The 72089-nt window shown below is 43.9% G+C and overlaps 1 protein-coding gene across 2 annotated transcripts; it reads right to left on the bottom strand.

Annotated features, from left to right (window-relative positions):
- Positions 1 to 24373: 24373 nt before the first annotated feature.
- LOC147431005 (sm-like protein LSM3A) lies at positions 24374 to 65152 on the bottom strand. Of its 2 annotated transcripts, none has more exons than XM_086493512.1 (3): positions 64912 to 65152; positions 64683 to 64778; positions 24374 to 24626 (listed from the first exon to the last, which is right to left on the bottom strand). In XM_086493512.1, exons 1-3 carry the CDS (start codon positions 65032 to 65034, stop codon positions 24465 to 24467), a joined length of 381 nt encoding a protein of 126 aa, XP_086349638.1. In that variant the 5' UTR covers positions 65035 to 65152; the 3' UTR covers positions 24374 to 24464. The 2 variants fall into 2 exon arrangements, with proteins under 2 accessions (XP_086349638.1, XP_086349639.1); XM_086493513.1 differs by lacking the exon at positions 24374 to 24626 and adding an exon at positions 25530 to 25860 and having other exon boundaries at positions 64912 to 65141.
- Between the last annotated feature and the right edge of the window lie 6937 nt (positions 65153 to 72089).

Raw genomic sequence — 72089 nt, 5'->3', positions numbered from 1 at the left:
TTTTTTAGGGAAAGAAGACGCCCGATGCCCGTGCAGATGCTGCCATCAACAGAGGAACGATAAAGACGGCGGCTACCTACCAAAGAATGTCATTTTGGCTTTTTGTTGGCGCAAAAAAGTATCACATAAAATGCACAATTCAACATTTTCATTTTCTCTCTCTAAGCCGACGTGGAACTTCTTACAGGGCCCAAAAGTGAGTCCAACTTTCTCCTAATGACAAATGCTTTGTATTTGGAGGAACTAATATTTTTTTAGAAGGGTATGCTGATGCAGATATGGCAGGTGACAAAGATACTCGAAGTAGCACTACTGGCTATGTCTTCACGACTGGAGGCACAGCAGTAAGCTGGGCTTCAAAGTTGCAGAAAGTGGTCTCACTTTCTACCACGGAAGCAGAGTATGTAGTAATGACGGAGGCAAGCAAAGAAATTCTATGGCTTCACAGATTCTTAGGAGAGCTTGGATTCAAACAAGACAATTGTGTCTTGTAGAGTGATAGCCAAAACACTATCCATGTTGCAAACAACTCAATCTTTCATTCAAGGAAAAAGCACATTGAGGTGAGATATCACTTCATACGTACTCTATTGGAAGAGGGACAGCTAAAGCTATGAAAGGTGCATACAAGTGAAAATCCTGCATACATGTTTACAAAGGTGGTCAACAAGGAGAAGTTAAGCTTTTTCTCATCTTCAATCGGCATTCAAGGATAAGAAGCCAGGATAAACAGCAGTCACAGTTTTGGTTTGGAGATCAGTCTCCAAGTGGGAGATTGTTAAGTATGGAGCCTGATTTACCCCTTGTAATTTTTTGTGTTAAAAACGTACATTTGTAAGGCCCCTATTATGAGGAGAAACCATCGTGCTTGAAGAAAAATAACTTGTCGAAAAATAAAATCACTCGCCAGAAATCAAAATTTCCACGGTCGGTCTCAAGCCTGAAAGTGGTCGAAAAACGACTGGTCGGTTGGCCGGTTGGCCGATGGTCGAAAGTCAATGGCCGGTGGTGGCTGGTGGCCGAATTCAAAAGCGGACTTGTCTTCTCAAGGGCGGCCACACATGGGCGGATTGGAGGGTCCGCTTTAGATTTATTTACACAAGGGCGGCTACACATGGCTGCCTCTCATGAGAGAGGCCAACCCTTTTGGCCAATAAAAGGAGGCCATTTCTACACACATTTCATAGTGTGAAGTTGATGCAACAAGGTGGGTGTGAGGTGGTGAGAGTGAAGCAAGGTGGGAGCTCCAAAAGGGTATAATCCCTTTGTAATCTACTTCTTGCTTTGAAGTACCAAAGTCATTGAGTGGCTGCTTTTCCGTGGACATAGCTCACATTAAGTGAACCACGTATATTGTGTGCTCTCTCTCTCTCTCTCTCTCTCTCTCTCTCTCTCTCTCTCTCTCTCTCTCTCTACTCTCTCTACTCTATAATCTCTTGTGTGGGAAAATTATCTCTCTCCATTAAGTAATCTACTCAATTATCTACTTAGCTACGTCATATTTCCTAACACTCATTTCAGCCTCCATTTCCATTACATGTACAGTACTGCGTAGGCTATTTTGTCATTTTGTGCAAAAAATTTTGTCAGTGCCATTTTTTGTATAACAAGTCCTTTATAGTCTTCTATGGTTTGTTCTATATTGCACGTGTTGTTCCTGCTTTGTTTCTCCTCTTTTCGAATAGTTTTCACATTAGGTGTAGGCATTCGCCATGGCTGACAACAATACATATGTGTTCAAGATGTTTCCTGTTGAGGACAAATTGGATGGGGACAATTACCCTATGTGGGCTTATATGATGCAATATTTCCTTGTGTCAAAGTATACGTATTGGTTCTGAGGATGTAGGCGATGTTGAGAATGTTGCAGGTTTTGGTGGCAGGACTGCCACTACCAAAGCTGTTTTGCCTACAGCTGAGAAAGCTCGTTGGGATGTAAAAGATGTGCAAGCTCGTGCATTGATTGCATTGTCTGTGAAGCGCACTATCACTCCTCACATTCGTTCTCCGCAAAATATGTGAAACAGGCTTGGGATATTCTGGCTGGTCTTTATGCAAGTTGGAATGAGGCTAAAATTGCATTGTTGCGTAAAGAGCTAGAGTCAAACATTATGCATGAGGAAGATGATATGGACACTTTCCTTGCTGGTATCAAGGATATCAATGAGCAACTTATTTCTGCAAGGGAAGTCATTTTTGACGGTTTCCTTGTGCAAACTGTTCTTGATGCTTTGCCAGATTCTTACCAGACTTTTGCTAGTACTTGATGACCCAGGAAATCTAGAAGTTGTCAAGTTTGATGCATTATGCACATTGCTGTTGCAAGAGTCTCTTTCTAGAGAAAACAGAACTAGACAGTGTGTAATTGAACATGCCTTTATTGTTGCTTAAAGAAAAGGTGGTAACAGCAATGTAGCCACTTCTCATGGTTCTTCTACGAGTGGTAAACTTACCTATTCCTAATGCTTCTGCTGGCAGCAATATGTAAGGGCATTTTGGTGAAAAGGGAAAAAAGAAGGTGCATTGCCACTACTGTAAAGCTACTGATCACTTGACAATCTACAACAAAATGAGGAGTGCTTATTTTTTGCAAGCTTCTAATTTAGAGCTTTTAAAGAGAATTTTAGAGCTTTTTTTTGCCATGATGATAGTTTTCCATTGTAGCATCCATGTATATAAAAGTGGCTACATTTAAAAGGGATGCTATTCACAATAGAAAATCATCTAATGAAGATATCCTTGTGATAACTAAAAGAGCATTGCACTCGATGGAGTGTTAATCGTGATACACTGATATACTTGGATTCAAGACAACAACCCTAAACTACTCTCTATTATTATTCCCATAGCAAACCATTTTAAACTCTGATACAAACAAAGAATTGGCACGTACTAGCGAGTAATTGAGACGAGGGAGCTAGTGTTGTTAATTGCAAGAGAGAATGCATATGGAATTTTGCATTGTTTTCATCTTTATCTCTATCTACACTCTTTATTACTCTTGTCTCCTCTATAGCAAGATGCACAAATGTGAGTTCTCACACCTTTGAACAACTAGAAAATGGGATCCCTTTATTGTTTACTACATTTATTTTGTACCCATTATCTAATCTTACATATGAGCATTCCTTTCAACAAAGAGATTAGGCACATCTGATACCATTATCCTAGGGAGGTACCACATTAATAGCAATCCATTGAGTATTTTTTAGGACCTACAAAAAGACTCTACCATTCTAATACGATCATTACCATTCAAAAACATATATGGATCCAAAAAGAGTGCATATGAATGTGGTTTGGAAAGTAGAATATCATTAGAAATAATTTTATTGCAATTATTTTTCAATAGTGTCCTAGCATTCACATAGTCTATCAATGCTTCTTCCATGTGATATGCACATTTGACACCATTATCCTAGGGAGGTACCACATTAATAGCAATCCATTGAGTATTTTTTAGGACCTACAAAAAGACTCTGCCATATGATCATTACCATTCAAAGACATATATGGATCCAAAAAGAGTGCATATGAATGTGGTTTAAAGAGTAAAATATCATTAGAAATGATTTCATTGCAACAAGAGGGGGATGGTGTAACAGCGTGTCCATACACACACACACACACACACACACACACACACACACACACACACACACACACACACAGAGAGAACACTTTAGAGCGCAGTATTGTAGACCTATCAGGAGGGAGCCACCTCACTATTAAGCAGAAGACAACATCATTTACAGAGCCGGGTAATCCGCGCATAACCCATTTAGTATCTAAGGGTTAGGTACCATTAAGGTACTACCTTACAAAAATTATGTAGTTAATTTAAGCAAGTTATTCACTAAGGCACCCCAGGCCAACAGTCCCAGCAAAAATATACTAGGAAAATAGCAACACACTATAAACAGCCATGTGTGTGTGTGTGTGCACACGTGTGTGTGTGTGTGTGTGTGTGTGTGTGTGTGTGTGTGTGTGTGTGTGTGTGTGTGTGTGTGTGCACTATAAACAGCCATGTGTGTGTGCACACGTGCGCATGTACCGATACCAGTACCAATAAGTACCAATATATACAGTATTAGTACAACTCCAGTATCACCAATACTAGTATAGCATTATAGTAGTATCAATACAATTAGTGTATAGATTCAGTATCAGTACCAGTATAGTCTAGTAGTACCCGTAAGTACAAGTACCAATATATATAGTACCAGTACAACATGAGTACTACCAATCTAGTATAGTAGTATAGCAATATCAGTACCAGTAATAGTAGTACCAGTACCAGTATCAGTACCAGTACCAGTACCATGTGTTTGTGTGTGTGTGTGTGTGTGTGTGTGTGTGTGTGTGTGTGTGTGTGTGTGTGTGTGTGTGTGTGTGTGTGTGTGTGTGTGTGTGTGTGTGTGTGTCAGTATACCAGTATCAGTACCAGTATCAATCTCAGTATAGTCAAGTAGTACCACTACTCATACCAGTATATACAATACGAGTACAACTCCATTACTATCACTCTAATATAGCAGTATCAGTACCAGTAGTAGTAGTACCAGTACCAGTACTACAAGTACCATTACCAGTACTCTGTGTGTGTATGTGCATGTGCGTGTGGAAAGGCTCACAGAAAAACACCCCACAGGCTCAGGCGTGTCCGTCTATATATTTAGTTATGGGCCCATCGGGCTTTCATATTTTCTTGACAAGCTCGACAGGCTTTTTATGCGTTACCGGGTCATACTAAACCACCTTGTTTGTGATATATGTTGATATGTTAATAACTCCTTGTGATCACACAAAATTTTACGTAATTACGTAAATATCAAATCCTTGTCTTTTGGCATTACGAACCACTAAAGCATTTGGCCACTGACGTTGCTTTGGCCGCATGCAAGGTCAGACAAGTGAAGCTACATGTTGTCTTATATACACACACACACACACACACACACACACACACACACACACACACACACACACACACACACACACACACACACACACACACACACACACACATATAGGAAAGAGACTTCCGACAGTGGTGCCACCTACGGTGGAAAAAAGCGGAGAGAGAGAGAGAGAGAGAGAGAGAGAGAGAGAGAGAGAGAGAGAGAGAGAGAGAGAGAGAGCTAAATTTGGCTCCAAGCTGAAGACTCTCTCTCTCTCTCTCTCTCTCTCTCTCTCTCTCTCTCTCTCTCTCTCTCTCTCTCTCTCTCTCTCTCTTGCCAATCCCACATGCAATCGATTGAGAGAGAGAGAGAGAGAGAGAGAGAGAGAGAGAGAGAGAGGAGAAGAAGAATAAGGTGGACAGTGTTGTAATTATGGTTGCAAGAAAACACACACAACTTGGAGAAGACGAAGGAAGCTCAAGACACACAATAGAGAGTGTTTTACTTAGTGTGCAATGGAAAGATAAGTTAGCCCTAGAGTGATGGGTGTATATACAATGCATAGGGGAAAGAACCTCCTAGTGAGGGAAAAAATGCCCCGACAGTCCTAAGTGTGTTCACACACATCACTACCACATGTATATGGTAACAAATCCCCCCTGAGAGTGATGCGGTGAACGAGAGCTGGCACATAGAGTAAAGGGAAGTGCCATGCCCTGAGGACATGATCAGTACACAAAGGGGAGTAAGCCCAAAGATTTGCGGAAAAATTCAAATTTCTCATGAGACAATGCCTTTGTGAAAGATATACAAGGTTGTCCTGTGTTGGCACATAAGCCAAGTTGATCTCTCTTGCTGAGTGCCTCTCCCTGACATAGTGGTAATGCACCTCAATGTGCTTTGTGCGAGCATGAAAAATTGGGTTCCTCGCAACTACCAATGTGCTCAGAATGTCAGTGTAGATAGTGTTGGCAGTATCCTATCCAACACCCAAATCACTCATAAGGGGTATGAGCCATACACACTCAATCGTAGTTTTGAAGACTCACAGCTAGAAGTGGCCTGTAGGATCACTAGCATCATGAAGACTCAATTTCAAACTTGTTTCCATGGGAGTGGCAATAGGTTTTTCAATCCTCAAGTCCAAACTTGCATAGCAATGTCTCTATGTAATTTTTTGACACAAGGCAATACACCGTCATACTGCTTAAACTGTATACCCAAGTAATGATGCAACAGTCCCAAATCTTTCATATGTAAAGTAGCATTCAAATCATCCTTAAATTCAGCAATATGTCTCTCATTTGCTCCAATGATCAGAAATCATCCACGTAGAGAACCACAATGAGAAGTACATTGCCCTCACGCTTTACATACAATGTTCTTTTTGTTGGATTGTTACAAAAGCCTCATTTGACCAAATGAGTGTCAACCTTCTCAAACCAAGCACGAGAAGATTGCTTCAACCCATACAAAGCTTTGTTACATTTGTAGACCTTATCCTTTGGTCCTTTCTTGACAAAACCGTGAGGTTGTGTTACATAAACCATTCAAGAAAGCAGTAACATGTCTAATTGATGTACATCCCAACCAAAATGAGTTGTCAATGCACATAGAAAATGCACAGTAGTCATATTACAAGTGGGAGCAAAAGTCTCTTCATAATCTATGCCTTTTTGTTGTGCATAACCCTTTGAACCAAGTCGAGCCTTCTAGCGATCAATCTCACCATCCAACTTGCGTTTCAACTTGTAAACCCACTTCATACAAATGGCCTTTTTGCCAGGAGGAAAATCACATAAAGTCCATGTGTCCTTTTCTATAAGTGCATCATATTCTGATTGCATTGGAGTCATCCAATTTTTTGAATACAATGCTTCATCAAAAGACAGAGGTTCCTCAACATCATGTAAGCTAGACACAACCAAAGAATAACAATTTGATGCATAAGATGCATGGCAAGAGCTTGAACAAGTGCGACTAGACAAAGGTGCATCCAATTTACTATCATGCAATGCATGCACCAACCATTTTGGCATACCTCTAGTCTGCTCATTTTCAGCCCTTTACTCATCAAGTACATCATGTACAATTGCATTAGTAATAGGTTGATCTATAGCATTTTCAGAAACCCCCATAGGCTCAGGGGGTTCACCATTCAGTACCCCCGTATATAACGTGAGTTTGTGGGGTATTTAAAAAACATCCCTCATTTAACATGTCTAAATGAATAAAATGACCCCTTATTTTAGGAAGTTTTTCCAAAATTGAATGTAAAAACCCCTTATTTTAATGTATCTCTATTAAATTGCCTAAACTTTTGGCATTTTAAAACCCTTCTTTTGAACTCACGTTGTACATTAACATGATTACATAGTGCACCCCGCAAGCCCATAGGCCATACATTTGCCGCATTGTAATTTACATTCGAACTTCCACCACTCAAAAGAGGCAACAACGTGTCATAAATGTCATGTGAGCTTACATTACTATCTCTAATACATGAAAACAAGGGCTAATCAGAATCTTCCACAAACACAGCATCCCATGAAACCACAGTACGCTTTGTTTGTGGATGATACAAGCTGTAACCTTTGCTTTCAGTACTATAACCAACAAAAATACATTTGACAACCATATGATCCCAGTTTTTTGCGCTATGTTTGTGGCACCAAAGCATATGCCAAACATCCAAAAACATGCATGTGCTCAATAGAAGGCTTCCTATCATGCCATGCTTCAAATGGAGTACTGCAAATCTTTCGTACGACACTTGTTAAGTACATAAATGTCACATATGATGGCCTCAAGCCAAAACGAATGCGGCAAAGCTTGACTTTTGACCATACATCATGCCATTCCATAAGTAACCTATTTTTTCTCTCAGTAACACCATTTTGATGAGGCGTATAAGGCACTATACATTGGTGTTTTATCCCATGACTAGTCAGAAATGCATTAAATTCATGATACATATACTCCTCCCCTCGATCGGAATAGAGGGTACCCATAGTACATTTCGAGACATTTTCAGCCATAACCAAAAACAATTTGAAGCACATAAACATTTCGGACATTGCCTTAAGCAGATACACCCATGCGTGCCTAGAGTAATCATCAATAAAAGTCGCAAAGTAAAGGTAATTGCCCAAGGATGGAGTTTGCATGGGTCCACAAACATCACTGTGCACAAGCTGCAACCTGCATGTGGCCCTAATTGAACTATCCTTTGGAAACTTAGAACGCTTCATCTTACCCAAAATACAGCCTCACAAACATATTTGGCGGGTGCTTCAAGAGGCGGCAAAGAAGCAACCATATCATATTTTTGCAAACGCAGCAAACTGGAGAAGTTCAAATGTCCAAAACGTGCATGCCAAAGTTTTGCATCTGAAATAGCCTTTGAATCCACAACTGCATTTGCAAAATTTTGCCCCACACTTGTCATACAAAGTGAGCTTATACAGCCCATGGCATAAAATGCCAAATGAAACAATTTCATCACCAAAACTGAGATCATATTATGTACATTTATCATCCACAAATTTGACTACAAGACCAATTCTAGCAAGTGTAGATATAGACAAAAGATTCTTCTTGATCAAGGTACATAAAGTGCACCAATAAGTGTGAAAGAACTGCCATTTGCAGCAGTAACCACAATCTGTCCAACTCCCTGAACCAAATAAGAGGCATTGTTGGCATAATTGAATACCCATGAGGGACATGCTCAAGAGAGGTGAACAAATCACGATGTGAGGTAATGTTCTTTGTAGCACCATTGTCAAAATACCGCACATGTGAATCTGTAGCAACTTACATGCATGCATCCTCGACAGCAAGATTATAAGTGCACTCTGCACTAAAAGCCCATTCTACATCCACAGTAGCATCACAGAAGACTCAACAATAGTTTTATTTGTAGTGGAGCTAGCATTAGTAGTGGAACTAGCCTCTTTTTTCTTAGCCTCTTTGGCCTTCAACTTAGGACACTGCTTGATCAAGTGATCATTAGCTTTACAGTAATGGTAATGCATCTCTTTTTTGTCCTTATCACCAGAATTTCCAGACCAATTGCTGCCAGTAAAAGCATTAGAAATAGATGATTTTCCACTCGTAGAAGAACCATGAGAAGTGGGTGCATTACTGTTACCACCTTTTCTTTGAGCAGCAATAAAGGCATGTTCAACTACACGATGTCTAGTCCTTTTTTTTTTGGAAAGAGACTTTGCAACAACAATGTGCATAATGCATCAAACTTGACAACTTTAGGATTTCCTTGGGTCATAAGTCTCCAAGTACTAGCAAAAGTCTGGTAAGAATGTGGCAAGGCATCAAGAATAATCTGCATAAGGGAACTGTCTGAAATGACTTCACCTGCAGAAAGAAGTTGCTCATTGATATCCTTGACACCAGCAAGGAAAGTGTCCATATCATCTTCCTCATGCATAATCTTTGACTCCAACTCTTTACGTAGCAATGCAATTTTTGCCTCATTGCGACTTGCATAAAGACCAGCCAGAATATCATACCCTGTTTTGCAGATTTTGTTGAATGAATGTAAGGAATAATAGTGGGCTTCACAAAAAATGCAATCAATGCATGAGGCTGCCCATCTTTTACATCCCAACGAGCTTGGTCTGTCGTAGGCAAAACAACTCTAACAGTAGCAATCCTTGCAGCAACATCCTCAACATTGCCTACATCCTCATAAGCAGGACGTACATCAATGCACAATATTTTAGACACCCTTTGACACAAGAACATGTTGCATCATGTAAGCCCACATAGGGTAATTGTCCCTATCCAATATGTCCTTGGCAGCAAACATCTTGAACACATCTGTGTTGTTGTCGGCCATGGCGAATGCCTGCACCTGATGTGAAAACTTCCCGAAAAGAGGAGAAACAAAGAGGGAACAACACGTGCTATATAGCACAAAGCGTAGAAGACTGCAAGGGACCTGTTATGCAAAAAATGGCATTGACAAAATTTTGCACAAAATGACAAAATAGCCTGTGGAGTATTGTCTATAGTGGAAACGGAGGCCGAAATGAGCCCGAATCATAAATCCAAAATGAGCCCGAATCAGAATATTTGTCAACCTGCGAACTCCACCAAAGCTCACTAAAATCAGAGAAAGTGAGCAGGCATGTGTTGGAGCTGTTGTGACTAAGCCTGAGAGGATTCAACTTGCTCTGATACCAATTGTTGGAATTAGGGTTGCAAGAAAACACACACAACTTGGAGAAGATAAAGGAAGCTCAAGACACACAATAGAGAGTGTTTTATTTAGTATGCAATGGAAAGATAAGTTAGCCTTAGAGTGATGGGCGTATATACAATGCACGGAGGAAAAAACCTCCTAGTGAGGGAAAAATGTCTTGGTGGTCCTAAGTGTGTTCACACACATCACTACTACATGTATATGGTAACAGACATTCGATAGAGAGAGAGAGAGAGAGAGAGAGAAAGGGGGGGGGGGGGGGGGGGGGGGGCACGTCTCACCAGTTTACCACGCTGATTTTGCTGGTTGGAATGTTAAGTATGGAGCCTGATTTACCCTTGTAATTTTCTGTGGTAAAAGCGCACATTTGTAAGGCCCCCATTATGAGGAGAAGCCATCGTGCGTGAAGGAAAATCACTCACCGGAAACCAAAATTTTCACGGACAAGAATCAGGGGCAACTTTAAAGGCCTCGGGGGCGGAGGCCCCCGAGACTTTTTTTTTCCGCCGGAATATTATGGCCGGACGGCGGTCGGAAAACAACCGGTCGGTTGGCCGGTGGCCGGTAGTCAATGGCCAATGGCCGGTGGTCGGAAGTCAATGGCCGGTGGCCGAATTCAAAAGCGGACTTGTCTTCTCAAGGGCGGCCACACATGGGCGGATTGGAGGGTCCGATTTGGACTTATTCGCACAAGGGCGGCTACACATGGCTGTCTCTCATAAGAGAGGGCAGCCCTTTTGGCCTATAAAAGGAGGCCATTTCTACACACATTTCATAGTGTGAAGTTGATGCAACAAGGTGAGTGTGAGGTGGTGAGAGTGAAGCAAGGCGGGAGCTCCATTAAGGGTATAATCCCTTTGTAAACTACTTCTTGTTTTGAAGTACCAAAGCCATTGAGTGGCTGCTTTCCCGTGGACGTAGCCCACATTGGGTGAACCACGTATATCGTGTGTACTCTCTCTCTCTCTCTCTCTCTACACTATAATCTCGTGTATATAAATTTGTCTCTCTCCATTAAGTAATCTACTCAATTATCTATTTAGCTACGTCTTATTTCCTAACAACTGGTATCAGAGCAAGGTTTGCTCGTAGCTAAATTATCTCAAGGAAAGGATTCCTTGAATTGAGTGGGAGTTATGGCGGAGGAGGGGAAGCTCAAGATTGAGAAGTTCAACGGCAAAAACTACCAACATTGGAAGATGCAGATTGAAGACTATCTCTACCAGAAGGACCTCTATTTGCCATTAGGCGGTCTTGCGAAGAAGCCCGCAACAATGGCAGATGAAGCATGGATTGTCCTTGATCGAAAGGCACTAGGAACAATCCGGTTAAGCTTGGCGTCAACGGTGGCCTTCAATGTTTCGGAGATGAAGACCACGGAGGACTTGATGAAGTCACTTGACGACTTCTACGAGAAACCATCGGCATCCAATAAGGTATATCTTATGAAGCGCTTGTTCAATCTAAAGATGGCAGAGAATGGTTCAGTTGCAGAACACCTAAATGACTTTAACACAAACATAAGTCAACTTCGATCAGTGAAAATCAATTTCGATGACGAAGTGCGAGCTCTCCTTATACTATCATCTCTACCGGATAGTTGGGACAGCCTTGTGATGGCTGTAAGTAATTCTATCTCTGGCACAAATACTCTTAAGTTTGATGATGTTGTGGGTGTTCTTCTAAGCGAGGAAATGCGAAGGAGAAGCAGAGGAGAATCATCAAGTGCTGCACTATCAGTGGAAACAAGAGGAAGGCCTAAGGAGAGGTTCAAAAACCAAAAGGGTCGTGATCGCTCAAGACGGAGCAAATCACGAACAAAGTCAGTTCTTGAATGTTGGAACTGCGGCAAGAAGGGCCACGTCAAGAAGGATTGCTGGTCCAAGAAGAAGAAGGAGACAGAGTCTCAAGACAACAAGCCAACATCGGAGGCCAATGTGGCAGGTAAAGTAGAGCAAGATGCTCTAATTCTCTCATTAGACAATGTGTCTAATTCCTGGATAGTAGATTCCGGGGCTTCATTCCATGCGACACCACACAAGCAACATTTCCAAGACTACACCAAAGGTAATTTTGGGTATGTATACTTGGGAGATGATGAAGCTTGTGAGATTGTCGGCAAAGGTACAGTTTCTATCAAAACTGCTAACGGAAATGAATGGAAGCTGAAAGATGTTAGGCATGTTCCTTCTCTTTGCAAAAATTTGATCTCTACAGGACAATTGGACGATGAAGGTCACAATATTACATTCGGAAACAAACAGTGGAAGATCTCAAAGGGATCTTTGGTGGTTGCCAAGGGTGAAAAAGTCAGTACACTTTACTTGTGTGATGTTAGCACGCAACCTTCAGCTTGTGCAGCAACTATAGAAGTTGACAGTGCGGTGTGGCACTACCGACTTGGGCATATGAGTGCCAAAGGAATGCAAATCCTTCAAATAAAGAAGCTTCTACCAGGTTTGAAAGAAGTGGACTTAGAGTTCTGTGAAGATTGTATTTATGGTAAACAAAAGAGGGTAAAATTTCAAAAATCAGGAAATGAAAGAAAAAATAAAAAACTTGAGTTGGTTCATTCTGATGTTTGGGGTCCTGCAAGTACACCATCACTTGGTGGCTCATTGTACTATGTAACATTCATAGACGATGCGACTAGAAAAACATGGGTTTATGTCATGAAGAATAAATCCGATGTATTTTCCATATTTCAAAGGTGGAAAGCCTTTGTGGAGAATGAAACAGGTACCAAGGTTAAATGCCTCAGATCCGACAATGGAGGTGAATATTGCAGCCAAGCTTTTGAAAGCTTTTGTGCTAGCAATGGAATTCGGAGGCAAAGGACAACCCCAAGGACACCTCAACAAAATGGGATTTCGGAAAGGATGAACAGGACAATTATGGAACGAGCACGAAGCATGCGGCTACATGCAGGCCTACCGCTTGAACTTTGGGCGGAAGCTGTAAGTACGTCTGTGTACTTAATCAATCGGTCACCCTCAACGGCATTGGATGGGGGAGTTCCAGAAGAGGCATGGACAGGTAAACCGGTGAATTATGCATTTCTCAAAGTGTTTGGGTGTGAGGCTTTCATGCACATAGATAGAAGCCTAAGATCAAAGTTAGATGCAAAGTCCAAAAAGTGTTTCTTCATTGGCTATGGAGAAGGAGACTTTGGGTATCGCCTATGGAATCCTGAAGATGGTAAAATCTTAAGGAGTAGGGATGTAATTTTTAATGAACAAAATATGTACAAAGATTACTTGGAAAGAAAACAAACAAAAGAAACAGGTGATGAGTACATGGAGCTTGAGGACGGTGAAGACTCAAGGACTGCAAACGGTGACAATGTGCAACAACATCAACCAAATGAGGAGCCTCAACCTATTCCCCGAAGATCTACAAGAGCAAGTAGACCTCCAGAAAGGTTTGTTCCTTCCTTCAACCATCTCTTGATCTCAGATTCTGGAGAGCCGGAATCATATGAAGAAGCTATGCAACATGAATCCAAAGGAGAATGGACGAAGAGCATGCAAGTGGAGATGGACTCACTACATCAGAACCAAACATGGGAGTTGGTTGAGTTGCCTAAAGGTAAGCGGGCACTTCAAAACAAATGGGTGTACAAGATAAAGGAAGAAGAAGGTGGGAAGAAAAGGTACAAATCTAGGCTTGTGGTAAAAGGTTTTTCTCAAAAGAAAGGTATTGACTTCAATGAAATATTTTCTCCTGTTGTAAAAATGAACTCAATTAGGCTTGTCTTAAGCCTTGTGGCTGCTCATGATCTAAATCTCGAGCAAATGGATGTAAATACGGCATTCCCTCACGGTGACTTAGAGGAGGAAATCTACATGCTTCAACCAAAGGGGTATGAAGTAAAAGGTAAGGAGAAAATGGTTTGCAGATTAAAGAAGAGCTTGTATGGTTTAAAGCAAGCATCAAGACAATGGTACTTGAAGTTTGATCGATGGATATTGGATCATGGATTCACAAGATGCAACTCGGATCACTGCGTCTACACGAAGAATTTGGGAGATGGGAAATTCATCATCCTAATGTTGTATGTTGATGACATGTTGATTGCAAGTGCTAACATGCAGGACATCAAAGACCTAAAAGAGGAGCTGTCCAAATCTTTTTCAATGAAAGATTTAGGTGCTGCAAAGAGGATACTTGGTATGAAAATATCAAGGGACAGGACGAAGAAGACAATAAAGCTATCTCAAGAAGATTACATCAAGAAGGTACTAGAAAGGTTTGCAATGCAAAATGCAAAACCAGTTTCTACACCTTTGGCTGGTCATTTTAAACTAACGAAGGATATGTGTCCAAAGACACAAGAGGAGATAGCCTATATGTCTAAAGTTCCATATGCTGCAGCGGTAGGTTCTCTAATGTATGCTATGGTCTGGACAAGGCCAGACATTGCACATGCAGTGGGAGTTGTGAGTAGGTTCATGGACAACCCAGGTAAAGAGCATTGGCAAGCTGTGAACTCGATACTTAGGTATCTAAAAGGGACAACAACAAATGCTTTGTATTTTGGAGGAACTGATATTTTTCTAGAAGGGTATGCTGATGCAGATATGGCAGGTGACAAAGATACTCGAAGGAGCACTACTGGCTATGTGTTCACGGTTGGAGGCACAGCAGTAAGCTGGGCTTCAAAGCTGCAGAAAGTGGTTTCACTTTCTACCACGGAAGCAGAGTATGTAGCAATGACGGAGGCAAGCAAAGAAATTCTGTGGCTTCACAGATTCTTAGAAGAGCTTGGATTCAAACAAGACAATTGTGTCTTGTACAGTGATAGCCAAAGCGCTATCCATCTTGCGAAGAACTCAGCCTTTCATTCAAGGACAAAGCACATTGAAGTGAGATATCACTTCATACGCACTCTTTTGGAAGAGGGACAACTAAAGCTAGGAAAGGTGCATACAAGTGAAAATCCTGCAGACATGTTTACAAAGGTGGTCAACAAGGAGAAGTTGAGCTTTTGCTCATCTTCAATCGGCATTCAAGGATAAAAAAAGCCAGAATGGAAAGCAGTCACAGGTTTGGTTTGGAGATCAGTCTCCAAGTGGGAGATTGTTAAGTATGGAGCCTGATTTACCCTTGTAATTTTCTGTGGTAAAAGCGCACATTTGTAAGGCCCCCATTATGAGGAGAAGCCATCGTGCGTGAAGGAAAATCACTCACCGGAAACCAAAATTTTCACGGACAAGAATCAGGGGCAACTTTAAAGGCCTCGGGGGCGGAGGCCCCCGAGACTTTTTTTTTTTCGCCGGAATATTATGGCCGGACGGCGGTCGGAAAACAACCAGTCGGTTGGCCGGTGGCCGGTAGTCAATGGCCAATGGCCGGTGGTCGGAAGTCAATGGCCGGTGGCCGGTGGTCGGAAGTCAATGGCCGGTGGCCGAATTCAAAAGGGGACTTGTCTTCTCAAGGACGGCCACACATGGGCGGATTGGAGGGTCCGATTTGGACTTATTCGCACAAGGGCGGCTACACATGGCTGTCTCTCATAAGAGAGGGCAGCCCTTTTGGCCTATAAAAGGAGGCCATTTCTACACACATTTCATAGTGTGAAGTTGATGCAACAAGGTGAGTGTGAGGTGGTGAGAGTGAAGCAAGGCGGGAGCTCCATTAAGGGTATAATCCCTTTGTAAACTACTTCTTGTTTTGAAGTACCAAAGCCATTGAGTGGCTGCTTTCCCGTGGACGTAGCCCACATTGGGTGAACCACGTATATCGTGTGTACTCTCTCTCTCTCTCTCTCTCTACACTATAATCTCGTGTATATAAATTTGTCTCTCTCCATTAAGTAATCTACTCAATTATCTATTTAGCTACGTCTTATTTCCTAACATGGAAGGAGCAAACGTTGAGGTACCACCGAATGATGGCTCAAAAGAGAGAAATATGTTGTCTAGTAGGGGTCTTCATAGGGATGAATGGGAAGAGGTGGCTCCTCCTCTCGGCTCTCGATTTGCAGGAAGCTCAGCTCGAGTTGCGGGCATGCAGGAGACCATTAAGCAGTCTTCGCACTTATTATGCATTCATGTTTTCTTTCTGACAATAACCATTAAGTAAAGATCCAACCAATGCCTTGAAGGGTTAAATGGGTAAATATTTTGTGGATCTAAGCAAAAAGGATGTTGACATGGGTAAGCACTTTATGATTGATTCTTCCTAATAGATTGTAGTTAATACTACCTTGTGTCAAGTAAAGAACGTTTTTTAAATACTTTTTCTTATTAGTACATTCTCGCATTTCCTTCATATTGCATTGAGTGGATGTGCCTCTGTTCAAGTGTTTTATTGTTTAGAATCTTTGAAACATTTTTTCTTACCTTATTGATAGGGTTCAAGGTCTTATCCTTTTCATATTCAGATTGTGCTAAAGATGAGGGTTGGGAGCATTTGGAGTAGTTTCAACTTTAGTCGTCCTTTGAGTGGATGAAAAAGAAAACTAGATAAAAGGATTTCAAGTGTCAAAGTTTCTAAAATGTGGACTTCATAGTTCAACATGTGACTCATTTTTTAGAAGCATAGTTGGTCTACAATCATGAAGTATTTGAAGATAGCATTTGAAGAGTAGATTCTAAATATTCAACTTTCGACATATTTGGATCTGATTTGAAAAAAAACAGTCTGTATTTGATTTGTCAAATAGGTGAATCTTTGCAAGAAGAGGTGTTGAATCTTTCAATATTTGTAGTTCTTCTTCGTTATCAGTGTTGGGTTCCTCTAAAAGAGGTCAGCCTTCCAGCATAGGTCCTTGCTATACGCTGGCTGGCTCTAGCTCTTCCTTGGTTGGCACTGGCTCTTCCTTGGCTATCTCTGGCTCTACCTTAGTTGGCGCAGGCTCCTCCTTGGCTGGCTCGGGCTTCAGAATTCCCTCGGGTTTAAGAATTTTCTACCCATCCGTCTGAGCTGAGGAGTGATTGTGCCTCCTGATCCGTGATTGGATGTCCCTGTTGTGAGCAACCTATGAAGTCTTTGTCTCTCACGCACAAGGATGGAGAGGGAGAATGGTAAGAATATTTACGGTTCGACGATCCCCGATAGGCCTTGGCTAAAGCAGCCCATCGTAGCAGAATCATAGCCTCTGAAGGGTATCAAAAGCATGAGGCATAATTGTAACGCGATGGGCATGGACAGCTACGATATAGCCATTGTTGAATAATTCAATGAGGTAGTCTTTTGCAATATCCTACATTAAGAGAAGAGCAGTATTGGCCCATCGCATGCCCACTCTCCAATGCTCGCATATCTCCCTCACTACTTGTTGAAATGGAAGCTTCGTGATGGCCGGCTACATGTGTCGTTCGATCCTTCACAGCTCCTATAGGACGAATCTATGTCCCTTGTATTGGCGCCTTCTTGCTTCAGCATGCGAGAACTCACTTGTCACTCTTCTAGGCCTTACATTTTCACAAGCCATCTCTACAAATAGCATAAAAATGACACCACAGTCTATGAGTGAATGTCTCTATCACAAAAGGGGGCTCCAAGTGACAAACACGACAACTGCAAGTACCATGGTCAATACCAAGCGAAGAAGAGATCCAAACAAAGTTCTCTCACCCTTTTGCGCTTGGTACTAACCTCACAAATCAGCACCGCACAAAAGTATAAAAGCACATCTTTGCACTATGTGTAGTTCTTCGTCGACGAAGCGAGGCAGAAGAGGACGCAGAAAGAGGGATGGGAGCACTAGAGAGGCAAAAGAGGACACGAAAAGAGGGTTGGGAGCACAAGCGTTGCAGGCAAGGGTAGTTGCATTCAAAGGCTCAAGGCATAAAAGAAACTAAACTTTGGAGCAAGCGCCCCTTAATGAGCCACATTTCTAATTTGAAGTGGTTGATCAGCCGTACTGCATGAGAATGTGAACCCGTTTATTGTGTTTTACATTGGTTGTCCTTGTGAATACAATCCAATTGTCTTTTTAGAATTGAAAGAGAATGATTGGGTGCTCTTACGTTTTGAGAAGGCACGCCTGAGAAAGAAAAAGGGAAAGGAGAGGCTTTTTCCAAAGCTGCAATACTACGGACCTTTCCATCTCCAAATAGCAAAAACTGGTCACCCTTGCCTTCGCCTTTTCACGATCTTGCTCTTAGCGACCTCTCACAACCTTTCTCTCAGCGACCTCCAAATCTTTGAGTCTGTTACCTTCCGCGACACCATCCACCTTGATACACCATTGGAAATTGCCTCCGCAGTCTCTCTCTCTCTCTCTCTCTCTCTCTCTCTCTCTCTCTCTCTCTCTCTCTCTCTCTCTTTTGCATGTGTGTTTCACCTCTGTGCGCACCAAAACCTTTGTGCCATGGGGTTAGGGCACAAGGAAAGAAACAGTTCGAGGGAAAGTAGTTGTTAGGGTTAGAAGGCTCGGGGTTTGAGAAGGGTAATCTTGTGGTCACGCGACGCATAGTAATCAGTAAGAAGTTACTGATGCTACTATGCCAAATCTTCATAGTTACAAATGTCTTTGCATGGTTGCATTTAAGACAAATAGGGAGATTCTCCACGTATAGTTGTGAGGTTCAAGGCATAGTTGGGAAGTTCAATGAATAACTCCTCCTTGCGTGATCGTGCAAGGGTATGGGTATTCATTTAATGCTAGGTTTGGGCATAGTAGGGTTAGTTATCTATTATTGATAACTATGCCTCACATGACCATAGCTTAAGTAAAGGCAAACTTGTAACAAATTTTTAGTGGCCATGGGTCACAACAAGGCCAATAGGGACCTTGGGGGATTCTACATGCTCCATATTCGCTTGATTCTGACCCTCTGTGCTGCAAAGACATGGGTACATCGTGACTTGTAATGACATCAACACATGGATCAGAACCAATTGAATGCGGGCTTTGGGTGATTCTCCAGGCTCCCTATTTTCTTGGTTCTAACCCCCATCGCATGACTTGTAATGACCTCAACACACAGGTCAGAATCACGCGAATATGGACCTTGGGGGATGCCCCATTCTCCTTATTCTCTTTGTTATGACACCCATTACTGTTCAATATATAAGAGCAGTTTGGCTTGTTGTTTCTTTCATACATGAAGATCATTGTCCTGGAGTCGTAGTTTGGCTTGTTGCGGTCACGCAAGCATAGTAATTAGTAAGATGTTTATTGATGCTACTATGCCAAAATCGGTATAGATACAAATGGCCTTGCATGGTTGCATATAAGACAAATAGGGAGATTCTCCAGGCATAGTTGTGAAGTTCAAGGCATAGTTGGGAAGTTCAATGAATAACTCCTTCTTGTGCGATCGTGCAAGGGTATGGTTATTCATTTAATGCTCTGTTTGGGCATAGTGGCCTTAGTCATCTATTACTGAGATAACTAAGCCTCCCATGACCACAACCTAAGTAAAGGAAAACTTGCAAAAGATTTTTAGTGGCTATGGGTCACAACAAGGCAAATAGGGACCTTGAGGAATTCTTGAGGCTCCCTATTTTCTTGGTTTTGAACCTCTGTGCTGCAGAGACATGGGTACAATGTGACTTGTAATGACATTAACACATGGGTTAGAACCAAGCGAACAGGGCCTTGGGGAATTCTCCAGGCCCCCTATTTGCCTACTTCTCACCCCCATCGATTGACCTGTAATGATCTCAACACACGGGTCAGACTCAAGAAAATATGGAGCTTGGGGGATGCTCCATGCTCCCTATTTGCTTGGTTTTGACACCCAGTATCGTTCAATATATAAGAGTAGTTTGGTTGTTTCTTTCATACATGAAGAACATAGTCCTGGAGTCAAATGATGAAGGAGAGGAAGCATGTGAAGAAAAACTAGACATATTCTAAAAGAGCGTTCGCGCTCATCATCGTACATCGGAGCTATTAGGAATATTTAATGCAAAATTTTATATCCAACGGATCATTGCTTGCTCAATTGAGTACCTACAAATGAATTTTCAACAGTATGAAGCAATCATTTGCCACAACTCCTTAACAATTGAAGGCATGTGATATGTGCACCCAACCGATCTTTCCCTTGAGAAGCGGTGACAAGGAGACTGAATCACTGTCTAGAAAGGTGTATCTCTAATGCACTGCTTGTCCAAGATAGATGCCCAAGATACTCTAAAAAGTATTGCTTAGTGGAATTCAAACCATCGGCTTGTCTATTACATGCACTTGTTGACGGATGGTGAGTCAGAGGCTTCCCAGTCATCAAATTTTGGAAGTTGCCCTTTGGCACCAAAGAAAGAGGTAGAGGATGTGGAGGTACAATTTGACCAAGAAGAAGAGCTGGTAGAGGTATTGAAAGAAACATTTGATGCAAGCTTAACCTCTTGCTTCTCTTGCAAATGCAGCATTAGGAAGCAAGTATGATAGATCGAATGAGGAAGGATCTTTGCCTATGACTTGTGTTCCAAGCTTTTCTATGGCGGGCAACATTCACTACATTCTGCTCATGGATATTATGCATGAGCTGAAACTATCCACAACACATAGTTCACTTCAGGGGTACAACTGCTCAAAGATCAACGAAGCAAAGTCCGGGGAAGCCGAATTGCCAACAAAGGAGCAGTTTCAATCGACCACAAGACAACTTGGCTTGGAAAACATGGACGTCCATGTGGCACCTATAGCCCAGATAGCGAATAGTTCTTTTATTCACTTGTGGGGAAGGTCCATGCTGAAAATGGATGAGAATCAGATGATAATTATTTTTTTAGGCATTCCGATGTTTTTGGAGATGGTAATGATGCAATATTGAGATCAATATGCTTGTTGACAAGTGCTTGTGTATGAGGATAATTTTCTTAGAAGAGCAGGATAGTTTCACTACATCGGACGTTTCAACCACAAAAAGATTTGTAGAAACAGTTCAAGGACTAAACTCTATTCTACGCACCTCACTAATGACCCATGAATGTTTCAATATTGTTTTGCAGATCATAATTTACCACAAGGAATACTCTAAAGAATAATGCAAAGTTTCCACTATTTGCAACGAAAACCATTACAAGATTGTATGGTGGAAATCCCTTGTCACTGAACGCAGAAAAGCTAATTCTGATAGAGAAACAGTTTGCACTACACGTCTTTGGCATCGGGTAAGGGTGCCAAGCACTCAAAGCTCTCTACTTTCTACCCTACACGGCTCAAGCTTTGGCGGCACGAGTTGAAGACCCGGAGAGCTTAGATCCATACAACAAAAGGTTATGTTTTAGGGAAAGAAGACGCTTGATGCCTGCAAGAATGTTGCCATCAACAAAGGAAAGAGTTCGTCTAAGGGTTGGCACTTTGAAGAGGTACACAGTAAGGAAGAAGGACGTGCAACAAAGAGAATAAAAGCAGCAGGCTCATGCCTATCTTCTTGCGCGCCGAACTTGCCACCTCGCATGGCGCTCCTCCGCATTTGAGTTTTCCCAAGCCCTTTGCTTTTTTTCTTTGTAGATGTGTTGTGAAGAACGTGTTTTTTTTTAGCTCTTAAGAAGCTCCTTTTGCCTTGCTCTATGAATAAGCTGTCTATAATTCCATTGGTGTAACTCTAATATAGGTATTGACTCTATCCTTGCCCCCCCCCGTGTCTAGTGTGCTGAAAGTAACGTGTTATTGCCATGTAGTGGATCTTTTCCATGCCTTGTGTGGACCATATTGAATAAGCTGTATGTCTTGGCAAAATGTGCATTATGGTTCAACAGTATATGCTACATTGAAATAAAACAAAATGGTGAGTAGAGTTTTAAATGTTATTTGTATATGGAGTATGTTAACTCACCATGTAATGAGTCATATGTTGCCCACCCCACCCTGCCAGGTATTCCTTCTTCCAATCCAGCATAGTTGTTTGAAATGATGTGAGCTTACTGACGAAACCTTCTTGCCTTGACGCTGCTAATCGATGCTTTCATAGGTACCTTGTAACGACTTTGACACATCTTAGGGTCATCTTCAATTTTGACATTACCTCCATCCAAACCAATGTCTGAGAGAACTCCCTCTAATGCTTTGATGACTCTTTTTTATTCACACTCTGGCTTTAAGGTCCATACAAAACATATGTACAAATGAACCACCTTTTCAAAGTGCACAAAGTGTACAGACGTGAAGTCTACTCAAAGGAATATCAAGCACTGGCCGCCTAAAAGATTTATCTTGAAGATGTCTATTGGAGCTCTCGTCCATTGCACACTCTCAAGAGATTGGGCATCAGTCATGCTATATAAGCATGGATTTTCTAGAGCCACACTCTGTGTTATGTTATACATGCACTTAAGAGTCTTTAAGTCACATGCCATGTGCCATTCGACTGTATAGTCACCAAAACCTTCCACTGAAAGCGCACCTCCGTTTCTTTGTTCACTGATGATAGAAATTTTAGTTTGCTTAAAAACCCAGTGGAAGATTTCAAAATCATCCTTATCAATCTATTATTAAAAATAGGAACGTTAAATGAAGAACCATATATGTAATATTTTTGTTATTATAGTTGGAACTGAGTATACCTCAAATGATCCTAGTGTCAGAATGTTATTTTCGGACTGTAAGTTGAAATATTGTGGGTCCTCTTTGGTTATTGATGGATTCAAAGCTTTGTTCATGAGGGTAATGGTGACTCTCTCCAACTTCTTGTTCTTCAAGACCTTGCACTCATTGAGCTTCAAAGAAAACTTGAGAACGCCATTGCACTCCTCTGGACTCGTATCAAAGAAGTGAATTGCATATCTTTGCACTGCTTCAAAATCAACAAAGAGATCGTTATGCTCGTTATATATTATACCTCTCTACCCCCATTGTCCAAGAATGTTTCTTCAATATAGAATGGTGAACCAAGTTTCTCAAACACCTCATTGTTTCCGTGCTGACGTGCAACCTTTACATATGATGGCGTTGGGATTCTCTTGTAACTTATTTTGAGACTTTTTAGCTAATGTTTTGAAGAGTGGCGTGTATCCCATCTGTGAGATGCCACTCTCTCAAGTTTTGTTTGCATCTCCATTGGTTCCACGTGGTTCTCCTTCATGAAGAAGGTAAGGAGCCTCTCTTTTAGTTTATGAAATTTTTTATGAGTTTTCATCTCTTCAATTGCTTGTTTTTGAACTAGTCGACTGTGGCATTGGAACCTACTACATTCAAGTTTGGTTGAGGCAAAGATCTGTAATGATAGCACCATGCGTCATGATAAAAAATAAAACAGTGTAAATCATATATATGATATAAAAACAGAAACAAACTTCGAATTACCTTAAAGGTCGTATTCGTTTTTTCAACCCAATACTATCAATTTTTATATTCTCTATGTTGCATAGATCTCGTTTTCTTTTTCGATGTGCACGCATGGTGTCTTTCTCACACAAACTTGTGTTCTTCTTCTCAAAGCTTTGGATTCTCTCTCTATTTGATAAAACCTTCTGAGGGCATGCCTCGTTCAGTTTCTTCAGGTACATGTTCTCCATCACTAGAAAGTCTCTTTGTTTTTTTGCATTCAATCCTCGCATGTCTAAATGTTGAGTGTAGCCTTATAGCCCATCCTTGCCATTGCCTGTGAAATACAAAAGGTTAGTGATATTAACAAAGGGATTTGTCGTAAAATCTTTTGGGTAAATAGACCCATCAGTCCACAAATCCAAATGATATTCCTTGTTTATCATTTTAAGTTCTTTCTCCGCTTGAGATAAGAAAGACTCACTCTTACATTTCTACAATGGTACGTAGATGATGTGTGTTCTTATTTCTTTGGTTAAGTGTTGAAGATGAAGGGTTTGAGGATTGCAAGTTCAAATTGATTTTTTCATCAACAAAAAAAGCGTTCTTCATGCCTAGAGTTGATAGAGAGACAGACACTGAAGAGTGATGAAATATCTCAAGTTTTGGGAGGAAAAGCTTGTAAGTTCGCTTGAAATCATTAATCCCATGTTTAGAGTTGATAGCTCGAGATTGACAACTGAGAATTAAGTTTTTGGAAAGAACGCTTGTAAGTTGACGTTTCAAATCATTAGTCATACAGTTAGTTGGATTCCTTACAAGAAAATGAAAGATAAGAAAAGAAGACATCTGCTACCTAACAAAGGATGTCATTTTGGCTTTTGTTGGCTCAAAAAAGCATAACCTAAGATGTACTATTTAACATTTTCATTTTTCCTCTTTAAGTTGACGTGGAACTTCTTACAAGGCCCAAAAATGCGTCTAAATTTCTCCTAATGTAAGAGAAAAGTCTCTCTCTCTCTCTCTCTCTCTCTCTCTCTCTCTCTCGTGTAAAGAGCCATCACATTGGTCCACAAAAACACAAAAGCTTGAACTCTTGGATATAAGAGAAGAAGAAAATAGTTATCAGTTGGCCCGAGATATAGGACCACACTTTTCTAGTCAAAAATCAAAACAACAATAACAAGGTCCTTGGAGGTAGGAGACTCCACTTTTTACTGGACGCACATATGCGTAGAAACCTTTCTTTGGTGTTGGTGTTGGTGTTGGTGTTGGTGTGGGTGTCGATGTCGATGTCGATGCCGATGTCGGTGTGGTGTCTTGATTGTTGCTATGGCCACACATAAAACCATGTATGTTAGCATCATAGAATCCATGTGCTTGAATTAACTTCATTGGAACAATCATCTGTTGATTTCTTCTTGCTTATGAAGCATTGTTATTGGTGAGACTACGTGACCAAAAGTGCTGTCAGTGGTGATAAGAGTGCTCACTTTTGCTCTGTGTCTTGTGCTCTCTCTTAGGCCTTGCTTGTTCAAACAATCCACTTGATAAGAGGTTATTTTATGTATAGAGTAGTTGACAAGCTATAGGCTTTGCTGGTCGACAGAAAGCCCTATGTCTGTGTTTCGTTGTACCTATTTGTGCATGCCATGAATGTTTGTGAAGCACACCGCCTAATGGGCCTGTCCTAGTGATGTTGGAGAAATGCCAAAATTCAAACTAGATCCAGGACTACTAAGTAAACACATGCAATTGGTTTTATCTCCTATTGGAAACACACTTGAGAGAACTGCAGTCATGTACAACCACAAAGGCCAAAGATATTAGACTAGAACAAGTGCTTCTAAGAACAGACGAGACAAACGTACTGCCTTTCAAAAGGGACCTGCCAACACGTGAGAGAGAGAGAGAGAGAGAGAGAGAGAGAGAACACCCTCTTGCTATTTTGATAGCCAGCTGAAAAAAGAAATCCCACTTTACACAGGCTCAAGAAACCTCTGCATCAACACTGCCTTGCTCTCAAAAGGCAGAGTCAATGAATAGCCTAGCTATTCAAATTAAATCAACAGAAACTTTCAAGAACATACAACCAACTCCTGGCATGTCTCAACAGCAAAAAGATAAAAGACTCAACCCACATAAACACAACTAGTTGAAAGGCCCAACTTTACCTACACACACCTGAACAAGACATTGCAAGTTATCACGTTCAACTTGAAAAGGCAACTAGTAACAAAAATAGAAATTGATATTACTCTTTCTGCAAAATACGACAAGATCATGGCTGCCATCTATCATTCTATTCAGTGCAATGGCCATCCCGGCCACTAATTCTGTAATGCACAACACCTCAAAACTGTTTCAGAGGTTTAAACCCAAGCTCGTAGTAATTGTACAAACATGTCCTAGATGTGACACTTAATCCATACACTCTCTGTGCTAATGGAACCCAATCAAGCTTTGCTCACTGAAACATTGGATCAGGATGTCCGCAGAGGAGGGGACACAAGAATAACACCATCTCCACGGACAAATAGGAAGGGAATCTGCCGCTTGCTGGTCTGCAGAGCATACATACAGTAAAACCCTCAACCTCAACCTTATAAAAAGAAGACTCAACTGAGAACTAATTAATGTGTCAGAAGATAAATGCATATTATCTGCTACCAAAAGGGTCAGAAAGGTAGCGAAGCTAAACATCAAGAACACAATCTGAACTAAAAGCCTATTTTTTTATGAATTGAAACAATCGTGTTCCTAATGCCCAAAATCATGTGCACGCAAAACGAAAAATTATATCCACTAAATAAGGTAACATAGAAGGGACCACCTGTAGCAGGGACGGGCACCACGTGCCAACAGAAAAGAGCAGACTGAACAACTTTAAGCACTTCAAATAACAACTGAAGTGAAAGAGATGCACGACACACAAGACGGGGTGGCGGAGTTCCACCCACGCGGAGACGTGCCAGAGACCGAGCCCATGGCACATATTTAAAAGGCCCTTGGCCTCTCAAAAGCAGTTACATGAAAATCTTCAAGTTCTAAAAGCATCTGGCCCAAAAGCTGGTGCTGAAATCAGCCAGCGCGTTTTGCGGAAATCCGTACAGCTACCATGTCATCAACGTAAAACACGAAAATCCGTATAGGTGCCATGTCAGCATGTCAGCACGTTTTGCGGGCCATCCAAACTCGTCATCTTCTTTACGCTAGGAAATTTTGTGTGTGCGAGTGTGTTAGGTGCAGCAGAATGAATGTTTGCGCTTTGCTCAAGATGAGGTTCCTTTTGTTCTTATGGAAGGTAGAGCCTTCCGTTCTTAATGAGAGAATGCTATGATCACAAACAAAGTGAATGGACACTGTGCGTGCAAGTGTATGAGACTGAGAGATAGAGAGAAAAGAGAGATACGACACCAGAGACGTAAAACCCTCCTCCGAAGGCCCCACTCTCGTCGGTGAGTGGTCTACTTATGATTGCACAATTTGGTACAAATGGTATGCATGAGACTGATGCAAGTCTAGGCTATGTCGACGAGGACGATGAGACCCACTTAAGGGCTGAAATCTGCAATCTGGTATCTGCTGTCCAAAAACGCTGATTTTGGGGGCTGTTTTTGTAGGTCCTTGTCGCTGAAATTGTGCAGGACTGAGGTTCTTAAGGGCTGAAAACTGCTGGTCTTTCCGGGCTGAATCTGCTACTCTTTAGGGGCTGAACTTGCAGGTTCTTCATGGCTGAAAAACGCTGCATGTTGAGGTCATACCTGATGAAAACGCTAGGCTGATATCTATCAAAAACGCTAGGTTGTTGGGTTTCCAAAAACGCTAGAGAAGGGATCTTCAAAAACGCTAGCTCATGGGGGATGTGTGGCGATGATCTCTTGATGGGAAACGACATGCTGATGCAAGTGATGGCGATGTTCTCCAGCTGAAAACGCTAGGGATGAGGCTACCAAAACGCTAGGTGCTGATGTCTTTGCTTGGAGGGGATCCACCAAGTTCTTGTTGAGAAGTTGCCTGCTGAGCTTGGCTCCTGTTGCCTCTTCTGTCATTTAGTGCTAGTCTAGGTTTGCTTATATACAAACTTACTCAATTTGCCCTACCTACTTTCCAACAAAAGTCACTTAAAAATAATAAGTGCAAAATGTCAAAAATAGGAAAAATAGGCTAAATGCACAGGAAAACTCCCCTGAAGGATTCTGATGGATTCCGATGGTAATGCTTATGATCATGCTGTGTGCAACCAAAAGATATGCATCTACACTAAGCGACTGGGCATGCATGGTCTACGAATAGACTCACAAAAGTGCCAAATCACTTCTAAATCTAGACTGATTGGACTTACGGAACCCTAATCACGTTGTAGCTTGTCCACGGACACATAGGGTTGGATGTGTCACGTGACAAAGTGGGTCTTGCTTTATTTAAATATAGGCCCATCGGATGGGGTCCCATGAGTGGGAACTCTTCTACAAAAATAGGCCATTCGACAAGACTTTGCAAGTTGGTAAAACTTCTTCTGTTGCTTCTTCTTAGGGTTTAGGCGCCTCGGGCGAGATCTGTAGGTTGGCTCCGTTCTTTAGTGGCTTTACACGTAGCAATTTGTGACATCCCCCTTACTTGAAAGAAAGTACCCCGCTTCCCATATATCTGCAAAACAACTCAAGTTAGCTCAAAAGTTTCTAGGGTCATTTCCGAGGGACAATCAATTTTCTCATTTCAAATTGGAGCTCTTGATATCTTGGGTCGTTGGCTTCCCAGAAAAATTTCATCCAATAAGGAGTATATTCTCATTCCAGATTGGAGCTCTTGATATTCTGGTGTAGTAAAATTAGCCATTACACCCAAACTGCGCTGATCCCAACAGATATCTGGATGCACTAAAACTACATACCCATGCAATTTCATCCAATTAAGAATATTCAGTGGTTGGCACATCACAATGCAACACAAATGCTCACATATGCATGTTACAAGACACAATAAACAGCGCCGCTAAGCACTCCCCCGAGACAGATAGTCTGCAGTGTGAAGCTACTTAACAACTACCTCGTCACTCCCCCTGCAAATAACCTAAAAAAGTCCACGCCATGAGCTCACTGGACTGATACAACCAAACGCTCCCCAAACCGCAGCCTGCGTCGCTTGGAGGTTTCAAGCATGCAACCAAACGCTTCCCGAACATCCCGTTTGCATCGTTCGGAGGTTTTCTAACATACAACAAAATGCTCCCCCGATATCCCGTATGCGTCGTTCCGAGGTTCAAACAATACCAAAACAGCATTTCTCACTACTTCACCCGGGAGTAAATCACCAAGCATTGAAACCAGTACTAAAACCAGAGTCAAACAATTCAAATCAGCACCACGACACTTTCAAAACAGATACCATCCAATTCAAACAAATTCCAAACAAGATTATCAAACAAGTTCTCAAACAAAATTCAGAAAACTGCTAAATCAAACTTAAAAAGCATTCTTGACATCAGTCGAGCTCAAAAGTTGATAGGGCTTCTGTCGTGAAACTTGCACCAAAATTAGGGTTAGATTTCTTCCATAAGGTTGTAGCCGACCGCAACATGGTCCATAAGCTCTTGAATAGTTGAAACAGGCCTCAACAGACAGTGTTCCTGGCAGTGATGGTAGCCCCAAGACATAGCCTTCACACTACATCTCCAAGGTTATTGGTTCAAGAAGAGACACTTGGTGAGAGATGTCCAAAAATTTCAAGTCATAATCTGCTAGGGTTTTTGTGGCAATCATTTCAGGATAACTAGAAGCTGTACTCCAAAGAAAGATGTCAGAAGCATGCAACTTCAGGCAAAAAAAATATTGAAAGCTTGCCAAGTCCTTGGAGTGTGTGGCTTGGTAGTTGTAGACTTCCACCACTTCATGGCACTGCCTCTGAGCAAAACGGTGGCTTGAACACTGCGTGTGTTTGGTGAACAGTTTGGCACTCCGTCACTTTGTTCATCTGCATTGCATGCACAGTCGTTTAAGAAGAAGTCTTTTTTCCAGTTACTCTTCATGGAATGGGTATGTTTATGATTTTGTGTTGGACATGGTTTCAAGAATTTTCCTCCTCGGAGATTCTTGATGAAGGTAGACCCACGACCATAGACGCAGTTAGAGCATAGAACCCATTTTTCCAATTTACTTATTTTTCACTTATTATTTAATAAGTGACTTTGTTGGAAAAGTGAGTAGGACAAATTTGCTAAGTCTCTATAAAAGAAACCTAGCGCTAGCACTTTCTGGCAGAAGAAGCAGAAGAAGTTCCAGCAACTTGCAGTGCACCTTCTCAGCAAGACTGGTAGGAGGCCCTAGCGTTTTCAGCCAACAAAGCAGATAGCATTTTTGGAATGCAGTTCCCCTAGCGTTTTTGCTACAGATCAGCTTGGCACTTTCAGGTTGCAGATTCAGCCTAGCGTTTGTATCATTCGGCGTCCGATCAGCCCCAGCACATCAGCGTTTTCAATTTTCAGCATTTAGACACAGCAGATTCAGTCTCTAGCCTCGCAGATCTCACCTACCCGCAGCAGATCCTCGCCGCACCATCGAGTCAGCCAGTGTTTTCAGATTCAATCCGCTGTCCGCAGATTTCAGCATCTGCGTTTTCAGCGCATCATCGTCGCATCTTCGCCATCGCCGTCATCGCCGACACAGTGTCAAAGATCAACAAAAAGTCAGCGTTTTGCAGATTTCAGCAATTCAGCTAGCGTTTTCAGATTTCAGCCCGTCCTCGTCGTCGTCATCATTGTCGTCGACATTGTCAGTAAGTCCATTGCTTCTAGACCATTGTACCACATTTGTGCAATCAATAGCATAGACCTCCCTCGCCATAGAGAGAGGGGCCCTTGGAGGAGGGTTTGAGAACCATTTGGTATCGTATTCTTCTAGTCTCAGCACCTTCATTCACAGTAGCATTCACTTTGTTTGTGATCATTGCACTCTCTCACTAAAGGAACGGAAGGCTCTCCCTTCCATAAGTAAAAAGAACCCTTGAGCACATTTCGGAGCACTCATCTTAAGCAAGATCAACATTCACTTCCGCTGCACCTTACATCGAGAGAGGTCAAGCGAATGTTCGTCTGAACGTTCCCGTCTTCCAGAGCGGAAATTCGTTAGTCCGAGGCTCTAGAAAGTGCCTGTGATCCATGTGCACAGAGCATGCGTCAACAGTATTTGAATATTACCTGGGCATCGTCGCGCTGCACATCCGAGCTGGAGGAATTCATGGCAAAATCCGGTGAAAAACTGCAAATTTCACGCACGAACGGGTCTTTTCTACACTTTTTTATCGCAAAAAGTTAAACTTTGGGAGCTGTATGAGTTGGCGTGAGCATCTGGAGGCGAGCAAGTGAAGGCGGGAGCCCATGAGCACGAGCAAATAGTAGAGAGGAGCAATCTCTGTAAGTGAGTCTATTAACAAACTCAGGTTTCACACCTTTTTTTTTTAACCCAAGGTGTCATGGCCACCCTTAATAAAAAGGGTCATTTTAGGGCTAGCGATTCCTCTTTTTTTTTTTAACGTTGTAGCAATGCTGTGTCTGGTAACACTAGTGTGTAGAGCTTATAGGAGAGACGTAATTCTCTCTCTCTCTCTCTCTGCGCTTCGCACAGAGGAAGAGGAGGAGACAGAGAAACACCAAGGAACATATTGTACTCTGAATTTTAGTCTCAAATCAGTAAATTGATAAGAAATTCAATGATTTTCTTCAAAAATCAATAAAATGTTTTAAAAAATCTCTGATCTTCAGCACCACCTGTTGAATTGCTGATTTTTGTTCAAAATCTGAAAAAGAGTGCTAAGTTTCACCTACAAACACCCTTGAGAGAAGAAAAAACAAGTAATTTCAGTAATTAATCACTAAAAATTATGTGAAATTGAGGTTATCCGACTAGAACCGATCCATAGGTGTGCACATGGTCCTTCCTACAGCCAAGCCCGCTCTGATACCATGAAACGAACACACGAAGAGGATCTCCCAACTACACGGACCGCCTACAGACACGCGTTGGACAAACCACCCGCCCATAGCCACCATCCAGTAGCACCCCTATGCTAGAGCCAGCATACGAGGACGTAGGCATGCACCATACCACCCGGCCTCACCTCCTCGAGGTGACCTTGCGCACTCCTAGCCCCATGGGCTAACCACTGGCACTCTACCAATGGGGGTCAATAACTCCAAATGAGGCCTTGGCCTCCCTATTATAAAAATGGCCAGCCACACTCGCCGGGTTTACACTACGTCCACCCGGACATTGGACGCCCATCCCGACGGCGTCTAGGCTAGATCCCCTCTCCTGTAAACGGGACATAATAGCAACACAAATCGGGGAAATCCGTATAGCTGCCACGTCATCAGTCAGCGCAAAACATGGAGCGTTTATACAGCTACCACATCAACCCTCCACACATTCTCTTTTTTTTTTTCCTTGTGTCCCCCAAGGGCCCCATCGACGGGACCCTATAAGTTGGAACAACTTATAACTTTGAATCTTGTTAATTTCCGAGCGGACATGCCACATCATCATTTTGTGACTACCCCCCTCTTGAAAGAATTGTAATCGCCCTCGATTACGCTTGCAAAAACAGCCATAAGCCATAAACTAGTTCAGTAGACAGTGACTCTAAGTACCAACGCACTAGACGAGACAAATCCAGCATTCAAAGACGACAGTCACTGAACATCAAATCACATTCAAATCAAGTCACATAGAATCCATTGAGATCTAGGACCATGATTCCTAGCAACGTGTTTAGCAATCGCATCTAGATCCACACCGGACCTCACTGATGTCAGATTAACTAATTCTTATTGCGATCATGTCTGTAGAATCTCAAGACCGAAATGTTACAGTCATTTCTTCTTTCAAACCTGCACTCAAATACAATCACACGAGTGAGCACACATAAATCACATTCATTTCCAAGAATACCCATTTCAAAGTACTTCAGTCATAAAGCAGAATACTGTCCGCACATCAGTATCCCTGAAATCCAATGGAAAATATGTGACTTTATTCCATTTAGGTCATCTGAGACAAAGGAGCGGAGTAACTCCCCTCTTGTGCAGTCCCATCTGCACCAGATTCAACCCTGTTGATTTGCGGGATCTCTCGGAATAGACGCAGCTAGACCAAAAGAATCAAAATAAAGTTCCAATATCTGTGTCACGTGCACATCTAACCCTATGTGCATGTGGACAAGCTACTTCGCCTAGCTTAGGAAGTGTTCTGGCACTTTTGTGAGTCTATTCGCAGACCGTGCATGCCCAGGCACTTAGAGTAGATGCATATCCTTTGGTTGCACACACCATGATCATCAGCATTACAATCAGAATCCACTAGGAGCATTTTCCAGTGCACAGAACCTATTTTCCCTATTTTAGCCATTTTTCACTTATTATTTTTAAGTGACTTTTGTTGGGAACTGGGTAGGGCAATTGAGCCAAGCAAATATAAAAGAAACCTAGCGCTAGTAGAATCTGGCAAAAGAATAAGGAGAGCACAGGCACCAAGTTGCAACAGGCCCTCTCGAGAGCTTCTCAAGCAAGAACCCCCCCAAAGAACCCCTGGCGTTTTCAGCCCTTGAACCCTAGCGTTTTCAGCCTTGAAGCGCTAGTGTTTTCAGCCCTTAAACCTCAGCGTTTTCAGCAAGCAGTTCAGCGTTTTTCAAAGCCAGCAAATCAGCATTTTGCCTAGCAGCAGATCAGTGTTTTTGCACCAGCAGAGTTAGCGTTTGCAGAAGCAGACTTCAGCGTTGTCAGCAGAAAAATCAGCAGTAGATCCAGCGATTTTCAGCAGATAAAGAGCAGCCCGAAGATAGCAAATTCAGCCAGCCGTCGTCTTCACCATTCTCGTCGTCGCCATCGTCTCCAAACTTAGATCCACATTGCATCATAGCCTCACAAACTTGCATCAATATCTTGTACCAAATTTGTGCAATCAATAGCATAGACCTCTCTCGCCATCGAGAGAGGGGTGTTTGTTTGTGACCACTTGCACTCTCTCATTAAAGGAACGGAAGGCTCTCCCTTCCGTAAGTAAAAGGAACCTTAAGCACAGGTCGGAGCACTCATCTTGAGCAAAGTTCAACATTCACTTCCGCTGCACCTTACATTGGTTTCAGAGCTTTGGCAGTGTTCTGTATCACTCAAGGAAAGAACCACAAGAACCACATAATTTTTTTTGCTTGTTGCAATCACACGTGACCAAAGACCTCTTGGTCGTGTCGATTCCTGATCATGTTTTTGAAGAGTGACAGGAAACCCAAGAAAGAAGGGCTTGTCCAACCTCCCCTTGTGCCTCTTTTTGCTCATTCTGAACGGACTGTGCACTTAGCGGCCGGCCAATCGACGTGAGGTGGGAAAAATCAACCTTGGTGTGAGCGCAAGGCCGCTAAGGGGTGCGCCCGCGGGAAAGAGAAGCGCTCGGGTGAAGAGAAGATCCTTCTCTAACACAGATTGCAAGTGAAAGAAGAACCTCAAGCACTCAAGAACCCAAGACCCCAAGAACCACAAGAGCCCAAGTTCCTCGTGAACTTAAGAACCCAAGACTTTTAGTGTATAGTCATTACCTGAAGCGAAATGGATACTTCTCATGGAGGTGATGAGCATGGCAGTGGCAAAGAAGAATTTTCCCCACCAGGAGGTTTTTCTAACCCTCCCCCTTCCCCATCTACGCCAAGGATTGCACCAAATCCTATGGAGGCTTTGGTCAAATCGATGACGGACATGATGGCATGCCAAGAAGCGCAACGTATTGCCTTGGAGCGTGAGCGCCAAGAAAGACAGGCATCCTCAGAGGAACGAATGGTTCAGCGTGAACAAGCGCACTTGGCAGCCGAGGAATGAAAAGAAAGAAAAGCAGAAAGAAAGGAAGCTTTGGAGCGTGAGCGCGATCCAGCGCGCTCGGCAACTGAAGCAAGACAGGCAGCTATTGAGCGTGACCAAGCGTGCTTGGCGGTCGAAGAAAGACGAGCGGCCTTGGAGGCCGAGCGTGAGATACAGAGAGACTTACGCATGCAAGAGTTGGTCCAACAGGTTCTCACCTCGAAACCCGAGCCGGCCAAAGATGTTGGTGGTTCATCAAGTGGCGCAAACCGAGATTCGGACTCCAACAACCCCGTCACCGAGAAATAGACTTTCAGTAAGTATGATGGTAAGATGGATGCTACTGTTATTCATTCTTGGCTACATCAATTTAATGCTTATTTTGCGACAACTAAGAAGATAGGCAATAGCAAGGTTTTGACGGCAGCCATGTACCTTGCCGGCGATGCCATTAATTGGTACCGTGCATGGCAAGAGGCACAATTGGCCACGCACCTAGAGGAAGCCGGCGAAGACATGCCCCTTTCCTTCAATTGGGCCGACTTCCAAGACAAGCTCAAGGCGCGGTTTATGCCACCACAGTACCTAGCGCGATTGAAAAGACAGCCCCACCTAAAGAACCTAAGGCACCCTTAGCAACCACAAGCACTTTAATGAAGCAAGCTGAATCTTCTCATGTCTCTAACACACATTGATGAGTCTCTCATGAAGTGTTATGGTCATGTAAGGGTCAGCGTTTTATCGTATTGTTTGATCCAGGCAGTATGCATGATGTGATTAGTGCCTCTCTCATTGAGAGAGCCCGCCTAGAGGTTAGTCAGAAATCTCCTCTCGAGGTGTCTGGCTTCGCTCCCGGTATGGACAAGCACTTTAATGAACCAAGCTGAATCTTCTCATGTCTCTGACACACATTGATGAGTCTCTCATGAAGTGTTATGGTCATGTAAAGGGTCGGCGTTTTATCGTATTGTTTGATCCAGGCAGTATGCATGATGTGATTAGTGCCTCTCTTATTGAGAGAGCCAGCCTAGAGGTTAGTCAGAAATCTCCTCTCAAGGTGTCTGGCTTCGCTCCCGATATGGACTCTCTCATCACGAAAGAGTGCCTTGATGTATTGTTTACAAAACAACAAGCTGCTTTCCGTAGGAAATTTCTCGTGTCTCCTCTCTCAAGATGTGATATGCTTTTGGGCATTAGATGGTTTCATCAGCATAACCCTCTCATTGATTGGGAGGCCAACACTCTCACATTAAATGCCAAGACTGACTCTCCCATGATCATTCGTACTGAGGAGGGTCTACATTCTTTGCCTCTCATTTCTCATGTGCAAGTAAAGCGTGAATTACAACGAGGAGCACAAGCGGCATTCATCTATGTTGCTCCAGTTACCCAGAGCATTCAAGCTTCACACAGGCATTCAGCTTTGTTTACCAAGTTTAAGCATCTCTTTCTACAGGATGATCTTCCACCCCGTCTCCCACCCGAGCTTATAGAGGACCATTGCATCGAGCTTACGAAGGGGGCACAGCCTGTCAGTAAAGCTCCCTACCGTTTGAACAAGACACAGGAGGAAGAGTTAGAGCGGCAACTCACGGAGTTGGTGGCTAGAGGATTGATACGTCCGAGTGTAAGTCCTTTCGCTGCTCCTATTTTGTTTGTCCACAAGAAAGATGATTCGTCTCGTTTGTGCGTTGATTACAAGGCATTGAACAAGATGACCGTCAAGAACAAGTTTCCGATGCCTCGCATTGAGTATATCCTTGACAGGTTCAATGGGGCAAAGGTTTTCAGTAAGGTCGATCTCAAGAGTGGATGCCATCATGTACGGGTATTCAAAGGCGACATCTTCAAAATCGCTTTTCGCACAGAGCGAGGGCAATGGGAGTATGTTGTCATGCCTTTTGGACTGACAGGTGCCGTGGGTACATTTAATCGTCATGGTAGGCCGTCTCGGCAATATGGTTGGTGTACGTGTGTTCATCTTTCTTGATGATATTCTCATTTTTTCTGCATCGTGGGAACAACATGAAAAGGATGTCAAAAGGGTACTAACCCGTTTGGATGAGTGTCAGTTGTACATTGCAGCTAAGACCCCACGAAGGTGGAACAGGTACGTAATTTCTGGGTTATATCATTTCTGCAAAAGGCGTCAAACTAGACCCCGCGAAGGTGGAACAAGTACGTAATTGAGATTTACCCAAAACTGCATATGACGTGCGTTCTTTTCTTAGTTTATATCAAGCATATAGTTCGCATATAGAGAATTTTTCACGCATTGCCGCACCTATGACTGATGTTTTGAAAGGGGTAAAGACTCGCTCGCCGTCAGCACGTGGATTTACCCGAAGCAACCATTGAGGCTTTCGCAACCCTCAAGGTTGCGGTGACAAAAGCGTCGTGTCTCATCCTTACCTCTTGGGATGACCCCTTTGAGGTATGGACGGATGCGAGCAATGTCGCCATAGGCGCTGTGCTTCAACAGCATGGTCGTCCGGTAGCTTTCCTTAGCCGAAAGCTCAATAGTGCAGAAAAGAACTATTCCGTTTATGACAAAGAACTTTTGTCTATCATTCACTCTCTTAAGCATTGAAAGCATTTTCTTTATGGTAGAGTGTTCACAGTTCGCACAGATCACCAAGCCCTCAAGTGGCTCCAGTCTATGCCTAGTGCACATTGGAGTGATCGCCAAGCACGGTGGTCACAATTTTTTGAGCAATTTGAGTATGCGCCTGGAAAAGCTAACCCTGTTGCAGATGCGTTGAGTCGCAAAGGACAAATTTTGGCTCTTGAGTCAAGATCCACAGTTTCTATTCAAGGTGTGTCTTTCGACAGCATGAAGAACCAGTATGCAGATTCCGAGTTTGGTAAGCAATGGTTGCAGGCTCTTGCTTCCCAAGGGCCAGGCAACTATCTCATTCATGATGGTTTGTTGTATTTTCATCAACGTCTATGTGTGTTGCCCTCTCTCAGGCCAACCATATTGCATGATGCACATGATTCTCTCACGGGTGGGCACAGGGGGATGAACACCACTTTGGAAAAAATAGAAAGTGTCACGGGGACGTGGCAACTGTTAACTATGTCACGAGGACGTGGCAACTGCTAACTTTAGTTGTTGGTTTCTTTCTAAGGGGTTTTGTTTTGTTTTTGAGACCCTCTTCTTGAAGTAGCAAACGGTCGGACATTGCATGGCCAATGTGAACGGTAGTTTCACCCGCAGATGGGTAGTGGTCGGCACTGGAATTCGTATGGTAAGAGGATGTCTAGGCTCAGAGCAAGATCATATAGGTTCCCCCGTCGCACTTAGCAAGTCGGTGGATACTAGGAAGTGAACTCAATTAAGGCGTAAAGTAGAGGTGGGACTACCAACAAAAAGTATCCGACAGTTGGGCCACATTGCACTTTTAGATGCGGTCCCAATGAGGATAGATGGTCAGAAGACCAATGGGAGCCCAACGGAAGCATCTCCTAAAATTTAGGGAACTGCTATTTTGGGCCGTGAAATGTGTTCGCGTCATTACCTCCGGTATGACTAGGGGAACATTTTACAACTCTGCCGCGAAGTCAACTGGACAACCGGTCAGGATATTTTTAAGCGACGAACCTGAAACGGGCAAATGCTTGTAAATGCGCCAAGTGTCGATTTTTCATGAACTTTCCCCTTGCAGAAAAATGAGCGCTGATTTTTAAGCTAGGAGAGGCCTCATTTCAGCTTTTGTCACAGGTTAAGAGCTATGGAATGCTTCCTTTCCCTCTCATGTACATTGTGGTGCTAGGAGTGATGCCCTGCACACTACACACTGCTCTCTCTCTCCCCTACGTGCAGTTATGTGATGCCCCACAAGAGGACTCCTCATTTGACTGATGTACAGCTGTGTGGGTTCATGCTTTTGTGCTGAGGCAAGAGCCTCCTTGAGCAGGAACAGGGGTAGCTAGCTGCTACTCCAAAGCAGGCACTGGTGAGGGTCATAACCTCACCATACAGGTGCAAAATCAGCGCTGTGTATGCGCTGTAATTTTACTGTTTTTCAGCCATACGGACGCCAGAACCTTTGGGAATCGTGCCCCACTGGCAGAGGGCAGTTAGGGGACTGTTTGGGGCTGAAAACAGGGAAAAAACCAGTAAATACAGCGTGCTGAATTTACTGTTTTTGGGCAGGAATCAGAGGGTATACGCCAGTAGAAGCGAGTTCCAGCAGGGGAATTGGTTTCGCGCAAGTTTAGGGGCTGTTATGCTGCCGAAATTTGGCCAAAACAGGCGGTATCTAGTGGGATACAATCAAAGGATTCCGAGGACTCTTCTTTGTACTTTACCCTCCTAAAGAATAAAGAAATACCGAAAGGGGCGCCAATTTTGCGGCCTACAGGTTGTTGGCGTCTACTTGGAGCATTCTAGCTTCTGAGCCGTGTGTGTGATTAAGTGTTAATTCCCGTTACAGGTCTCCTTTGCAAAGTGCTCTGTGTGTGTGTCTAAAGTAAAGAATTTCGGGTGAAAGCCAACGCCTACCGCCCTATGGGCCGGTTTCATGGTTCCGTCGCCGGGACATCAATCACTTTTTCCTTAAAGAGTGAGCCTGGATTGTTTAGGGTAAAGACATAGAGTGCAGGAACGCGGGGATTACACTATGGCCGAAAAGGGGAAGGGAATTATGGAAGAGGGTTCCTCTTCAAAGGACAGGCAAGAGATTCCTACGGTTTTTGAGATTGGCGAGAGCTCACGGCCACGACAGTCTGTACCTCCTATCAACGTGAATGTCCCTCAAGTAGTACAGGGCTTTATGACTGGGCAACTTGAGGATGATGCGTTCAAGACTCAGTTAGTTGCCGCGGTGAATGTCTTTTCGCAGCTGGTGCAGAATCCGAGGTTTATGGAATTCTTGCAAGCGCCACCAGTGCAACAGCAAAATAGGCAACCTACGCCGCGTACGGAGCTTGTTGATGCTCAAGCCCAGGTACTTCATGTGGCGCAGGAGGAAAGGGAACACTCGCATGTTGCGGAGTCGGGGGCTCCAAAGCACGTTCCTCCCTTGCTTGAACAGGTGGCTAGAACGCCTATTCCACAGGTTATGCCAGTTCAGCCCGCCACCTTTCAGAGCTAGCATGCTGTCTTGAATGGACAGGGAGCTGGATACCAGGCTATGCACTCAGTTTTTCCACCACCCACCGTACATCCTGGGTATTTCGGGGGTGGATCAGTGTTCCGAAGTATGGCTGGTTATGCGCCTAGAAGTCAGCCGTACATGCCAAGAATAGTGTTCGGGGGTATGCAAGGCATCATGCCAAACCCCATGTATGGTAGTATCGGCATGCAGCAAGGTTTCCACTGCAACCAGGGCCAGTTTGGGGTGCCGCAGGGTCATTTTGGCATGGCTGGTTTTTCTGGACAGCAGCCAAATATCGCACCTCTGACGCAAAATGTGAATGGCCAACACGTGCCGATCATGCCTACTACAGTGCCCATGTTGCAGACTATTCTGTATGACAACTTGGGGGCACTAGAGAAGCCGAAGGCTTACAAAGAAGGTGGTGCAACAGTAAAGTTCAGTACCTTCAGTGGTTTCGAGGATAAGACAAAGGCCCTCACTTTCCTCCAACAGTTTGATACAGCTTATGCGGGCGGGAATTTTACAGAGGCCTCGAAGGTCAGGAAAGCTGCCACTTTCTTAAAGGACAATGCGCTTACATGGCGGACGACATTGTTAATGCAAGGACAGGCACCCGCCACTTGGGTTTACTTCAAGCAAATGTTTGCATCTGCTTGGTTGTCAAATGAATTTGAAGCCGACGTCATGACAGATTGGCACCAGCTTACTTCAGCTTCGTGCAAGAGCTTGCTAGAGTACAATAGGAGGTTTTGTAAAGCGTTACTCTCAGTGACCTCCTACAGATTTGTGCCACTGACAGAGCAGATAGAGAAGTATTGTTGTGGGCTGCCTAAAGGGCTTCGCGATTACTGTACAAAGAACACAGTGGCTACCCTTACTCAGCTTATGGAAGTTGCGAACACTGGTCTTGCTTTGTTGAAAGGAGAGGACAGTGGATTTCCGAGTAGGGACAAAGGAGGGCAGCAAAAGAAAAATTCAGCGAAGAAGCCCTTTGTGAAAACGGCTCCTGATGCGTCACAGGGGTCAGAAAAGGCCACCAAAGACAAGGATTCAGCTAGGACTTCTGGAGCGCAGGCAAAGAAACAGAAAAGGAAGCCTTTTGTGCGCAAGTCGCTCGAGGAAAAGAAGGTCCTAATGGCTGAGAACAAATGCTTTATATGCAAGCAGCCTGGTCACTTTTCTATCAATTGAAAAGACCAGCTGACTCAAAGGATAAAGAAGACCAAAAAGGCAAGAAGCCAAAACCCACGGCAGGTTTAGTGCTAGACATGGTGGGTGACAGGCCCAGCACAGAAGCAGTGAGTTATGCAGGGCATGGGGTAAAGTTAGGGATCAGACGGCACTCATCTTCTTTGATCCAGGTGCCAAAGCCAACTTTATCTCACCAGAGTTAGCTATGAAGCTGGGCATCAGAGCTGAAGAGATGGGGTACACAGTAGAGGCAGGGTTGGCATGTCCTAGCCACTCAGAGTGTGTTACTCCCACATTGGAAAACTGCATCTGCATATTCAGTCGTATGTGGACACTGTAGAGTTTTACATCATGCCGCTGGTAGGTTGTGACGCCTTGTTTGGGATCCCGTGGATGTTCCGAGTGCATGGAGTCTTGGATGCCTACAACAAAAAGATCACTGTACAGCATAGGGGCAAAACTCACATCTTGGATGTAAAGCTTAAAGGAGAGTCAGTCCCTATTGTATCTGCTTCTGCTATCACTTCTGTAATAAAGAATCATCTTTCTGTGTACTTGATTTTTGCATGTGATGTCTCAGATAGTGATCAGTCAAATTTATCTGTGTTAGATAAAGAAAGGTCAGCATTTTTGCAAAAGTTTAGTGACTGTTTTTCTGATTCATTACCATCGCAATTGCCGCCAGAGAGACGCGAGGACCATCGGATAGATTTGGTGCCAGGGTGTAGCCCACCAAATAGACCTCCCTACAGGGTTAGTGCGGCGCAGCAAAAAGAGATTATGGGCCAGGTTGAGGAGTTATTAGAGAAGGGGCTGATTCAGCCTAGTTCTTCACCCTTTTGCTCCCCAGTGCTCCTAGTGCAGAAGAAGGATGGCTCATGGCGCATGTGTATTGATTACCGTGCGTTGAATAAGAATACCATCAAGAATAGGTTTCCCATTCCCAGAATTGATGATATTCTCGACAGATTAGAGGGTGCTGCAATTTTCAGCAGGATAGACCTTAAGAGTGGGTACCATCAGATTCGTACAAGGCCAGAGGATGTACACAAGACTGCGTTTAGAACGACATTTGGTCTTTATGAGTTTCTAGTGATGCCGTTTGGGCTAACAAATGCTCCAGCCACGTTCAACAGAATGATGGGCCGGATTTTCCGCTCGCATCAACAGTTTGTTGGAACGTTCTTCGATGACATGATAGTGTATTCGAAGAATGAAGAGGAGCATAGGCGTCATTTGACCATTGTGTTCGAAGAGCTACGCAGTCACAGGTTACTTCTCAATCCTAAGAAAAGTGAATTCTTCCTGGAAGAGATCCACTTTCTGGGCCACATAGTCTCAAAGGATGGTGTTAGAATGGATCCCGCAAAGGTAGAAGCTATCAAGACATGGCCAGACTTGAAGACTGTGCACGATGTCAGAAGCTTCTTGGGATTGTGTTCCTAATATAGAAGGTTTATCAGAAATTTTACAAAGATAGCATCGCCTCTTTACGCTTTGCAAAAGAAAGAGGTCACTTTCAGATGGACCCAAAAAGAGATTTCAGCTTTTAGTCTCTTAAAGGAAAAGTTACTTCAGATCCAGTTATTGTTTTGCCAGATCTCAGAAAGTCATTTGTGGTCCAGTGTGACGCGTGTGGCAGTAGCATCGGAGCAATGCTAAAGCAAGATGAACGGGTAGTAGCTTATGAAAGCCGAATTTTGCAAGGGCCAGAGACGACTATGCAAGTCTATGAGAAAGAGCTCTTGGCCGTGATTCATGCGCTTTCTAGCTGGAAGCACTACTTCTTAGGTGCTGATTTTGTTGTCCAAACAGATCATCAGACCTTGCGATACTTCTTGACACAGTCAAAGTTATCCGAAAAGCATATGCGATGGGCAAACATTCTTTCCATCCAGATTATGCATGTGGAAGGCAAGAAGAATGTTGGCTGATGCGTTATCAAGAAAGCCACAAATTTCAGCTGTGTCAATTCCTTATCATCATGAGTTAGATGACATGAAGGAACAGTATACTGCTGATGAAGATTTGGCAAGGATCTTTGAACAGTTACAAGAGAGGCAACATCACGAGCACTACCTCCTCAGAGATGGTTTTATGATGATGCATGTCAGACTTTGTGTCACTAGGCCACTACGACACAAGGTCATGGAAGAGAGTCATGTCCCACCGTATGTAGGGCATCGTGGCATTGATGCAACAGTTAAAGCGGTAGAGACATTCTTCTATTGGCCTACCTTGAGGAGAGATGTGGATGCCTTTGTGCGAGCATGCATAGTTTGCCAAAAGATCAAGTTTGTCAGGCAAAAGGCACCAGGGTTGTTACAACCACTGCCGATTCCGGATAAGCCATGGGAAAGCATTGCTATGGACTTTATCTTTGATCTTCCAAGGACGCCAACAGGGAGTGATGGTATGGATGCAAAGTGGATGGAAGAGCATGAACTGTCGGAGTCACCAAATGTATTGCAGCTTTACCTTGAAGCCTTTGGGTTACAGCCTACTTATGCCCCAACCCAACGTGTGCAAAGGAGGGGTAATGATAGAGCTAGTACATCAAATGTACATATGAATTCAGTGTAATAGATGGAAATGACAAAAGTATGAAGGCCTCATTAAGTCATTTGTATCTATATGTTATGACCTTTCTTGCGGATACATGCGATGATAAAAGAGTGTTGATAGCACAAGATCATCAGTGGCGTGTATTTATGGTATGCAATCGAGGACATTTGCGATTTCAAGAGGGGGGTATGTCACGGGGACGTGGCAACTGTTAACTATGTCACGAGGACGTGGCAACTGCTAACTTTAGTTGTTGGATTCTTTCTAAGGGGTTTTGTTTTGTTTTTGAGACCCTCTTCTTGAAGTAGCAATCGATCGGACATTGCATGGCCAATGTGAACGGTAGTTTCACCCGCATATGGGTAGCGGTCGGCACTGGAATTCGTATGGTAAGAGGATGTCTAGGCTCAGAGCAAGATCATATAGGTCCCCCCCTCGCACTTAGCAAGTTGGTGGATACTAGGGAGTGAACTCAATTAAGGCGTAAAGTCAAGGTGGGACTACCAACAAAAAGTATCCGACAGTTGGGCCACATTGCACTTTTGGATGCGGTCCCAATGAAGATAGATGGTCGGAAGACCAATGGGAGCCCAACGGAAGCATCTCCTAAAATTTAGGGAACTGCTATTTTGGGCCGTGAAATGTGTTCGCGTCATTACCTCCGGTATGACTAGGGGAACATTTTACAACTCTGCCGCGAAGTCAACTGGGCAACCGGTCAGGATATTTTTAAGCGGCCAACCCGAAACGGGCAAATGCTGTAAATGAGCCAAGTGTCGATTTTTCATGAACTTTCTCCTTGCAGAAAAATGGGCGCTGATTTTTAAGCTAGGAGAGGCCTCATTTCAGCTTTTGTCACAGGTTAAGAGCTATGGAGTGCTTCCTTTCCCTCTCATGTACAGTGTGGTGCTAGGAGTGATGCCCTTGTTGGGGTATAGGCGTCTGTGCCTTGCCCGGCCGCCCAGAGTCTGGGCGCTCACTGACTTGTATACTGTATACATAGCATAAGTGTATAGGGGGCTGCTCACTCTTTGAGTCTCCCCACCCACATTGTGTGTCGTATCTCCTTCTCTCTCTCTCACTCTCCGTCTGTGGTGCTCCCCGATCCCCTTCAATTGGTATCAGAGCTATGGTGACCGCGGAGAGCACGACGGCTTTGAGAGCTTCGAGGCGATAGCTCGCTCACTCTCGACGGTAGAGAGATTAAGAAAGCTTGGAAGCTTTGTGAGAATGCAATGGGAGCTTGTGAGCTCAATTGAGAGTGATGTATGCTCTTGTGGAAGCTCAGAAAGGAGTGTGGAAGATTGTGTGTAAGTGAAGGTGCTGCCCTAAAACTCTGTGCGCAGCAGCACTGTTTTCAGATTCGTTTTTATCCTTGTAGAATGCAGATCTGAGAATTCTGTCCGCGATGCCCATCCATTTCGACGTGGTCTACGACTTTGCAGAAGAAACTTTTTGCAAATTCCTCACCGTTTTGCTAATATTCAGCTCAGACTGACTGTATACAGAAATTCCAGATTTTCTGTTGTCGCATTGTCTGCAAGTTTGATGCACTTTTGGAAGCACGGGAGATGCTTGAAGTTGAGTGCATAAATTCTGAGCTGAAGATGCAATTGCAGCTTGTGTTAAGCTTGTGGTTTGAGGGTTTTTTGGTAGACTTGGGCAACGAAGTACGGAGGTGTTTACACACCACCGAAGCGGTCTCTTGAGAGACGCAGGTTTTTGGAGCACACAGGTGGAGCTTCTTTCACTGGTTTTCACAGGATACTTTGGCAGTGATTTTGTGCTTGGATTCATGGTCTTTGCGAATGGTTTGCATATGGTTATGGCGCATGGTTGATGCCCATCATACATGCATTTTGGCGAGCACTTTCAAGTGCCGGTGAGCTCTCTTGAGAGCATTGTTTTCGCATTGAATAAGTTTCCGGATTGCAAATCTTTTGGCGCTTCCTTATGCGCAGTCACTCCGTTGATGTACGTTGAGTGCGGATTGCCATTGTATGTGAAAATGTGGAGCCATTTTCGCATTCTTACTCATTGGCATTGAGTAGTGTTATGGTTTATGGTAGAGATTGTACTTGAGTTTTTTGCTCAGTTTTCAGGGGAAATTCTGTCGGATTTTTCCCATATTCTCGCCATAGTTTGTGATCGAGTGTTTACTCTCACTTTGACAGGTTTTGTCAGTTTGGACACAGTTTTGTGTTTTTGTATCCACTCTCGCAAGAGTGAGGAGTTGTGTATCTTTCTTTGCTTGAGACAGTGGTTTGCTCTCAGGTGGGAGAGTCTTGTGATCTCGAGCATTGTTTGCCATAGTTTTGCAGAGCTTATGCATGTATATTGAGTGTAGTTTGATGCACATTGATTGCTCATTGTATTGAGCTTGCAGGACAATGGTTATTTTGTGTTGATAGCCATTGTGCGTCGAAACTCTGGAGAAATTTTCCCAAGAGTTTTATGTGTATCATTTATGCGATCTAGGTAGAGATTGCGGGTTGCACTCAGCATTTGTGTGCGGTGTTCTCTGCAGGTGGGAGATTTGTGCGTGTGTATGCATCGATACCGCACAGTATGGGCTTGGTGATTAGCTCACAGATTGCAGTGTGATACTAGAGCATGCGAGGCTTGTATTGACATTGCAATCTGTGAGCTAATCACCAAGCCCACACTGTGCGCAGATTTGGCGCAGATTACATGATATGTATGATAGATCTGAGTCATCAAGGACTCGTGTGAGACATGTACATTCACGAGTATGCCGACAGGTGATATGTTGGTATTGTGGTCATTCTGGACACGTTAGACGGCGTTGTTTTCGTTGTATGCGACATCGTAGGAGACATGGCAGTCTCAGAGATGTATGTAGTGATGCCATGGACTCAGTTGCTTTGACAGTTGAGGCACATGTAGTGTCGGAGTATACTAGTGACGGGGATGTCACTTTTACCTCGAGCTATGCACGAGATGCTATACATGTGGATAGTGCACTCCCTTCGCAGTGGTTGCTAGACGCAGATGCTATGTTTCATGTCACGCCGCATCGTGCATGGTTTTGTAGCTATTCTAGCGGGATGCTTGGCAGTGTACGTTTGACCGATGGATCGGTGCATGCGATAGCAGGTGCAGGAGATGTGAGACTGTCATTACCCAGTGGTGCATCTTACTTGTTACGACATGTGCGCTATGTACCAGATTTGACAGTGAGTTTGGTCTCGATTGGTCAGCTTAGAGATTGTGGATGTCAGATTTCGCTACGAAAGCGAGATTTTGTGATGCATTTGGGTTCGCTAGTGATTGCGAGAGGTGCCAGGAGTGGTACAGGTTACCCATTGCATGTGGATCACGCGAGAGACGGTGCTGTCTCTGTGATCACGGAGCCAGGTAGAGAGCGAGAGAGCAAGCGAGTCTCTTTTGCTTGTGGGTTGCAGGATGCTTTGCATGGAGTGCAGAGTAGTGAACTCGTTGTGCACACAGTTGGGGCACGACTTGAGCAGTCACACAGAGAGGTGACAGAGTCAGACATGCATGCTTTGCTAGTGACTGAGCAAAGCAGAGAGTCGGTTGTGCGAGATACTTCTATGCAAGATAGACAGGTAGAGCGGTCTTGCTCTAGTGAGTCACGACAGGAGGACGTTGTGCAAGAGTCTATGCATACGGAGTTAGAGCATGAGAGCTCTAGTGAGTCACGGCAGATTGAGTGGTCATGTTTGCAGTGGATGATTGCAAAGGAGACTAAGATATCAGCGATTATGCAGTCATTCCTTTCTATGCTCGACAGTGAGCATGGGGATATAGTTGCGCAGGATATAGTCTATGCATACGGAGTTAGAGCATGAGAGCTTTAGTGAGTCACAGCAGATTGAGTGGTCATGTTTGCAGTGGATGATTGCAGAGGAGACTAAGATGTCAGCGATTATGCAATCATTCCTTTCTATGCTCGACAATGAGCATGGAGATATAGTTGTGCAGGATATGTCTTCCAGCAGACATCTAGAGCAGCTGGTTTGCTCTGAGGTTGCACGACAGGTTGATGCGTCTTTTGTGGACAGTCAGGAGATGCATGTGGCTGACACGCCTTGTCAGTCAGAGATGCCTATTGCCAGGGATATATATGTTGATGCATGCTCTGTAGAGCTAGCAGGGCCCGCTAGCATTGCATCGGCATTCGGTGGTCTCATGTATGAGATGTTGATCTTGAGACCGGATATCGCAGCTGCAGTGGGAGCATTTGCAGTTGGGGTTGTCAGTCATTTGTTGACTGATGATGGCATAGTGCACGAGGGAGATATGCAGGTATTGCGTACATACTTGCAGTACGTGTGCGGTACGTCTGGTGGTGTATGGACTTACACGGAAGCAGGACAGCCGAATGCACACGATCACAGCCAGCCAATGGGCATCGATTGAGAGCGGTTTTCTCTCACCTTTTGTAGTCTTTAGACTAGGTTCCCTTGCTTAAAGGCACAATCGCCTTTAAGTGGGAGGTTGTTGGGATATAGGCGTCTGTGCCTTGCCCGGCCGCCCAGAGTCTGGGCGCCCACTGACTTGTATACCTTATACATAGCATAAGTGTATAGGGGGCTGCTCACTCTTTGAGTCTCCCCACCCACATTGTGTGTCGTGTCTCCTTCTCTCTCTCTCACTCTCCGTCTTTGGTGCTCCCCGATCCCCTTCAGCCCTGCACACTACACACTGCTCTCTCTCCCCTACGTGCAGTTATGTGATGCCCCACACGAGGGCTCCTCATTTGACTGATGTACAGCTGTGTGGGTTCATGCTTTTGTGCTGAGGCAAGAGCCTCCTTGAGCAGGAACAGGGGTAGCTAGCTACTACTCCAAAGCAGGCACTGGTGAAGGTCATAACCTCACCATACAGGTGCAAAATCAGCGCTGTGTATGCGCTGTAATTTTACTGTTTTTCAGCCATACGGACGCCAGAACCTTTGGGAATCGTGCCCCACTGACAGAGGACAGTTAGGGGACTGTTTGGGGCTGAAAACAGGGCAAAAACCAATAAATACAGCGTGCTGAATTTACTGTTTTTGGGCAGGAATCAGAGCGTATACGCCAGTAGAAGCGAGTTCCAGCAAGGGAATTGGTTTCGCGCAAGTTTAGGGGCTGTTATGCTGCCGAAATTTGGCCAAAACAGGCGGTATCTAGTGGGATACAGTCAAAGGATTCCCAGGACTCTTCTTTGTACTTTACCCTCCTAAAGAATAAAGAAATACCGAAAGGGGCGCCAATTTTGCGGCCTATAGGTTGTCGGCGTCTGCTTAGAGCATTCTAGCTTCCGAGCCGTGTGTGTGATTAAGTGTTAATTCCCGTTACAGGTCTCCTTTGCAAAGTGCTCTGTGTGTGTGTGTAAAGTAAAGAATTTCGCGTGAAAGCCAATGCCTACCGCCCTACGGGCCGGTTTCAGAAAGATTCTTTTATTGGCCTAAAATGCGAAAAAATGTGTTTCGTTATGTCACGGAGTGCACTATATGTCAAAAGGTAAAAGCTCCTCGAGGTAAGCAACGAGGCCTCTTGCTTCCGCTGCCTATTTACGATGGACCTTTTTAAGATATTTCCATGGATTTTGTGACTAACCTTCCACCTAGTTTGCATTCACATGGATTTTGTGACTAACCTTCCACCTAGTTTGCATTCAAGGAACACTCAATATTTGACAATTGTTGATCGTTTCAGTAAGTTTTGCATATTGATTCCTTGTAAGGCCACAGTCACTACACAAGATGTGGCACAGTTGTTCATAAAGCATTGGTACCCTCTCTGTGGTTTGTGAAAATCGATTGTTTCAGACAGAGATGTTAAGTTCACATCCAATTTTTGGCACGCACTCTTTGAAAACTAAGTTGAATTTTTCATCAGCTTTTCATCCACAACAGCAAACAGAGATTTACAATCAGTTGGCTTTTGATGTTTTAAAGTCATATGTGCATGATCAGCAGTCTCATTGGAAGCTCTATCTCCCATTGGTTTAGGCTATTTTGAATGACTCTTTTTCCTCCGCCATTGGTCAAACTCCGTATGAGGCAGCTTTTGGCCGTCCGTTCCAGTCACTTTTGACTCGCTCAGACAATCAAATGCCCGATGCCAATGTTGAAAGTCAGTCATTGGATGAGATTTCTAAGAGTATGAAGCTTCAGCTAAGCAAGGCTCAGGAATCTTATTCACGACAAGCTAATAAGCATCGTCAGGATGTTTCGATCAAGGAAGGGGATTGGGTGTATTTAAGAATTATGAAGCAACGTCTTAAGCAAGTTGGAAAGAAGTGTCCAAAGTTGTCTTTTCGAATGTATGGTCCATTTCCTATCATTAATAAGATAAATGAGGTTTCAATGAAGTTGCAATTGCCTAACTCATGGTCAATGCACAACGTTTTCCATGTTTCTTGGTTGAAAGTGTTTCAGGGAACACCTCCGAAGGACATTTCGGAAGAAGAAGAACCGGAGATCATCGATGAAGCAGAAGTCATGGAGCCGGAGCAAGTGTTGTTGCATCGGTTTCGCCATGGTTCAAAAAAGCAAGTGAGACAGTACTTTTTGAAGTTCAAAGATCGAGGAACCCACGAAGCAGTGTGGGTTGATGAAGAGTTTTTCAAAGATTACCCAGAGTTGTTGGCAGACTACAAGGAAGCCATGCAACTCGGTACTAGTACCTCACTTTAAAAAGGAGGGGGATGTCACGTGCACATCTAACCCTATGTGCAGACAAGCTACTTCATGACAAGGGTTCAATTAGCCTAGCTTAGGAAGTGTTCTGGCACTTTTATGAGTCTATTTGTAGACCGTGCATGCCCAGGCACTTGGAGTACATGCATATCCTTTAGTTGCACACATCATGATCATCAGCATTACCATCAGAATCCATTAGGAGCACCTATTTTAGCCATTTTTCACATATTATTTTTAAGTGACTTTTGTTGGAAACTGGATAGGGCAATTGAGCCAAGCAAATATAAAAGAAACCTAGCCCTAGTGGAATCTGGCAGAAGAAGAAGGAGAGCACAGGCACCAGGTTGCAGCAACCCCTCTGGAGAGCTTCTCAAGCAAGAACCCCCACAGAGAACCCCTGGCGTTTTCAGCCTTGAAGCGCTAGCGTTTTCAGCCCTTAAAGCCTGGACTATCAGCATTTTCAGCAAGCAGTTCAGCGTTTTTCAAAGCCAGCAAATCAGCGTTTTGCCTAGCAGCAGATCAGCGTTTTTGCACCAACAGAGTTAGCGTTTTTGCAGCAATAGACTTCAGCGTTTTCAGTAGCAAAATCAGTAGTAGATCTGTGAAAGACTTGGACACTCCAAGTCAAGAATCTACCGCGACAGCACCAAATAACCACTTCAAAACAGTTCACGGTTCACAGTTCACAGTTCACAATTGATTTACACTAGCCCAACGGAGTTCTGTGCCTAGAGATATTGGCCCCAAAGACTGGCGCCCCTTTCAGTATTTCTTTTTGTATTAATCTGAGTTCAAAGTACAAGAGTGCGGTTGGGTCTCACTCTCAGACTCTGCGTCCAGATGCTCTGAGAAGTAAGAGACCAACTTCACTTATAAAGAGTTACAAGGGATGCCAAAAGCAGAGCCCCAAAAGCTAAAAATCAAAAGCTTGTAAAAAAAAGCAATTCCATCTTGTCTCTCTCAAACTCTCTCTTGAGCCCTTTAATAAAGCACAAAGTTGGCTCTCTCTCTCTTTCTTGCAATTGCGTAGAAAAGCAAAAGCGGCAGCCTCCGTAATTTCCGCAGCAATCTTCGGGCTGCCATGTCAGCAAGCGTACGGCCAGCAACGTCAGCCATCTCTGCAGTCATTTAGGGTTTCTGTAGATTAGGGTTCTTGGCAGAAATTAATGTTTCTGCAATGAGGTTTTCTCTGGCAGAAATAAGGGTATTTGCATTTAGGGTTTCTCTGGTAAAAATTAGGGTTTTTGCAATTAGGGTTTCTTTGGCAGCCACGTCATCACTTTGTGACATACCCCCCTCTTGAAAGCATTGTAATCGCCCTCGATTACGCCTGCAAAATAGACAGAAGCCATAAACCATCTGCTAACTGTTAGTACCTACGTACTAGGAACACACATCTAGCACATGTACTAATCGACGGTCACATCACACGACATCACAAGACATCACATGACATTCAACTTTCATTCGGATCTTAGACCATGATTTATCGGCAATGTAGCTAGCAATCCATCTAGATCCAGTCGGGACCTCATCGATGCCCGATTGACTAACCCCTATTGCAACCATGTCTATTCGAGATCAATTAGACCAAAATGCTGCAGTCATTTCATCTATCAGTTCCTGTACTATAAAAACAAGTCAAGAACAAATCAATTTCAGATTCAGGAATTCCATTTCATAAAGTCATACAGTAGACTACTGTCAACTATCAATATCCCTAAAGCTCAAAGAGACATCAGTGACTCTACTATCAAAATCGAGGCATCTGTTGACAAAGGAGCGAAGTAACTCCCCTCTTGTGCATCCCACTGCACCAAATCTCCGGCCAAGCTGAATTCTGGGCTCCATTTGGAGTAGACTATGCTAAACCAAAAGCTTCGAGGTAAAGTTTCACAATCTGAGGAGTATCTGCTAGGTCCTCTGTAACAGACTTGGACACTTCAAGTCAAGAATCAATCGCGACAGCACCAAATAACCACTTCAAACAATTCACAAATCACAATAGATTTGCATTCACCCGACGGAGTTCCATGCCTAGAGATATTGGCCCCAAAGACTGGCGCCCCTTTCGGTATTTCTTTTTGACTCTGCGTCCAGATGCTCCGCAGAGTGGGAGCCCTACCCACACTTATAAAGGTTACAAGGGTTGCTAAAAGCAAAGCCCCAAAAGCTTCAAAATCAAAAGCATTCACTCCCAAGCCTTCTTGAGTAAAATAAAGCAATTCAATAAAGTTCTCTCTCTTGCTACATTGCGTAGAATAAAGCAAGCCCAAAAAGCTGAAATCCGTACGCTGTTGCCACGTCATCTGTCCGTACTGCTTTTCCGTGAATCACGACGCAATCTGCGGAAGTCCGTACGACAGTGCCACGTCAGCATTGAGCGGAAAATTCAGGAGCTTCTACCACTGCAAGAGAGAGTGAGTGTGTCTGGTTTGCCACCCTAGGGATATGCCACGTCACTAGTTTGTGACATACCCCCCTCTTGAAAGCATTGTAATCGCCCTCGATTACGCCTGCAAAACAGACAGTGTAACAGACTTAAGACACTCCAAGTCAAGATTCTACCGCGACACAACAAGAATTCACTTTCAAACAGTTCACAGTTCACAATTGATTCGACACGGCCCGACGGAGTTCCGTGCCTAGAGATATTGGCCCCAAAGACTGGCGCCCCTTTCGGTATTTCTTTTTGTATTAATCTGCAACTCGAAAGTACAAAGGAGTGGGAGGCTCTCACTCTCAGACTCTGCGTCCAAATGCCCACACTTATAAAGATTTACAAGGGATGCCAAAAGCAGAGCCCCAAAAGCTTCAAAGTTAAAAGCTCTCAAAAATAAAGCAAGGCTCTCTCTCACAAGCTCTTGCGTAGAATCCAGCCTACGTAAAAATCTGCCAAAAATTTTGTACGCAAACTGCCACGTCAACAAGGCTGTACGGATCCGCGTTTTTCGGCGCGATCTGTCGGGGTTGATCGTACGGCAGTGCCACATCAACATCCACCGGAAAATCCGGGAGCTGTCTGTTGCCAGCCGGGGGTCAGTGTGCTGTGTGTACTGGATTGTGACATAACCCCCTCTTGAAAGCATTGTAATCGCCCTCGATTACGCCTACAAAACAGACAGAAGCCATAAACTGTCTTAGCACACACTAACTGTTAGTACCGATGCACTAGGAACACACATCTAGCACATGTACAAATCGACAATCACATCACACATCCCAGGACATCACTTGACATCACAAGACATCAACACGACAAATCACATTCAACATTTATTCGGATCTCAGACCATGATTTATCGACAATGCAATTAGCAATCGCATCTAGATCCACTCGGGACCTCACAGATGCCCGATTACTAATCCATATTGTAATCGTGTCTATCGAGATCTTTCAGACCAAAATGTTGCAATCATTTCGTCTATCAGTTCCTGCACTTAAACAAGTCAAGAACAAATCAGTATCATATTAGCGGGAATTCCAGTTTATAGAGTCATACAGTCGAATACTGTCAGCTACAATATCCCTGAAACTCAAAGAGACATCAGTGACTTTAATATTAAAAATCGAGGCAATCTATTGACAAAGGAGCGAAACAACTCCCCTCTTGTGCATACCCACTGCACCAGATTTTACCCAGGCTAAGTTCGGGGTTCCATTTGGAATAGACTATGCTAAACCAAAAGCTTCAAGCTAAAGATTCACAATCTGCTACGTCCTCCTCCTACATCCACTTCGCATCCAATGCAGGATAGTTCTTGAATTTAACCAAGAACCGCCTTATCGCTTTACCCTTAATCTTTATGTCTTTATGTGCCAATATCTGTTCTAGAACAAGGATCTCCTCGTTTTCTTCCACTTCGGGTTGCTCATCAGGCTCCCCATCTTCGGGCACATCGTCTTTAAAAGGCTTCAGGAGACTCACATGAAAAGCATTGTGAATCCTCCAAGTTTCGGGCAGCTTCAATCTAAAGGAGACATCATTTATCTTTTCAGAGATCTGGAAAGGTCCATAGTATCGCATACTAAGCTTTGGAAAAAGCCTCTCCTTTCCCTTTTTTTTTCTCAGGCGTGTCTACTCAAAACGTAAGAGCACCCAATCATTCTCCTTCGATTTCAAATCGCGACGATGGCGTCCTACTGTCTTTCTTGAGATTTCTGCGAAGCCTCGCGGACCTTGGCAAAAGCCGTGTCCAAGTCTCGCGTGTACTCATCGGCTTCAAAAATCTTATCTTTCGTGCTTAGGAAGGGTGGAACCTTCGCAGCACCTTCAATAATCTCAAATGGCGCCTTCCCCTTCGAAGAGTGTATCGTGTTATTGTAGGAAAATTCCACCAAAGGTAAATACTTTTCCCATTGAGTCTTCTGATCTGAGATGCAAGACTTCAATAAATCTAGTACCGCTGAATTGGCAACCTCAGATTGCCCGTTAGTCTGCGGGTGGAAAGATGACGTGATCGGAGAACTGCAACCGCGTGCCAAGGTTCTCCCAAATAGCCTTCCAAAACAAACTCGTGAATCTCGGGTCCCTGTGGGGCATGCCATGTAATCTGAAGATCTAGGCCACAAACAGTCTCGCTAAGTGACCCAACTTGACTGTTTTCTTCACTGGAATGAAATGAGCTTGCTTGCTAAATCTGTCAATAACAGTCCAGATACCATCGTGGCGACCACGCCAAAACCAGCCACTATAGTCCGTCCCTGACCCTGGCCCTAGGGTACTGTTCCCCATTCCCTTGTTTCTATGGTTCTCTCTCGAATGTCCGTATCTCCTCCTACCTGATGGCTCCAAGAAACTCTTCAATAGAGAAACCTCTTGGGGCTGATGTGGGCAAGAATGTAAAAATCACCTTCTTCATGGATGTTTTCTTAGCTCTAAACAACTGATCTAGATATGGCTTCTTTGCGTGTTTCCATTTCGAAACTAAGGGCTGAAATGCGGCTACAATCAGATTGTACACTGGCTAAAAAACACCAGATTTTCACCTAGGGCACCAAGCGAGTGCCAGTTGGCTGTGGACGGCCTGGGCCTTGAAAAGAAAGACTAATGCCCAGTACACATTATAGCTGCTAACCTTGAGAAAAAATGTCAAGCGACCTGCTGCGAACAGTGCCTTCAAGAATTCGCCTAGGGCTCGCCAAGAATCCAACTGATGAAGGGTCCACAAACCCCAATAATACAGGGCTCATTCTGTCACCAGCGTGTGACTACTATCTATCCTTTTTGTTGATTTCTTTCTTATTATCTATTTACTTTCACTTTTTGGAAACACCCCTCGGGAAATCTAACTGCCCTGCATTGCATAGCTAGTGTGGAACTGTCCAGAGGGAGTCCAGGCCTGAGGGCAAGAGAGCACTAAGGTTGGACAAGGACTATGGTTAGCTAAGTGGGGTCATTGACTAGCCATACTGGAATCCTTTGTTACAGAGGCTACATTTCAGTTCTGGGTGTGGCCACAGTGTACAAAGAGGGTCAGATGACCTAGAAAGATACAATGGCAGCATCTCCTAAAATTTAGGGAACTGCTATTTCGGGACCTGAAAATGTGTTTGCGTCATTACCTCCAGAATGACAAAGGGAACATTTTCTTACTCTGCCGTGAAGTCAACTGGGCAACCGGTTGGGAGATTTTTAGGCGGCAACCCCGAAACGGGAAAATGCTTATAAATGTGCCAAGTGGCACAATTCTGTGCACTTTCCTCATACAGAAAATTGGGCGCTGATTTTTAAGCTGGGAGAGGCTGATTTTCAGAATCTGTCACAAGTTAAGAGCTAAGGAGTGCTTGCTTTCCCTCCTATGTACAGTGCGGTGCCAGGAGTGATGCCCTGCACGCTATGCACTACCCTCTCTCTCCCCTATGGCAGTATGTTATGCCCCACTAGTGGGCTCTTCATTTAACCAAAGTACAGTTGTGTGGGTTCATGCGCGATTGCCGAGGCAAGAGTCTCTTGCACAGGTACTAGATTAGCTAGCGGCTAATCCCCCACAGGTACAGGTGATTCGGAGAGGTTTCACGCCTGAAATCTCGTCCGATTCAAAGGGCAAGTAGCCCTACAGGTGCGGGAGCTCGAGGACTTGCTACGGATGCGACCGGCACGCGAAACGGAGCCCGAAACAGTAAATTACAGCCTGCTGTGTATTTTTGCAGGTTTAGGGTTTTGGCCCTAAACGGACCCTAATACCCCCACGAGGTTCCGGGACACAAGGGGACCGCTGTACAGGCGATCTGGCGCATTTTCAGGGCTGAAAACAGAGAATTCAGCGTGCTGCAGATTCTCGCCAGGTTTTGCAAAGTGCTCGTATGCGTCGGGAAAGTCATTTAATGCGTGGGAATACTAACCGTGAAGGGTTCTAGTACAGTTATGCTGCCGAAATCAAGCCGGAACAGTCAAAATTCAGCAAAGGTTGTGCGGGGCAGCTTGTAGGGAACCACAGCATTTATTCCCTCTTTTGAACAATAAAGAAATACCAAAAGGGGCGCCTAAGTTAGGGGCCAATCTGGTGTCGGTCTTCTCATACAGGTGCATTCTAGCATCTGTATCCCATTCCCCTCTCTTGTGTCATTATAGCACAGGTAGAATAGACGACTAATAATGGGTGAAAGCTAAATCAAGGTTTGAAGTAAAGTCTACCGTCCTTTTTGGATTGAACAGGCCGGTTTCATGGTTCCATCGACGGGATTAAATCACTTTTTCCCATAGAAGTGAGCCTTGGTCAGTTTGGGCTTGAAGACACAGGGGATCATAGACCAGACATAGGAAATAGCAATTATGGCTGACAGACCAGATGATGTGACTGAAGAGGTTTCCTCTTCACAGGGTCAACAGACACATGAAGTGGGTGAGTCCTCAAGACCACCACAAACGGATGATGATATATTCAGGACCCAGTTGGCTACTGCAGTGGCTATGTTCACACAAGTAATGCAGAATCCGAGGTTTTTAGCCTTTCTGCAACCTCCTGTTCCGTCTCAGCAAGTTGGGTCACTGGATCATATTCAAAAGCCTGTTAAGGCTCGAGCACAGGTGATTCATACTGCACAGTCAATGGAAACACCTGTACACTTAACGGAGAACATGCAGTCTCCACAACCTGTGCCTAAGGTGCAAGAACATGTGGCTGAGATGCCAGTCTTTCAAGCTGTACCAGTTCAGCCAGCCACCTTTCAGCAGCCTATAGCTGGTTCTAATGGGCAGGGAAGCAACCTACAGGCTATGCAATAGGTCTTCCCACCACCTTCAGTACACCCTGGCTATTTTGGAGGTGGATCGGTATTCCAGAGCATGGCTGGTCATGCACCTGGAAATCAGTTTTACACGCCAAGAACAATGTTCGGTAGTGCTCAAACGATGATGTCTAACCCCATGTATGGTGTCACGGGCATGCTACCAAGGTTTCAGAGCACTCAGGGCCAATTTGGGATGCCACAGGCAAATTTTGGTATGGCTGGAATTACAAATCAGCAGCCAAATATGGCATTTCCAGGTCAAGTTAATAGCGGCCAAGGAACACAAATGAACCCTAACAGTGTTCCCATGTTTCAGTCACTTCCATATGACAATTTAACGCCGCTGGAGAGGCCAACTCCGTACAAAGAAGGTGGCAAAGGTGTGTCTTTCACGACCTTTACAGGGTTTGATGACAGGAAGAAGGCTCTCTCATTCCTCCAGCAGTTTGACAAGGCCTATGCAGGGGGAAACTTTACAGAGGCTTCAAAGGTCCGCAAGACAACCACTTTCTTGACAGGGAATGCGGGACAATGGTGGACAACTTTATTGCTTCAAGGGCAAGCTCCGTCCACATGGATTTACTTCAAGCAGATTTTTGCAACAGCATGGTTATCTGATGATTTTGAAGCAGATGTCATGACAGAATGGCACCAGCTTAATGCTGCTACTTGCAAGAATCTGGATGATTACAATCGGAAGTTTTGAAAAGCTCTACTTCCAGTAACTTCCTACAGGTTTGTGCCATTGACAGAACAGATTGAAAAATACTCTTGTGGCCTACCCAAAGGATTGAGGAAATACTGCACGAAGACCAAAGTCACTACTTTGACGCAACTCATCAAGGTAGCAAACACTGGCAATGGTTTGCTCAAGGGAGAAGATTGTGAATTTAACACTGGCGTCAAGGCAGGATCAGGCAAGAAAAATTCAGCCAAGAAGCACGTTCCCAATGAGGCTCCTAAAGGGACTCAAGAGCCAACCAACGCAGGGAGAGATAAAGCTACGGCTGAATCAGAAAAGGGACAAGCAAAGAAATGGAAAAGACGTTTTCCTCGCAAGTCAGAAGAGCAAAAGAAGGTCCTGAGGACAGAGAACAAATGCTTTATATGTGAGCAGCCTAGCCACATTGCTTACAATTGTCCTACAAAGAAAAGGCCAGCTGATTCTGATGACAAGGAAGACAAGAAAGGAAAGAAGCCCATGGCTGGTCTAGTGCCAGATATGGTGGGCGACCAGCCAAATTCAGATGCAAGTGAGCTTTGCAGAGCATGGGGAAAGGTCAGGGATCAAACAGTGCTTATCTTCTCTGATCCAGGTGCCAAAGCCAACTTCATTTCCCCAGAATTGGCTTCAAAGTTGGGAATCAGACCTGAAGAGATGGGGTATACAGCAGAGGCAGGTTTGGCATGTCCTGGCCATACAGAGGCTATGACACCCATCATTGGAAAGTTGCGCCTACATATCCGGTCCTTTGTAGATGCTGAAGAATTTTACATCATGCCACTGGACGGATGTGATGTGTTGTTAGGTATTCCTTGGTTGTTTCGTGTACAGGGAATCATGGATGCCTACAACAAAAAGATCACTGTACAGAGCAAGGGAAAGACTCACATTCTGGATGTAAAGCTTAAAGGGGAGTCTATTCCCACTGTATCAGCTTCTGCTATTACTTCTGTGATGAAAAAACATCTTTCTGTATACTTGGTTTTTGCACGTGAAGTGTCAGATTGTGATGAATCAAATTTATCTGTGCTAGATAAAGAAAGATCAATGTTTTCACAACAATATAGTGACTGTTTTTCCGATTCATTACCATCTCAATTACCGCCAGAGAGACCCAAGGACCATGCGATAGATTTGGTGCCAGGCAGTAGCCCACCAAATAAGCCTCCGTACAGGGTTAGTGCGGCTCAGCAGAAAGAGATAATGGGCCACGTACAGGAGCTGTTAGAAAAGGGGCTGATTCAGCCCAGTTCATCTCCATTCTGTTTCTCCCGTGTTGTTGGTGCAGAAAAAGGTTGGCTCATGGCGTATGTGCATAGACTACGTGCACTGAACAAGAATACCATCAAGAATAGTTCCCTATACCTAGAATTGATGATTTATGGACAAATTAGAAGGAGCAGCTATGTTTAGCAGGATAGATCTAAAGAGTGGGTACCCGCAGATCCGCATTAGATCAGAGGATGTGCACAAGACTGCTTTTAGAACGACGTTTGGCCTTTACAAATTTTTAGTGATGCCCTTTGTTCTCACAAATGCTCCTGCTACGTTCAATAGGATGATGGACAAAATTTTCCGTCCACACCAGCAGTTTGTTGGTACATTCTTTGATGACATGATAGTCTACTCAAAGAATAAGAGGAGCATAGGCATCACTTGCCATTGTGTTCAAGAGCTAGCGTAGTCATAGGTGCTCATCAATGCAAAGAAAAGTGAGTTTTTTTCTGAAGAGATTCACTTTCTGGGACACATTGTCTCAAAGGATGGTGCAGAATGGATCCTGCAAAAGTTGAAGCGATCAAGTCATGTCAGATTTGAAGACGGTGCATGATGTCCGAAGTTTTCTTGGGACTATGCTCCTATTACAGAAGGTTATCCGAAATTTCGCTGAGATTGGCTTCACCTTTACATGCTCTTCGAAAGAAGGCAATCACCTTTTAGATGGACACAGAAAAGATTTCAGCTTTAATCTCTTAAAGGAAAAGATGACTTCAGATCCAGTCATGGGTTGCCAAATCTTAGGAAGTCATTTGTGGTCCAGGTGATGCCTGTGGTAGTAGCATTGGTGCAATTGCTAATGCAAGATGGCAGGGTAGTAGCCTATGAGAGCAGAATTTTGCAAGTGCCAGAGATGACCATGCAAGTCTATGAGAAAGAGTTAGTGGCTGTGATTCATGCCTCTTAAGTTGGAAACACTACCTGCTAGGAGCAGATTTCGTTGTCCAAACGGACCATCAGACTTGCGATACTTCTTGACACAGACAAAGTTATCTGAGAAGCATATGCGATGGGCAAATATCTTGTCCATTGTTTCATTTTCAGATTATGCATGCGGAAGGCAAGAAGAACGTTGTGGCTGATGCCTTGTCAAGAAGCCACAAATTTCAGCTGTGTCAATTCCTTATCATCATGAACTTGATGATATGAGAGAACAGTATGCAAATGATGAAGATTTTGCAAGGGTCTTCGAGCAGCTAATGGATGGACAACGTCATGAACACTATCTTCTAAAGATGGTTCATGATGATGCATGGCAGATTGTGTCACAAAGCCATTGCGACGCAAAGTTATGAAGAGAATCATGTCCCACCGTATGCAGGCATCGTGGTATCGATGCAAAGTTAAAGCGGTTGAGACATTCTTCTACTCGCCTACATTGAGAAGAGATGTGGATGCCTTTGTGCGAGAATGCCTAATATGCCAGAAGGTCAAGTTTGCCAGGCAAAAGGCACAAGGTTATTGCAACCACTACCTATTCCAGATAAACCATGGGAAAGTATTGCTATGGATTTTATCTTTGATCTTCCGAGAACGCAGACAGGAAACGATGGTATTTGGACCATTATTTGCAGATTCAGCAAACAGGCTCATTTTATTCCTGTCAGGAAGACAGATTAGATGGCACGTTTGTTTATGAGCAATATTTTCAATATCATGGCATGCCACAGTCGATTGTTAGCGACCGTGATCCACGCATGACAAGTTTGTTTCTGGAGAGGCTTTTTTGAGAATATGGGCACCACGCTCAAATTCTCTTCTTCATTTCATCCTCAAAACAGATGGGCAGTCAGAAGAGGCAAATTCTACTGTCCTAGATCTGCTGAAGTGCTATGTGTCAGAGCATAAAGGAAAGTGGGAGCAGTATTTGCCATTGGTGGAGTATGCATACAATAATACAGTGCATTCATCAACTGGCAAGGCACCCTTTGAGATAGTTGAAGGGGCAAGAAATTCCTCCCATACTGCATACAAAGGACAAGATATTTGAAGCAGATAAGTATGTTCAGGACATGGATGAAATGTACAAGAAGGTCAAAGTGGCCTTGGAAAAGACTCAGGCAAAGCAAAAGAAAGCAGTTGATCGTCACCGTCGTGAAGTGGTATATTCACTTGTGATTGGGTGCTTTACGCTTTGAAAAGGCAAGGTTAAAGAAGATGAAGGGCAAGGAAAGACTGTTTCCAAAGCTCAGCATGCGTTACTATGGGCCTTTTCAAGTGTGCGACATAATCAGTGATGTTGCATATAGGCTGAAATTGCCTGACAGTTGGAAGATTCACAATGCGTTTCATGTGAGTCTTCTCAGACCCTATGTGGGTGATGTGCCAGAAGATATGCCAGCTGAAGATCAGCCGAAAGTCGAGGAACTTGACGAGATCTTGGTCCCCGAACAGATTTTGGCACACAAAGAAAGGAAAGTGAAAGGCAAGGTTGCTAGGCGTTACTTGGTAAAGTTCAGAAACTATCCACCAATGGATGCTAAGTGGATGGAAGAAGGTGAACTTGCAGAGTCACCAACTGTGTTATCACTTTACCTTGAAGCCTTCGGTTTGCAACCTACCTTGACCCCTTGAGTTTCAGAGCTACATGGATTGTCAATGTGACAATGGCTTTTGAAACAAATGAAATACCTGTTACATGAATGTTAGCTGTACAGATTGTCAGTTTGGCAATTGCTCTTATGGAATGTCCAAAAGTTTGGTTAGTGCTATAGAAGTGAGTATTTCTTGTCAGTTTGTCAAGAATACAGTAATTGCTTCTATTAAAGAGTACATGTGTAACTGCATTCTTAAACTCTCGGTTTGGGTGTGCTCGAAAGTGTTACGGGATCCAACGTGTACTATAAGACAGTGGCAAAATGTGCAGCTACCATTTTGTCATTGGAAAGTTAGTGACTCAAAGCAATGGCAGAGTGCGAAGCTACCACTATGTCATTGTGACAGGGTTCACACGCAGGTAATACATGAGTCAACGAGGTGTTGAATACACCAGGGTTGACAATGAGCATGTATGTGTCGTACATGTGTCGACAGGTGTTGAATACATCGGTGTTGACTAGGAGCATGAACGACATAGATGCAAACGAGGACGTTTGAGATTTCAAGAGGGGAGTATGTCACCAGCGTGTGACTACTATCTATCCTTTTTGTTGATTTCTTTCTTATTATCTATTTACTTTCACTTTTTGGAAACACCCCTCGGGAAATCTAACTGCCCTGCATTGCATAGCTAGTGTGGAACTGTCCAGAGGGAGTCCAGGCCTGAGGGCAAGAGAGCACTAAGGTTGGACAAGGACAATGGTTAGCTAAGTCGGGTCATTGACTAGCCATACTGGAATCCTTTGTTACAGAGGCTACATTTCAGTTCTGGGTGTGGCCACAGTGTACATAGAGGGTCGGATGACCTAGAAAGATACAATGGCAATATCTCCTAAAATTTAGGGAACTGCTATTTCGGGACCTGAAAATGTGTTTGCGTCATTACCTCCGGAATGACAAGGGGAACATTTTCTTACTCTGCCGTGAAGTCAACTGGGCAACCGGTGGGAGATTTTTAGGCGGCAACCCCGAAACGGGAAAATGCTTATAAATGTGCCAAGTGGCACAATTCTGTGCACTTTCCTCATACAGAAAATTGGGCGCGCTTTTTAAAGCTGGGAGAGGCTGATTTTCAGAATCTGTCACAAGTTAAGAGCTAAGGAGTGCTTGCTTTCCCTCCTATGTACAGTGCGGTGCTAGGAGTGATGCCCTGCACGCTATGCACTGCCCTCTCTCTCCCCTATGGCAGTATGTTATGCCCCACTAGTGGGCTCTTCATTTAACCAAAGTACAGTTGTGTGGGTTCATGCGCGATTGCCAAGGCAAGAGTCTCTTGCACAGGTACTAGATTAGCTAGCAGCTAATCCCCCCGCAGGTACAGGTGATTCGGAGAGGTTTCACGCCTGAAATCTCCTCCGATTCAAAGGGCAAGTAGCCCTACAGGTGCGGGAGCTCGAGGACTTGCTACGGATGCGACCGGCACGCGAAACGGAGCCCAAAACAGTAAATTACAGCCTGCTGTGTATTTTTGCAGGTTTAGGGTTTTGGCCCTAAACGGACCCTAATACCCCAAGAGGTTTGGGACGCAAGGGGACCGCTGTACAGGCGATCTGACGCATTTTCAGGGCTGAAAACAGAGAATTCAGCGTGCTGCAGATTCTCGCCAGGTTTTGCAAAGTGCCCGTATGCGTCGGGAAAGTCATTTAATGCGTGGGAATACTAACCGTGAAGGGTTCTAGTACAGTTATTCTGCCGAAATCAGGCCGGAACAGTCAAAATTCAGCCAAGGTTGTGCGGGGCAGCTTGTAGGGAACCACAGCGTTTATTCCCTCTTTTGAACAATAAAGAAATACCGAAAGGGGCGCCTAAGTTAGGGGCCAATCTGGTGTCGGTCTTCTCATACAGGTGCATTCTAGCATCTGTATCCCATTCCCCTCTCTTGTGTCATTATAGCACAGGTAGAATAGACGACTAATAATGGGTGAAAGCTAAATCAAGGTTTGAAGTAAAGTCTACCGCCCTTTTTGGATTGAACAGGCCGGTTTCAGATTCACACGTCAGAAATGCTCGCCTGCAATGGAAGAGGCGAGATTTGGAGGAAGGCTGATACAAGCACAAGAGAGACATGGCTCTACGGCACCCCTGATTGGCAGACCCTTCTTCTACTACTGATTGATGATAAATGGGACCCCATGGATCAAAATGAGGTCTACCGAAAGTTCCTGAAATCGTGTCTAAATACATACATAAAAATCCTCTTGACATGTGTCAAGTCACGTGGTGGAATTCTTCAAAGACGGTTACCTGCAAAAACACACAAGGTTAGGCATTCACATGCTCACAGACCACATGCTAGTGCTTCCAATTGGCGGGTCCACTCTATTTTGCCCTGCTCTATATTATGCCTCCCCTAGGTAGGATATAGAATGACCATAGGGCTTCATTTCATGTCAACATTAATTTTGACTCTCTTGTACTATTTGTTCTAGAGTAATTCTCCCTCTCTCACAGTCGGGAGTCGTGGGGCACTAGATGAAAGCCGTACAATCAAGACGCTTTCCTCGACAAAATTGTCACATGCAGCCGATGGATCTATGCCCTCAGCAGCCATAATATTTATTCGTATCCTCCAATGATTACATGCCAACTCAGCATACATCAAGAATCTGCAAGCCCACTCAATCACCACCAGGTCAGCACACGGAATTTCTGCAGTCGGTAGATTGTCGCCATCTCAGCGCCTGGAATTTCTGCAGCTAGCACGAATGATGATGTGCCACCTCAACTAGTAGAATGCTGTCAGCTCGCCTCTCACACTCAGTCAATGCGCCAGTTCTTGCCCCACTTCCCTCGACTGTAACCCCGGGAAAGGACAGCTAGTGTCCTTTCCCTGTAATCATCAATCCCCAACACTAGCGGTCCTTTCCCTACGCCATCCCTCTATGTCCTCCGGTCTCATCTCCTTCATTAATGAATCAAAGGAATACTGATGTTCAACAAGAAACAATAATTGAGGGCTTTCAAGCTGAAAACAAGCATGTTAAACAAACAACTAGGCCTTGGAATGATCAAGAATGAACCACCTGGCTCAAGTCTTTGTATAGGCAGTATAAATGCCTAGCTTCTGCACCATTACAATAAAATTAATGAAGGAAGTGATTTTCAGATGAATCGAGATACAAAGAATCAATACTTTTGAGTGCACAAAGCCAGAGCATTCGGTGTAAGACATACTTACCCGAACAATTTCTTCGTATGTCTCATCGTCAATTTCCACAGAGGTGATGACTTCTTCTACGTCTCCAAGGATCATATTCAAGTGCTGATCATATGCCTGTAAATAGAAGCACTGTATCAAGAGCAGAAGGCTGACTCTCTCCCCCCCCCCCCCCAAAACACACGCACGCACATATGCAGGAGACGGAGCATGCAGAACACGCTTAAAGAGAGGCCACTCAAGACGTTACATGAAGCTTCCCTCGTAGCTCCCTGTCTGATCGAAGCTTCACATAAATCCTCTCGTCGAGGCTAAGCCTGATGAGGTCGAGGGGCTCCTTTACTGCACTGTCTTCTTCTGCTGTTGCAGCCATCCCGATATTCGCGTTACGAGGAAGAGTGCGTAAAACTATCGTCTACTCAAGCAGGCAAAGCTTCGTCTATCAAGCACACGCACTAGGCTATAGAGTTTCAAAGATGTGTAGCAGGATGGTGCAAGACTTAAAATGTTGAAATTCAAATGTCTTAAGTCGAGTAGTAGGGGATACCAGCTGGCCTAAATCAAAAGATCTCTCGTCGGGAGAGTATATTCTCTTTGGGGTTTTGCACTCGATCATAGAGCAAACGTGAGAGAAGATTGTGCACAGGGGGCAGGCACAGGTCACACAAATAGGAGGCGGAAGAGCCCGGGGGGGGATGTTGCAGAAGTTTCGCAAGTGGGAGGCGAAGGGGGGTGCCAAAAACATTATTTTTTAAAATTAATGGACAAGCTCTCCAGTACATGAGCACAATTGCCCTTGTGTTAGCAGCACTAACATGATGGATCTCCGCTTCGTGCGAGTTCAAATCTGCCCTCGTTCCTTTTATTAGGGTGCGAGAGCAATCCTCGAGTCCTATGAAGTGGAATCGACAGATAATTGAATAAAATGAGAGCTGCCAGTACGAGTAGTAGGGGGTACTAGTTTGGAAAAAGCAAAAAATACCCAACACACACATCACCTGCCATGCCATATATCTCTCTCTCTCCCTCTCTCTTTCCTCATGATCTCTCTCCGCGCAATGTCTGCATGCAGAGATTTGGGCATTTTCATGCAAAAAGAAAAAAGAGAAAAGCCATTCGAACGGCCACCTGCGAGCTCGTCTTTCTACAGGCATGGAGCATGGGTACTTGGCTCTCACTATGTCTCTCTCTCTCCCTCATGCCTACGAGAGCTAGCGTGGATTCTCTCTCTCTCTCTCTCTCTCTCTCTCTCTCTCTCTCTCTCTCTCTCTCTCTCTCTCTCTCTCTCTCTCTCTCTCTCTCTCTCTCTCTCTCTCTCTCTCTCTCTCTAATCGAGGAGATCCGGATCGAGCACATCGAGCTGTTGAGGAGAGACGAGCCCAGATGATGGCTCACCCAAAGGTGAGTATCAAGGCAAGGCGTTCTCTCTCTCTCTATGTCTCTCTCTCTCCCTCATGCCTACGAGAGCTAGCGTGGATTCTCTCTCTCTCTCTCTCTCTCTCTCTCTCTCTCTCTCTCTCTCTCTCTCTCTCTCTCTCTCTCTCTGTGTGTGTGTGTGTGTGTGTGTGTGTGTGTGTGTGTGTGTGTGTGTGTGATCGAGGAGATCCGGATCGAGCACATCGAGCTGTTGAGGAGAGACGAGCCCAGATGATAGCTCACCCAGAGGCGAGTATCAGGGCAAGGCGTTCATCAAGGCAACCCTTGCTCCCGACCCTCCCATGTACTACATTTTACACCCCCCCCATTAGTACAGGATGGAGCTAGCATGATTGATGCATTTGCATGATTGTACTACCCTTACCATATAGACATACACATATCCCTAATACTAGAGCTCCACCCATCCCCATAGATCTCATCACCCACCATACGTCCTTCTCTCTTTTACTTTGTACCGTCTTGAATTATTTTGTATTTTCAGATAGACAGAGGACATACACACATGTATACTTGATTTGTCTCATAAGCCGACTTCGGCCTCACATAGACATTAAAAAGCTCTCTCTCTCTCTCTCTCTCTCTCTCTCTCTCTCTCTCTCTCTCTCTCTCTCTCTCTCTCTCTCTCTCTCTCTCTCTCTCTCTCTCTCTCTCTCTCTCTCTCTCTCTGTGTGTGTGTGTGTGTGTGTGTGTGTGTGTGTGTGTGTGCGTGCGCAACAATGGTCCCGTGGATTTTCTCTACCTCATGGCTATGAGAGAGGTCACTGAGACTCTCTCTTTCTCTCTTGGAGTCGCACGCGTCGTCAGGGTTTGCTTTTGTTCACAATGCCCTGCATTGCATGCATCGTTGTTGAGTCTTCTGAGGAAGATGCATCAGTTGGAAGATGCAGAGGCATCTTTCAACTATTGAATTTCATTTTACATGAGTCAATAGTCGAGTAGTATCCACGATTTTGAAAAATGCTCTATTAGTGGGAATTTGGTGCGGATCGGTTAAAGAAGAAAGGAAAGGTAAGGATTTGGTGTAGGTGGAGGGCATGCAATGAGGATAGCTGGGAGGATCCCAAGTGGGTTGGGGGGAGCATACATGCTGCAACAATGGTTGTTGCACTAGTGGTTACACCTGTGATAATACAGGGCCGATGGGAGTAGCCCGAGTGGGATGGGGGAGCAACATTTTTTTTAACCGTGTTAAGCGTGTCCACGCTATAATGGCGACTATTGTGACAATGGTTACTCAAGCATTGATAGAGCCATTAGTTAATGCACTCGAGTTCAAGCCTTCCATTTAAAAAAAGGTTGGATTAACCTCCCTAAGAGGGAAAGAAAGGAGGGGGTGGGGGGGGGGGGGGGGGGGGGGAAGGGGGAGGCACGGGCATGGGCATGGGGAGCTGGGATCTACGGCCAAGGGAATGTGGGCGGTAGATTACTTTTTTGTAATCTAGGATTTTCGTGTTTCGAAGTAATCTAGGGTACCCCATTTTGCGGGTGGGTGTTTGAACCTGTGACCTCACCCATGGGAGGTACATGCCCTAACCGCTTCCCCTTGCGCGCGTTTTTGAAGCATGGGGGCCCTAATTTAATTAAAACACGTGCAAGGCGGCAACCCCCAAAGTAATCTAGGGTACCCTAAATTAATTTTGTGATCTAGGGTACCCTAGATTACTTTCGGCGTCGCCGCCCAGATCTATGATCCATAATTCCCCCACCGTAGATCCCCCCCCCCCCCCCCCCTGCCTGTGCCACTTAGTCCCGCAGGGGGGTGCACGTGGCCCGCAAACAGCACAAGTCAACTAAGGCAAGTGAATGGCATACAGAGGTGGTAGGGAAGGTGGCGCAAACAGGGGCAAGGGCAAGATGGTGACATCTGGTAGGCAGTGATGGACAGTGTATTTTTTTTGGCTAAAAATCGCCAATATGGCAAATCTTGAAAATTTTGAGCTTTTTTTTGGCTCTTATTGGTGTAGACCTTAAGATGTTTTTCGCCAGACTTTGCTATAACGTTTTGTATTTTGGGGTAGCTAGTCGCCAAAGATATGCCCACTGAAGAACTTGATGGTAGGAGAGATTGAGGGCCAAGTAGGTTTGATGAAACACATCACATTATGACATGGACCCAAAATATTAAAGCCTACATGTGGTTGTTAGATTTTGTTACATGGAATTTTAATGGGCTCCTATCATCATAATTTCTTTTATTTTCACTCTCCTAACTTTTCTATGATTGACCTACGCATGATTAACTAGATTCTATGTAAGAGATCTAAAATCTTCACACTTCTGCATTTAGTTTTCATCTAGATTTCAAAGACCTTGCCCTACTCAACAAGATGTTGTCCCCTAGCGAAACCCTAGTACATATAAGGTGTGTTGTGACATTGATACTTATTTGAAAAGTTTAGGTGGCACTACTTAAATCACTTCTTTCTATTATATAAGATGTTGTAAGAGATGTTCCTTTTATCCTTACATGTGATATTGAAAAAAATGACCAATTAAGGACTAAATTAAAATTTTTGTTTACAAAATGATAAATCTAATTTTAAAATATTTTACTTGTTAAATTCATAAATTTAGATTCATTTTCTCGCCAAAAACTTGAGTAATATTTCAAGGTCGGTGTCCAAAAAAAATACATTGGTGACGGGCGAGGCGGCACCAAAAAAAAAGCTCGTGGCTTACTCTGGGAGCGACAAGCCGTTGGCGGTGTGGTGGTCAGTGTAGTTGCCCTCATCTGGAGCATGACGTTCCAAGATCGATTCATTGCTATGATGTAGCTCAATTCAATTCTGAAATTGGGCTTCATTAAAGGGAATCTTCTTGGATACCTTGGCAATTGAAGGGGAAAAGGGAAAGGTCGCATGTAGGAGGCCATGAGGCAACCAACGAGCACATTACCAAGTGGTGTGCATGGGAAGGGAGGAAAGTGGCGGGTGAGGGAGAGATGGAGTGTTTGTTTCAATGCATACGGGTTGGATCCAAGACACGAAGCTGATTGAGGCGGGCTGGCTTACCCTAAAGATGTCTCTGCGACCTCAACATCATGAGTTTGATACACGTTGCTACGAATGGAGAAAGAGTTTTATTATGGTAGACTTGGAGCTTTAGGGCTCCCATAGGAAATTATCTAGCAAGGTCTTGCATGATGAAATTCAAAATCTGGTGCCAATATGTAGCCACGATTACGAGAAAAGATAGGAGAAGAAGAATCACAGGAGATTCAAAGGGAAAGCTGGAGGAAAATGAAATAGCGAAGGGAAAAGGAAGAGAGGGAGCGTGTGGCAATGAGTCATCCAGCTAGGGGTGGAGCCAAATGATGGTCATGGCAAGCAGGTCGCACAAGAGTTAGAAGGATGGGCAACACCGTGTGCAGAGCCGACCCGGCTCACGCGAAGAGGGAACACAAGGCTATGTGTTGAGCCCAAGCCCGAGAAGTTTAGAGGGCTAGCGTGGTCAAGACATTGTGCTATATGTTGTGCCCGTCAAAGTTCAAATTGCGAAAGATGTCACATCGTAGATTTTCTTGTAAGATAAGTAGTCTTTTTTATGATGCGGCAAGGAGGAATCCAAAAATATTCGGGCTAATAGCATGTAATAGAATGCAAGTATGTTGATATGTTTGTCGCACACCCAAAAAAGAAAATGGAGATTGTTCTCCAAATTTTCTCTCTCTCTCTCTCTCTCTCTCTCTCTCTCTCTCTCTCTCTCTCTCTCTCTCTCTCTCGCTCGCTCGCTCGCTCGCTCGCACGCACGCATGCACATGTTGAGGGAGGTGAGGGTGGAGTCTCATGTAGGCATATATATTGAGAGGTTGACCCTTTAGTTGTGTGTGTGTGTGTGTGGGAGGGGGGGGGGGGGGGGGGGGGGGGGGGGAGGATCTCCCTAATCAATATATTCTATTATACTAGCCAATATGATGATAATAAGAGTCCATAATTAGGTAAGAGTACACTAATTTTAGAAAGCGTCTTTTATTTGTGTAAACAAAACTAGATTGTCATTATTCCGGAGAAGTAGTGGTAGTGGGTTCGACAATGGTAACGGGTCTCTAATGGCGGCCAAGATATCGATTACAAGTAATGGGAATAGTTCAATTTTATCGATTGACATTCATGATTACATCAAGAAATAATATATAGATCCCTTTGAGAGAGGAGAATAGTTAATTCCAACGAGGATGAACAATTCATTTAGCATTATTGACAATATAATGTAATCTAACTAATTGAAAAAAATTAATACAATTTTCATCATGAGGAAATAAATCCAACTATTGGGCATTGAAGGAATGTGACCAAGGGTTTGTTAGTGCATAAATTGTATCTGTTGGGGAGGCGGCTAGGGAGGATGAAGCCGGAGGGGATTCATGGCGAGATGATGAGTGCAGCAGAAGCGAGAAAGAGAGAAGAGATTCGACACAGCTGAGAAGCAACAAAAAAGAACACCCTATTTTTGTTTATTGATAATTAAAGAGCCTTACAATGTATATAAAGCCATAAAAAGGCCATGCAAACTTAACTTGCAACTGGACTATCCTGCATGCTTTAGGAGACTATGCCCACGAGCTAGACAAACTTGGGCTTGCATACCCAACAGTATCCCCAAGGTTAGGGAGACTCCTTGATAAAAGATTCCATAAACAGAAAAACTCTTAATTGTATGCATGATAAGCATCAAGCGATTTTTGTTTCAAAATGAGAATTTCTTGCCATAGTTTTTGGGCACTTGTTTGAAGAAAGTGGTGAGCCAAGAACCTACTTGTTGAAGGTTACCTCTGCATCATCAAGCAATGATTGAAACCAAGTGCATGCAACTTCTCTAAGTACTACCTTAAACATACCCAGTATATCACTTGATGATTAATATGAAATCGCGAGGTAGACACTTTTCAAACGTTTTATCATATCTCGTGAGTTAACCGGATAGGCACTCATTGTTCTTCTAGCTATCTCTTGGGGGTTTTCTTGTTCTCTTGCACTGCAAATGAGCATGTTAGTATATCAATGATGAAAATGACAATATGAACTAGAGTAATGTACCTTGTTAGGTTACTCACCTGACTAGTTGTCCTTATTTATGAAGGGATTAGTGCCATCTCCAAAGCATCTATTGTAAAGTTCTCTATCAAAGTGCTAGTTGAACTTATCATTGGTAAGTATGGACTCGTTCTCTACATTCTCAAGCTCATTCTTCATTTTGGTTAGTACATTACCTTTAGATGTCATGTCAACCTCGAGAAGTTTGTGGAGATCTATGTTGAAGCCAAACTGGGGTATTTGAAATGTGAACATTGAGATCCCTTTTGTCTTTGTGCATATGAGCTCTTGTGCCTCAACTTTGAGTAGTTGTTTGTCAATCTTGTTGTAGTACTCTATTATAGTGTTTCCTCATGAAGTCTTGTTGTCATAAAATCTAACATCTAACCAACCCAAATGATTTTCTCATATTAAACTGATCATTTAATGTGGGAGAATAAATGGGAACAAGGGTTAGAATATAGACATGTGCTTATGGGAGCTTGAAAGACCCTCAAAATCCTGACTCTAACACCCATTTGTTCAATAGCAGGGTAGCTTCATTAAAGACCTCGAATGGTTAGCATAAAAGTCCTTAGACCTTAGGTTAAGCTAGGTTCACGTTTTAAGTATTAACAATTAAGGTGCTTGACATGCTTGATAACTAAGGCCTTGGCCAAGCTGGCCCTGTGCTTGAGGTGTCCAAGTCCAAGTCCAAGTTGAGCCCTACAAAGAGGGGGGCGAGCCTACAAGCTAGGGGCATGAGAGAGATAGAACACATGCTCATGCTAAGCCTATATCTGCTGACTAAGGTGCTTGAGAAGCTTCCCCATGCTTGGAAGGTAAGGGCTTGAGGAGCTTAAGTCAAAAAGGGTCCCTACAAATAAGGGGGCAAGTCCCAAAGCTAGGGATAAGCTTGACTTGACCTTCTACTCACCCAAAGGGCACCTCTTCCTCAAGGGGCACAAGGACACTT

The sequence above is a fragment of the Adiantum capillus-veneris genome, chromosome 21 (genome assembly GCF_014529385.1).
Source record: "Adiantum capillus-veneris isolate H3 chromosome 21, ASM1452938v2, whole genome shotgun sequence".
Taxonomy (NCBI): domain Eukaryota; kingdom Viridiplantae; phylum Streptophyta; class Polypodiopsida; order Polypodiales; family Pteridaceae; genus Adiantum; species Adiantum capillus-veneris.
This window is presented reverse-complemented; position numbering and strand designations above follow the sequence as displayed.

Excerpts from the sequence above, each read along its gene's own strand:
- LOC147431005 (XM_086493512.1), bottom strand. The coding sequence starts at position 65,034 with ATGGCTGCAACAGCAGAAGAAGACAGTGCAGTAAAGGAGCCCCTCGAC. Across the intron at positions 64,779-64,911 it reads AGCTACGAGGGAAGCTTCAT|GCATATGATCAGCACTTGAA; the intron begins GTAACGTCTTGA and ends TTCTATTTACAG. Across the intron at positions 24,627-64,682 it reads CATACGAAGAAATTGTTCGG|CAACAATCAAGACACCACAC; the intron begins GTAAGTATGTCT and ends GTGTGGCCATAG.